The 72,089-nt window shown below is 41.8% G+C and overlaps 1 long non-coding RNA gene across 1 annotated transcript; it reads right to left on the bottom strand.

Annotated features, from left to right (window-relative positions):
• Positions 1–19,683: 19,683 nt before the first annotated feature.
• LOC309538521 lies at positions 19,684–39,753 on the bottom strand. The gene is made up of 3 exons (XR_014222267.1): positions 39,522–39,753; positions 20,625–20,683; positions 19,684–20,078 (listed from the first exon to the last, which is right to left on the bottom strand). It is a non-coding gene; the product is annotated as an uncharacterized lncRNA (long non-coding RNA).
• Between the last annotated feature and the right edge of the window lie 32,336 nt (positions 39,754–72,089).

Genomic DNA, 72,089 nt, shown 5'->3' with positions numbered 1-72,089 from the left:
GCTTCACAAGGGTCCAAATGAGGTCCCTTAACTAAGGATTAGTCACCCCGGCAATAAAACATCTAGGATAAATTATATACTTTTCTAATTAATAACTAATAAAGATGTAATAAGGACCATCTACGTTTGAGTTATAAAGAACAAATAACTATGGATTTATCAGATGCAAACCAACAGCAAATTGAATCCTTGTTTGCAAATGGGAGGAGATCAATAATGGGGAATGTGGCCTCATTTGCCCTAGTGCAGAAAGACTGAGATAATTATCGAGGCATCCATGTAATAGACTGTTTAATGGCAAATGAGTGTTTTATTATTTGTTTGGGATGTGAGTTGGTTCTGTTACAACCAACTGTGCATTCCTATGCATGCTGACTTGGAAGTAAGTCCCATGGCTTAACCCTAGGACAGTTTGCAGAGGATTGCAACCCGGCAACACAATCCTATGCAGGTCCAAGTAAGCTCCATTGGGTTTGATGGGAGCTACTCCAAGGTAAGCATGCACAGCCCTAATAATCTGGAAGGGAGGGGTAGTTATTTGTGTTACTGCAACAGCCCCTGCACCTTTCCAGGTGCACTGTGCACCACACTGTAAGGCCTGAAAATGGTTTCCCCAAGTGAGCAACCCACAACTATTTCATCGTCGGTCTCTATGATTAGCATTAATTTGGGGTCAGAGAGAGGGCAATGCCTTATTTTCCATGTTGCCATCTGACTGATCCCAGTTATCCTCTCCTACTGAAAGGATTACATCAAACACGCCCCAGGAGTATTGCTGTTGCGTGCTCCTTGTGTGAGGCCTTCTTCTGAGCCATTTTTGATACAAGATTTGAAAACAGGATGTATATAAAAAACATTCTTAGGGATGAATCAGATGTAATGGGGATTTGCACTCATAGCTGCTTCAGGAAAAAAGAAAAAGATGTGAAGCAGAGGGGAAAGGTTCCTGCACATTGCCTGTGCATTTTCTGCCGTGACTTTCCTGCTAGGTTTAGGGCAGCTTAGGGAAATAGTGTGAGGGGAAGATAATTTATTATAATTTATTAAATTTCTATACTGCCCTTCATCCAAAGATCACAGGGCGGTTGACAATTAAAAAACACAAAAATACATACCATAATAACAAACAATAACAATAAGCCCTCCACACATAGCTGGGCCCCTGCAAAGTTGATGGGCATTCCCATTCAAATGGTGTGTGTGTATTGCATCATGTGATCAGTTATGTGCGGCAGGGCTTACCTGGGCCTCTACAATATTTTATTCAAGTTGGCGCCCCTGCTTGCAACTGAGTTCTTTGTATGCTTATTAAAAAATAAAGGATCTAATTGTCTTTACTTACAAAACTCTTAGTTTGATCTAACAGGTCGTGCAAAGTTCTATAAAAATGTGAGCAGTGAATGGAACAATTCCCTTTTTCTAGACGTCAAGCATTGCATAAGTAGTTGGAGAATTAGTGGCAAATATGCACAAATACTATAAAGAAACGATAAATGGCATTGAACTTTGAAATGCTGCATTCTACAGGGCGGAGGTCACCAGAGTTTATTTGTGCCAGGTTGTTCTCCCCCATTGATTCATTCAGGCTGCAATCCCATATCCACGTACATGGGAGCAAGCCCCATTGAACTCAGGATGACTTAACTCCTGAGTAGACACATATAGGATTTCACCATAAGAATGATAAAGTAAAATTGAGTTTTCCATGCCATGTGTCAATAAAATTAAGGGAATTGTGTAAAACAGATATCTGCCTTGGCAATATGAAAGCCCACGGAGAATATGGAAATGTTTCCAACAGGGGTGCAAACGTTCAAATGTAGTATGTAACATAATGCTGTATATTTCCACTTTAAACATACTAATGGAATTTAAAACAAACTGGGGATGTCTTGCTGATATTAAACTATGGGAAAAGTCATAATAGGAGGAGAAAAGTGAATAAAAGTTGCTCAAAACATTAAAAAAAAAGTTCAGAACAATTACAGAATTTAACTACATACTATTTCCACCTCTAAGTGAATTATGCAGTTTTCAGTGTATATAATTTTATATATAAAACATCTGGTTTGCATGCAGAAGGGCCCAGGTTTAATCCCTGGCATCTGCAGGTTGGCTGGAAAATATCCTGAATCCCTGTAGAGCCATAGCTGTCCCGTGCACACAATACTGTTCTAGATAGACCAAGTTTCTTACTAGGTATAAGGCAGCATTCCATGTTCCTGTAATACAGCATTACAATTTTCCTCTTGTTTGTTGTATTTATTCCTCTGGTTTATTTAACACACACACACACACACACACACACACACACACACACATAGGTGTCCTTAACCTTTTTGGCCTCTTATTCTTTCTTTCCTCTCCTGTTCCCTTTTCCCAATTTGATCTTATCCATATGGTGACAGACAAATTGGCTGTAAAAGATTCAAATAAGGTGAACAGATGTCCTGTGGGGGGAAGAATCAAGGTGTCTCTCCCCCCCTCCACTTCTCCATATTACTCTACTCAACTACACAGTGGGGTGGGGTGGGGGAAATAATAGACAATTTACATTAGGGTAAATCATTGGCAAATCCTGCAATAAATCACTTAGATAAGAAAACTTTTACAACTGTTTGTGGAGATTAAGTCAATAATGAAAGAAACTTTGTTCCTTCTTTTGTCGTTACGCCAGCAGGTTGTCTAAAACATCTGCTGTGGTAATATGTCACAAGCAATAGTCTGTGCAGGTTAGGCCAGTCCATAATAGAAGTAAATGTATTTTTAAATGCCAGATCCTAAAAGAAGACAGATCTGCTTGGTATCTCATTATAAAGGAAATAGCTTTTCATGTCACCCCCATCAGTGGCTGTGCAGCTTTGGGGAGAGCTTGAAAGGTCATGATCCATACCTTTTAACTCTTAAGTAATTTACCATTTTCCCATGAGAGGAAGTCAAGGCTAGGGGGGGATACTGGGAATATTCCATTGCTCGCTGAAAAAAAGCTGCACTCTTTAAGTTTTTCTTTTTCAAGAGGAGGGAAATTTTCCCCCTCTTTTTCGTTGTTTGTATGACTTTCAGTGGTGATCTCATGGCCTGCATCCAGCAAGATTCACCAGAATTTCTAATGATAACTTGCATGAAGTGGTACATTCCGAAATTCAGCCACCTCAGTATAACTTTTTGTTCTGCATTATAGCAATGGCTCAAAAAATATTCTAGAAAATGAGCCATTCTGAACTGTATTTTTTATAATAAAAAAGAGCAGCAACAGCAGCAGCAAAAATGCTGGCATCCTGGAATCCTGATGATCACATTAATTGTTATTTTGTTTTACAGATTCCCACCCCATTTTTCATGCTACAAACCCTCACAAAGAAGATGTAAACATATTTAATATCCTGTTACAGATTTTTTTTGGGGGGGGTGTCAGTCTGGATGATATCTGTGAGCTCCTTCCTAGTCTGTATACAGTGAAGTTTAGAATCTACTAGAACAAGCTGTTGAACTGGTCAGACAAACTTCTGTGAAAGATAATGGCCTAAGCTGGCCAGCTAGGTACCTCCATTTACATGTCTGAAGAGGTAGTCCTGTTGCCACAGAGATAAATTGAGGTAACCCTCTTTCCGCCTCTGCTTCATCTAGTTTGAAGTGATATCACTTTGTGATGTAGAAGGACAATTGCCAACTGGCAGTGGGGTTGGCTGGGGACACAGAGGCTTGTCTTGCTGCATGATGGACGCCAAAGCCATGGCTTAGGGATCTCCCTGGGAACTAATGGGAAGGCACAGTGTTAATGCTGTGCACCCCTCCATCCTAAGCTCACATTGTATGTATGTATAAATAACACCATATATCCTAAAGTCGCCACTGTCTCCATTGGACTCATTCCAAGTAAATTGAACCCTTAGTCAATGCCAGCACCCCTGGAATCTCTTGCAGGGATGTGTGAAACAATACAAAGCAAACATCAAACCAGCAAAAAGAATAAGCAATGCTTAATACATGAATCATTAACATATTTGCTTCTTTTAAAAAACATATATTACCCGCGCTTCATTGTGGCAATAATTCCAGAGTGACATGTGTAAATACACATGTGAGATCTGAAGGGCCAAAAGAGGATAATAGCATTCCCTACAGCATTCCCTAAAGCAGGGGTCAGCAAACTTCTTCAGCAGAGAGCTGGTCCACTGTCCCTCAGACCTTGTGGGGGGCTGGGCTATATTTTTTTTTGGGGGGGGAGTTGCAAGAGCACCACGAGCCCCCGTGGCTGCTTACCTGTGTCTTGTGAGCAGCAGGGGCTGACGGCGGCGGAGGGACAATGAGCGGTACGCGAAAGGGCTCTGGAGGTGCTTAAAATGGTGGCCACTCAAGTGCTGCTGCTGCTGGCACCAACAAAGCCCAGCCCCCTTCCTCCTCTAGACAGGGCAGGGAGAAGCCAAGAGGAGGAAGGGAGGAGGTGCTGCTGTTGCCACTGCTGTGTGAGGGAGAGGGAGGGAGAGGGAAAGAATGTGTGCGCTGGTGATCCAAGCGGTGATTCCCGGACCGTCTGCAAGCCAGATCCAGAAGGCAATTGGGCCTGATCCGGTCCACGGACCTTAGTTTGCCTACCCATGTTCTAAAGATTTGTATCAAGGTCATTTTATGTGATTGGAGGAGCGCTGGTTATTTCAGTAGAGACAATGGGAAACTGGGGTGCTTCATTGCTTAAGTTGGCATCCTTGCTTAGGCTGCTGCTTTGACTGGCTTAAGTGAAATACTTTGCTTGAACTACTCTAGGAGCTAAAGCAGACTGGGCTGCCTGATTAATACCAGTCTGAGTTTAAAAAAAGAGAAAAACCAATCTTAGCGTCATCTTTCTTTCAGGAGCTATTATCCATCAAGGCTCTTTGTATATTAAAACACTGTTTATTTCTACAGGCTCCACCACTTATATTTGGTCTAATGTTTTGGCATAAAGAAATTAAGACACAGCTTTAATATTTTAAAGACTTAAGGGAGAAGTATGAAGAAAATGGGAATAAATTATTATGGGTATAAAAAAAATCTCAAAAAACCCAAGACCTGATTATCTGGGAAGAGATCTGCTCTGCATTGATATTGTACGATAATGCCTTGGCCTAAATGTCTTTCAGTGTTTTAACCAAATTACCCTTTAAATTACCAGCCAAGAGCCAGATGCTTTCCTCATGTATGCCCTCCATAGCTCAAATTCCTTCTTAATTTAAACAAGTGAGATGCGATAAGTGTCTCTTTAGTTTAAAAGAAGCACAGAGGCAAATTTGCTTAGCTGAATTGGAAAGTCAGCATGCTGATCGTCACTTTCCTACATACCCCTCAGCCATTTTAGGGGACTCTTTTTTTCCTGAGCTAACCAGGAGACAAAATCATCCACATTTGAATAGATGCACATGGAGAAAGTAATTATTGTGCAATTGGTTAAATGCCATTCAAGGATATAGGAGCAGCAAGGTTTGTTTTATTGTTGGTTTTGCCACTGCAAGGGGAGAGAATGTGGTGGTTAAAGTGTCAGACTAGAACATGGGAGATCTGGGTTCAAATCCCCACTCAGCTCCCCCTTTAATCAACTGAGGAGAGGGTGGAGAGGAATGGAGAATTGCACTCATTGCTGTTAGGTGCCATTTTAATCTATTTTTTTCCTTTCTTTTAAAAATCTGATTCTTATTCCCTGAATATTGGGGGAGAATAGAATAGATAGAATAGATATTTATTACAGATAAAAACAAGACATAAATAACAGCTTGTGCACGTGGGAAAAAAACAGCCACTAAAACATCACTATAACAATAAAATACTGTAAGATGGAATGGCATACTACGCCTTAATTAGCTTGTAGTGCTCCTTGGCAGCGCTTTTGGGTAAGGACAGCGACCAGAAACCTAGCCACTTTCAGGGTCGTATGGATATCCTTATCCTGCAGGATTTGGGCAAGGTGGAATTTTGGTGGGGTACCCTCTAGCTTCTGTATGATTGATCCCAACAAATTTGCCCGTGGCACATTGAACAAGGGGCAAGTGAACATAATGTGCTGAAGCGACTCCGGCGTCTCCCTATCACATTCGCACATAGCGGAGGCTTGCCCCTTTGAGAATCTATGTCTCAGGACATTGGAGGGAAAAACGTTAAACCTCGCTCTGGTGAAGGCCAGCCTATGGGCAACAGACGAAAGGGAGGAGAGGTATGATGGAACGCAGTAAGTTAAAGTGATACCAATGTTCTGGGGCGAACAAACACCTCCCCCCAGCGTATAGTTTCACTGTAAATCGATGTCGTCCAGTCTTTGGCGGATCAGTCTTTGAGCAGTGGTTTGATCTAGATTAAGGGAAGCTAAGGGAGAGATTCCGTAACTCAGGAGTTTGGCATGAATTCTACTAGTCCAAAGGCTGGAGAATTCATCTCACCATAAGCATTGGACAAGGTAATGGTCTGGTAATCTGTGCCACAATGATAACCAATAATTGAAGACTTGCTTCCACAGGCAAGTTTCTAAGGACGCGATCTTCAATTCTAATCGCATGGCTGCGTTGCTTACACACAGGGGGAGCATTAGGAGCCGACGTAGGAATTGGTTTTGCAGAGTCTCAAGAGGAGTAAGATCTGTCATCACGGCCCAGAGCGGAGCAGCATAAGCAAGCACGGTAACCACTTTTGCCTTGAACACCTTTAGGGCCGAGGGAACATGCAAAGCTCCATCCGAAAAGAAAAATCGGAGGAGCGCATATGACAGAGTTTTGGCCTTGTTAAGTAGGTGTTGAATTTGTGCTTTCCACCCCAAATTGTATTGAAAAATAACTCCTAGGTATTGAAATTTTAGGACTTGCTCTATTTTTGCTCCACCAAGCTTCCATTCGTATAATCTCCGACTTCTGGCGAAAATCAGAATCTTAGATTTAGCATGGTTGATGGTTAATTGGTTGAGTTGACAATACGTGGCAAAGATCTTCAGAGCTCTGGTTAGTCCAACACGTGTATAAGATAGAATTACCGCGTCGTCCGCGTATAGAAGGAGTGGACAGCGGTAATCCGCTAGTCTAGGCGCGTGTGTACTTGGAGATGAGTTGACTAGGGGTGCTCGCATGTCGCTGATGAATAGGTTGAATAGGCAGGAAGCCAATATACATCCTTGGCGCACTCCCTTGTTTATTGGTATCGAATTTGTGAGGTCGCCCGCAGGAGTAAGTCTCACTCTGGCAAGGGTACCTTCGTGGAGCTGGCTTATAAGCCATAAGAGTCTTCTATCGATGCCCTGTTTTGCAAGTTTCTCCCAAAGAATATTTCTAGGAATGCTGTCAAAGGCTGCCTTTAGATCTAGGAAGGCAGCACAAAGGTAGCCGCGGGGAGGGGACGAGTACTTCCGTGCCAGATGGTAAAGGACTATCGCATGATCGGTTGTAGAACGTTTAATTCTGAACCCTGCTTGTTCGTGACCAATCTGGTTAGTCTCGTCTGCCCATCGCAATAGTTTAGTCAGCAAAAAGCTGGCATAAATTTTCCCTATGATCGAAAGGAGGCTGATGTTACGGTAGTTTTCCGGCTCCATTGGAGAACCTTTTTATGAATTGGTACTATAATGGCCTCCTTCCATATTTTGGGGATGAGACCAGAAGCGTTAACTGCGTCGAAGGTTTTGGCCAAGATGTCAGCCCACCATTTTGGGTGTAGTTTGATTGCTTCAGCAGGGATCAGGTCGGGCCCTGGGGCTTTGCCAGGTTTCAGCTGGGCTATTAGCTTGGCTATTTCGTCCGGATCGGTGGGAGGCCAAATAGGTAGGTGGGAAAACAGATGCATCAGATGGTCGGAGGGAGCATCTGCCTGTGAGAAACATTTCTTCAGGAACAATTCCCATGTCGGTGCTGGGATGACTGCCCTTGGGTATTTCCTCACCCTTCTATTAATCAAAGACCAGAATTCCCTGGATCTATGTGGTTTTGAAGCGGTAATCAAGGCCTGCCAGCGATTGTGTTGCCACTCGCGTTTGGCATTGGGGGAGATAACATAATGAAAGTATAAAAGATAAGGTGGAGCGATTAATTGAAAATAATATCACAAAAACTTCACTGTTGAACAGACAGGGTAGTCACTAGAGAAAGAAGAAAGTATGATCACATATTCAGATGGAAAAGAAAAATAATGAACACAATTTTTTAGTAAACCAGTAAAAAAAATACCGTAATAATCCATGCAAGATAACATCAAGGGACAAGTTATAAAGAATAAGTATTAGAGAAAGATAGGAACAATTTTTTGGAAAGATGCAATAGTTGATTACTTTCATTTAAGAAAATAGGCCAAGGCGGCTATCAACTTCGCTATTAAAAACAATAAAAATAATAAAATTTAAAATTAAAAACCCTAAAGAGCCTAAAGGTGACATGAAACAGTAGCAGAAGACAAACAATAACTGCAGTTAGAAACTCACATGAGCAGCATTGAATCATATGAAATCAGTTATGAAACCTAGATGTTAATGAAAGCTCTTTATGATTGGCCAAAATATAACGATGAGGACAAAACAAACTTACCTTGGGAACTGTGGACAAGACCAGCCAAACAAAGAAGCACAAGAAGAGCAACATCAGACCAATTTAAAGGATGAAGATGATGATGATTTAGTAGTACAGTGGTACCTCGGGTTAAGAACTTAATTCGTTCTGGAGGTCCGTTCTTAACCTGAAACTGTTCTTAACCCGAGGTACCACTTTAGCTAATGGGGCCTCCTGCTGCCACTGCGCCGCCGGCATGCAATTTCTGTTCTCATCCTGAAGCAAAGTTCTTAACCCGAGGTACTATTTCTGGGTTAGTGGAGTCTGTAACCTGAAGCGTCTGTAAGCCAAGGTACCACTGTAGTAGTAGTAGTAGTAGTGGAGCCATTATTAGACAGTAGCAACAGCAAAGGAACGAATCAGAAGCAAAGAGGGAAAATAAGAACAGGGTTCCATCATATACTTCAAAGCAGGAAAGATCATTATGCCATAGGGAACGACTGCGGCTTTCCGCAAGCTTAACTTGGCCACATTTATAGTGCTCCACTAAGAGTGCAGAAAAGTGCTTTCAGTGGCAGGGATTCAAAGAGCTACTTTAGGCATGACCAAACACTTGTGTACACAGCAGACTTTCTTGATTCTCCCCACTCCCTTACTTTGTGCAGACTATTCTAGAAACTATGCCATGTGTCCTGGTAGTCAGGGTGTGAGTTGCTTGGGCTCATAAGGATTCATTCCATGGTTCTTTGGATCTCAGCTGATGGCAGAAAGGCAGCTTCGCTGAAGTGGGGAAATTATCTCCGTAGAATGACAGCTGGGAGGAGTGCAGAGAGAAGAAATGCCATGGTACAACTGTAGCAGCAAAACGGGATACTTTAATATGCCCCACCTGCAATAAAACATGTCTCTCCTGTATTGGTCTCTATTGATACAGCGCCACAGCAGGCACTGTAACTCTCCAACGGTTTGACTTCACCCCTCTTCCATTGTCTCCCAAGACAGACGGATGCAAACAACAAGAAGTCCATATTTTATCTGGAAGCCAAACTGCTAGATTTTAGGAAGATTGATTTTAAATATATTGCTGAACTAATGGGCTAACAGCAAGATAGTCCCCTCTGGATATATGTGATCATTTCACTACTGCTATTACAAGATCAAAAGGCACACTCAGAAGCAGAAGCATACTGCAATGATTGTTTCTGCATTCAGTGTTTTATGCTGCAGTTATTATAGAACTATTGTCCCTCTGAAAGTATCTATTGCCCTGCTATCATTTATACATGCTTCATATTCTCATCTAGTGGTTATTTTTTCAGTTTATTATCATACAAATGCATGATTATTAGAGCCCAACACTTCTATGCATCTATAAAGTAGCATACTGTACATGCTCTCCTAGGACTTTAGAAAGCTATTTTTAATGATACAAATGGCCAGCAATATTGCACTTGTCACCGACATGAAACAGGAGAAGTAATCTTCAAAATGTGTTGCAGTTTTTTGCACTCTCAGTTTGGGACCTAGGCATAACTAATTAGTACACAGTTCAGCTGGTAAGGGAGAGAAGAGAACAAGAAATTAAAGACAGGTGCTTCTGAGCTCCTTTCAGAGAAGTCAAACGAGGTGTTAGGCTGGCAGACATGTCTGTCACAATACCAATTTCCTACGTGTGTTTGATGAGGAGGTAAGGGATGCTGAACACTTCACCATCGTGCACTTGTCCCAAAAGTTAGCCTTCCTTGCCACTGAATTTTGTTCCCAGTGGAACTTCAGCACCAGAATAATTCTGCCCGAAGACAAATGGCTGGGGCCATAGGAGCCAACTCCTAGGGGCCGAGGTCCCTTTGGCCCCCAAATAAAATATTTAAGGGGGCTGCCCCCCCATTTCTTTCATTCATTCATTATATTTCTATGCCACTTTTCACTCACACAAGTCACATAGCAGGTTATATACAACAAATAAGAACATAGTAGGACATTGCCTTTACAATATATATCATATAAAATAATTAACAAATCATCAGTAAAACAACCACCTTCTATAAAACACTATAGACTAAACAGCATCACTGCAAGAAATGTCATATTATAAACTTCGCAAAGTGTTACAGCACTCATAATCCACAAAAGAATATTAACGACATTAACAAACTAACAACCAAAAGCAAACTAAGCACTCTCTCCACCTCCATGACTCATAGGCTTCCATTCATTTCATCAAAAGATACATACCCATAATGCCCATGGTGGCAACTCCATTCTGAAGGCTTCTAGCAATAGGCCCTGCCAGTTGTTTATCCTTATGCCCTGGCAAATGTCAAGTGCTGGAGCCAGCCATGATTTTAAAGTCTGAGGGGTACAACTTGGCAGGTTTTGATGAGTTAGGAGAAGGAGAAGCCAAATGAGTCAGAGTAGAGTTAATGGGGAAGGAGAAAGACATTTAAAATCCCTGTTCAAAATACTCAAATTGTTTGACCATTATTCAATATCTTTGGTCTGAGGCCAAAATACCACATGGACATGTAGTTGCAAACCCGACAGTTGCAAACCTACATTCTTCTGAAAATAAATAGAATTTTAAGGTATTTTATTTTCATCTAATAAGTCTTGGGGCATTTGAAAACGTCACAAATACAACTCAGTGGAATTTATGGTCCCAAAAATGCAAGGTTGCCACATTACATGCCTAGCCAGCTATATGAGAGTCCCTACATTATAAACTGTCAGTGTCATTCAAGTCATGGGGTAAGAGGGGCTATCAGGGAAGCGAAGTTGGCGGAATATTCTCATTCAGTGACTTTTGAGCAACTTAACACCTTTTAACCCAATTCTCCAACCCTTCCAGGTTCTTACTGTAAGTGCTATGGACTGTGGACCGCAAACATCCACAGCAATACCCTCCCACCCCTTGTCTATAGTAGTGACAGAGCAAAATTGCACAAAAAAGAAAAAGGGGCTGGCATGTGTCTGGTGGGACTGAAGTAAATGCCTCCCATATACATTCCAAGAATGGTACTCACCAATTTCAGGGACAGCCATTGTGTTGTAGTGGTTAGAGTGTTGGATTACGACCTGGGAGACCAGGGCTCAAATACCCACTTGGCCATGAAGCTCTGTGAGTGACACTCACTCTCAGGGTTGTTGTGAGGATAAAATTGGGGTGGGGGTGAGGGTGGAGAACCACCAAAGTTTGTCCTTCTTTAATTATTTTGGCTAGACCAAATAAATTGTGATTCGTATGAATTCAACCACCTTTAATATTTTCCCATGGAAAGGTAGGAGATATATATATAGATAGATCAGTAGATTGATAGTAGATGTAAAATGTAAATACAGTGGTACCTTGGGTTACAGACGCTTCAGGTTACAGACCCTTCAGGTTACAGACTCCGCTAACCAGAAATAGTACTTCGGGTTAAGAACGTTGCTTCAGGATGAGAACAGAAATTGTGCTCCGGCAGTGCAGCGGAAGCGGGAGGCCCCATTAGCTAAAGTGGTACCTCAAGTTAAGAACAGTTTCAGGTTAAGAACGGACCTCCAGAACAAATTAAGTACTTAACCTGAGGTACCACTATATGCCACCATGAGCTCCTGGGAGGAAAGGTGGGATAAAAATGTAAATAATAACTTTCAAAGAAGAGAGATGGGCAACACATGTTTGCTGTGGATATTGGAGTTTAGAGTAAACTCACTACAACTATTTATTCTTCATTTTCTTCTTAGATAGAAAGCTGTTAAGAAAGAAAGAAAGAAAGAGAAAGATGAGGTTACTGGGAGACTAATAAGAGCTCAGAAATACTAAAGAGGTTCCTTGTGCAGGTCACCCTTTTGGTCTCTGGGGAAACTCTTCTCCATGTCTTTATTTTTTGTTTACTTCAAATGAAAGATTTATAAAATGGGACAAAGGTGGGGCAGGGATGAAAAGAAGGTAGGGAAAAAGAAAGTGGATAGACTGACAGCTCCTTTTTCTTAAAAGCAAAATACGGAGTATGAAGATGACAGAATTTTTGGATGGGCAACAAAGAGCCATCCATAGCAAGGGGTCGCGACATCTTCTCGGCCTTGTTCTAGTTCACTGAACAGCAGGACACTTATGTCTGCCTCAATGCTAGACTAACCGGAAAAGAGATCATGTTAAAAAATATGAGTCAAGTGTCACAGGAAAAAGACTTACTCGCTTCATAAAAGAGAACCTCTGGCATTTTCTTCTCTCTATTTCTCTGTCTTCTTTACTCTTGCTTTTTTCAAAATGCTATTGTTGATAGAGAACTACGAACAAAATAGCCAAAAACTATTTCTTGCAATTATATTGTTTCCAAAATGTTATCTCTCTCCCCCCCCCCGGCGCCATATATATAGGGAGGGTAGGATGGCAGCATGTAAGGAAAGTGAAACTTTGTACATCATCAAAACAGTTCTGTAGTAATACATCCTTGGCTAATCAGCATCTTGTTTGTATGTGGAGGGAGGGAAGTTACCTGAATCAATCTTTCAGTCTCCCCCTAAGAGGGTGAACAGCAGCAAACAGCAGCTTCATGTGGGGTAGGGTGGTTCCTATTGGGGGAATGGAAGCAGGGGTTAAATCAGAGGTGGGCAATCTTTTGGGGATCAAGGAATCAAGGGCAAAATTCTCTAAGAAGCAGCAACAAAAATACAATTAAAAATCAATTTATTGAATGCACTGTGCCTGTTCTTCCCAGCTGTTATTCTTCACAGACACATTATGGACCACCCGAATAATGCTTGTGGTCCACCAATGGTACACACACAACAGTTTGGGAGCCCCTGATCTAAAGAGCACACTCTTTTCCTACTATTGCATTTACAGAATAAATGGGGATCCAAACAGATGATCTGTCATTCAGCAACGGTCATTCATACATGCCTTACTGTGTCAAGAATAATCATTGTCATATCCCTGTGTTGTTGCTTTAGTTTGTTTTGGCTACTGGGTACCCAACTACTAATTCTGGAGTAGTTGCACGGGTAGCTAAAATTAAACATGAAGGGGATTATAGTCCAAATTGCGAGTGAGGAATCTGTGGCCCTCTGGGTATTTTTGGACTTCAACCTGGCACTAGCAAAACATTTAAGCAAAGGAGCTTAAAGATGCATTTGGGGTGACTTTAAAAAGCAAGTGGAGAAGACCTGCATGCTTCTTTTGCCCATGTTTAGTGTGGGGTACCATTTGGTCTGTCTCACAGAATGCCTCTGCCTACACCACAGCAGGTAGCAGGGTAGAATAGGATCATGCTGCCACGACTAATTTAGAGATCGAGGGCAAGAGAAGGGGGCAATTTTGAGCCTGCAAAGACACTGGTGACAATGACATGGCTGCGTAATTGTCATTCACACAGTTTTATCAGTTGTGTCCAGCAGAAAGCAGTATTCAGAGGCTTAACATTCAACAAGAATAAATAGTTAAGATGCATATTATATTGCTAATAAAGATCTGAACAATTAAGAGAAAAAGATTCTTCAGATTCAGAGCCTGGGTTACAGTGATAAAATGAATTTACTGGGTAAATACTTGCCGTGCACAGTTTATTGTGTGTGAATACATCATGAACTTTTTAGAATAGTTGTACCTTTGACATGCAATTTAATCTTCCATTTATTCAGTATTTAAGGAGAGACGACAATGCGTTAATTTTCTTTATCTCCATTTCTTCTTCTTTTTTACCAAGCTGCTAAAGCCGTGCTTTCTTTATTGCAATTCATCCATACATAATCCTCTGTAGTAGTTTTTTTTTTTAAAGTGCATCTAACATTTTCAGACCCAACTTTATAAATTGGTTTGATTTATTTCTGTCTCTAAGGCCTAAAACCATTTATTAAAACAACAAAACATTCTGCTATTCTGGTGATGGAGGAACAAAGTCTCCCCGTTTACTGTGTAGTGAGAATTGACAGATGGCCAAATGGGGTGATAGATTTGATTTTAATGTGTCTTAAGAGAGTAAATGAACCAAAGGCAATCTTCATCTCATGTGAAAAGTTGGATTTTTGTGTGGCTTGTCTGCAACATTGAGGTGCAATTCTCACAGCACTTCATTGATTTTCCAATCAACCATGACCATTCAGATGGCAAAAAGCAGGGTCACAGAATTTTTATAAAGGCTCTCCTCTCTCCACCCACACTGCATTTCTCTGGAACAGCTTGCACAGACTTGGGTGCAGAGTGCATTTACACCATTTACTGTGTGCTTTTCTCCACCCAAATGTCCTTATGGGTTTTGCAGATTGCGAATTTCATTCTGCATAAAATGAAGCAACTGTGTCAAGAGAACCATTTGCACCCAAAAGTCAGTTAGAAGAAAACACATTCACACCTCCCCAGTTGTTATAAGACAGGTGACAAAGTAGATTGCATGATTGGTTGAAGCTTGGCAGGGGAGCCAATAGTGGCACATGAACAACACCTGATGCTGCATACATGTGATATGCAATAGGACACTATGCCATTGTAATTAAAAGCTTCTGTCTTTCCTTTTTGAAGCCCCAGGCTGCTCACTCTGGACTGGGGGAAAGGCAAACCTGTATGATTTGTACAACAGACATATAGTCTATCTGTCTCCCATGCCCCGCCCCATCCCTGGACAGACAACTGGGCCATATCCCTGCTCTGTTTACATTGGAGTGCCCTATTCAACAAGCTTTATGAGTCCTAGGACTCAGCTACATTGGCAAAGGAAAAGTGCTTCATATTTGTTTGTTTACACCTTCTAACACTGTGACACCAGATGGCACTGTGGTGTCCCGTTTTTGCTAACCCGATTTCTCATACAAAGTTTGCAATGCGTTTAACTGAAACGCTTCTTTGATGTGTCTAGATCCAGCCCTAACCAAGACAAAACATAATTATTTGACTAAGTAAAACCCATGAAGGAGGACTTGTCTGCTATAGTGGACATAGTTCCTGCTCAGGTATTCTGGTCACTTGCTCTACAGAGAACATTCTCCATTTGCTAGAATAGAATCATCTGGTGTCTTCCACATGTGTCATAAACAGAGATGGGCAAACTATGCTTTGCCAGATGCTAAATTATTACTATGGTCGGGTGGTTGGTTTTATTGGAAATTTTCTATTGCTAAGGCTGGATGACCTAGTGAAGCCCTGAAGAGCAGCTCTTGTCTCCCAGCTACAACAATATACTGATAATGAAGAGAAGTTAAAGAAAGTCAACAAGATGTATGCTGTATTGCAAAGTGTACATTTCAGTGAGGCTTACAAAGAACCATCTAGCACAAAAATAATTATTATTGTATTGAAGCATGCTCTAAGCAGCTGACAACAGACAGGTTTTCAGATAAGGTCCTGTTTTGAGGATCTTCCTCAGTAAACTTCTTCACATTATCAGTATATTGTTGTTACAGCCCTGTGCCTTTCAGCACCTTTTCATGGTTGTTATATATAGCACTGGCCCCTTGTATGTGATTTTGATCTTGTCTCATTGCTGTCAGAAGGTAAGTTTTTGAGAAAGAGAAAGGGTTGGGAAGAACTTATATTTTGGCTCAGAACATAAACATATCTCCAGCACAAAGACAGGCCTGCTGCAATTCCAAAGATCAGCAGCACCCCTAGAGATACTGTGCCTCCATATCACAACTGTGATACATGCATGCTAGCTGTTGTACATGCACACCCCAGTCAGGCCCTCTGTATCCGATTTCCAACTGCTATGACTGTGGTTGTTGTTGTTGTTGTTGTTGTTGTTGTTGTTCAGTCATTCAGTCGTGTCCAACTCTTCATGACTCCATGGACCAGAGCAAGCCAGGCAGTCCTGTCTTCCGCTGCCTCCCGCAGTTTGGTCAAACTCATGTTGGTAGCTTTGAGAACACTGTCCAACCATCTCATTCTCTGCCGTCCCCTTCTCCTTGTGTCCTCAATCTTTCCCAACATCAGGGTCTTTTCCAGGAAGTCTTCTCTTCTCATGAGGTGGCCAAAGTATTGGAGCCTCAGCTTCACGATCTGTCCTTCCAGTGAGCACTCAGGGCTGATTTCCTTCAGAATGGATAGGTTTGATCTTCTTGCAGTCCATGGGACTCTCAAGAGTCTCCTCCAGCACCATAATTCAAAAGCATCAATTATTCGGCGATCAGCCTTCTTTATGGTCCAGCTCTCACTTCCATACATCACTACTGAGAAAACCATAGCTTTAATTATACGGACCTTTGTCTGTATAATTATAAATATGACTGTGGTATATTTATATTAATATATTAGCAGTTTTCATTAAGTTTGCTAATTCACATAGTAATCTACCAGTTTTCAGCATGCTGTTGCAAATCACTACAAAGGCAGTTGTGATAGTGAAAAATTAGTGGCTCTACATGGCAAGTGATTACTCACCAGTAGTTCACCACACAGAACAGCCTCCCCCTGGTTGCAAATCTCAAAAAGTTGCTCATATGGGAACTGAGGTCTTCATGTATCAATCTGCTATGCCCACAAAAAGCTAATGGCACAACAAATCAATTCACGTCCCACACCTCTCTTTTTCTTTTTGCCACTATAAACTAACGTGACAGCTGTTCGGGCACATGCCTTTAAACACTGTCCTCAGTATCACACTTGTGGAGTTATAATAGCAGAAATATAAGCATAGTTTCATAGATAGTTGGTGAGTCATGTACTTCTATAGAAAATGTGCATAGTGAGTAAGAATCATGTCCTGCAAGCCTTTGAAAATAGGCACATGGAGATATGAATTACATTTTTTAAAAGACATATTCTCTGTCTTGCTTTTCTTGCATGGAAAATGGAGATGATTCATTTCACATAATTACATTCTTGCCTTTACAAATGTAATGTGTATGGACCACATGGAACTTTGATTCTTTCAGCATTTGAATAGATTGGAACGTTTGGGGATATTAGTGCAGCTCACTGTAACAAAAGTCTGGAAGTCGTGAATACATTAATTTTTATCATGAAGAAGCATGCAATAAGACCGGACATTTATTCCTGCAGAGGAAAGAGAAGAGAAAATGTTTTCTACAGTGTCATCACTGAAAATTCAGTTTGACTATTGCACTATAATAATAGCTTCTGTAGGGTAGTGATGGGACTAGGAATGAGATTAAATGACTCAGCACCAGTTGTGTGAGATTAATCATATCTTTCAAAATTATCTACATAATTCATACACATATTCTCAACTGTTGTCATTTCAGATGTGCAACTACATAATATCATGGGTCCCTTTTCAGTACAGAATCTTTTGCCACTGTGATTCATAGCAAACTGGAGATTACCCGTGTGTAATTTCTCATTTGTTACTTAATCATCCTGACAGCTTTGGACAGAGGATAAATACATTATTAGCTATAATAAATATGAGCCAAAAAGAAAACATTGTCATAATTAACAATAAATGACAGTTCAATTAAAAACTATGAATAACTATGTTTATTTTAAAAACAAAACATTACCATTACAGATGTGTTCTATATTCCCAGTCACTAATCATGGAATTTTTGCTATTTGTAGTAGTAGTATTTCATAGCCTTATGTCTTCAGGTCACCTAACAGAAAAAAACAAATTCACTTCAGTAACAATAAACTGAATATATAAAAAATAAAAACAACAGAATCAGACAAACCACTAAAACAGTGTTACCACAATAACCAAAACCACCTCCCTTATTAACACAAATACAAACACCATTATAAAACTGACCATTAACCCACCACTAACAACAACAGGAATATTGTTGTTTAAAATTACACAGAAGTATAAGAAAAAGGAATGGACTACACCTGACTCTGAAAAGATGGGGACACCAATGTGATCCACTTTGGGGGCACATTCCATAAGCAGGGGGCACCATGTAAAAGGCCTCTCTCTTGTCATCTCCCACTGTGTTTCTGCCTGAGGAAACCCCTCTGGTTGGTTCCAACACCAACTGCTCTAGGGCACAGACATTTAGGGTACATCTAGAAAATTTACCTCTTTGTCATGACTAGAACACATATATAGCCAGTCTATGTGAAGGTAGTTGAAGACACCCTACAATGTCACCTTAATCAGATGGGTTTTTGATCCTCTATCAATTAGTGAGAAAAGAAATTGCATTCAGAAATTACCAAATTTCTCTTTGTGAAATCCTCATGGGTATGGTGCAGGGTATGTGTTGTGTTTTGTGAGTGTTCTTCCTTCCATTTTGCAGATATTCTCACCAGTGTCTTCTGCAGCCTTTTCAGGTGCCTGCATTCTGATGAAAGCCCAGGGGAAGACCTTCTGAGCTAACTCTTCTCATCGGACCTTTTCTGATTAGGAAGCGTGGGCAGCTGGGGAGGCTGCAGAGTGCTGGAGAGATGGTTACTGCATAGAAGAACACACACACCGCCTCACAACAACAAGGTAAGCTGGAAACCCCACATTCACAGAAATTCTCAAGTGACCTGAGAATGAGGCAAAAAAACAGAAGCCTGTTTTCACAGAGGAAGAAAACCTTTGAGAAACTGGAGCACTGATTCTGGCATAGTACTAATCTAGAGTCCTGCAGGGTTCAGGGGGGGAAATGTAATACAAAGTGTACTGGGTCGGGGTAATAATAAGAGGTCAGTGATTGAGGACTCTCTGATGCACCACTTCCATGATTGCACTTCCCCCCAGCTGAAAATGAATCCATACATTTATAAACATTTCTTTGGCAGATCCTTTGACTTTCTCATGTTGAGACTCCCAACTTTAAAACATGCAAATTTCATATTCTTTTGGCCTCACAGCCAGAAATATGTGAGATTAACCGATAAGGCAATTCGTAATATCAAATGAATGTAAATGTATTCATCAATTCAAAGCAATGCACAGTCTGTTTATATACACAATACACTAATAAATAGCCATGCATTAAAAAATAATGAGGTTTTCTACAAAACAACATCCTGTAGTGTATCAGGTCATAAAAAGATGCTTAAAAAAGGGACAGAAGATTATGGGTAAAATCTGATTAAAATACAAAATCCCTGTTATATTTGCAAGATAAAATAAATGTTTTATTAGTTAATTGTAAACAAAAGCACAAGTGCAGTAAAAGGTAATTAAAAATGTAAAAGTGCAGGGGGTGATTTATTTAACTGCAATAATTTTAATATTACAAGTGGGGTGTAAATTGGTAGCAGGCCTGTCATACCGAAATCATTGAAAGTTGCTCATTTTTTTACAATGAGTTATGGTCTTTGTTCTCCTTTTTTTACTTTCATTTTAAATATTTTAAAATGGCTTATGAATAATGCTGCTTCTAGGCTTTGTAGATCTTAACACAGAATCAGGCATCCATCCCCCTTTGTAGATGAGGATGTTTTAAAAAGACATCATAGAATTGGAAAGGACCTCAATTTTCATTTGATCTGAACAGATGTAAGGTCAATAGTAATAAACAGAAATAAGATCTTTTAATAAAATACCTTTCAAAAGTCACTTAGATTTTCTTTACTATGTTGTTTTAGGCCCAGTAGCCACTGTTGTATGAAGTAACCTCTTCACTGTGCTCCATGTACCCAACAAAAAGTACTGCATGGTTCATCTGAGGACAACAGTATAGGAGAAACAGGTTCAAATACCTGCTGTGTATAACCTGTCAGAGGTTTAGTGCTGTCCAGCTGGCCATAGATAAGACTCCAGGCTCCCAGCCAGTTCCAAACAATTGATTTATTTGACAAAGTTCAAACGTACATCTCCAGCATTTCCATTAACCTCCTTCCCCTTGTGCACAGTTGCTCCCTCTAATGTTACTTCCTCCTTTTCCACACCCAGCATGCAAGTCTGCGAAAACTCCTCCCCTTACTTCCTCTGTGTACAGCATGACTTGTCCCAGGCTCATCCTCCTCCCCCTCTACGTCAGACTGACTGTCAGACGACAAGCTGCTGATAATCTCTTTAGGCTCTCTATAACTGCTGGTTTCTGTCCTTTCATCTTTTCCCGTTTGCCTCTCACTGACATAACCAGTGGTGTAGCGTGGGTTGTCAGCACCCGGGGCAAGGCAAGTAATTTGGGCCCCCTAACCCGTGGATTTGCGCCCCCTAACCTGTGGATTTGCGCCCCCTAACCCTAACCCCCAGATGTTGCGCCCGGTGCGGCCGGCCCCCCCTGCACCCCCCACGCTACGCCACTGGACATTACCAACCTCACAGGGATGTTGTGGAGATCAAATGGACCCCAAATAAACTGCTTCCAGTATCCTTGGGAAAAGAACAGGATATAAATGGAATGAAAAATGTTGACAAAGGATCATAGAATTCTAGAGTTGGGGAGGACCTTGAGGGTCATCTAGTCTAATCCCCTGCAAAGCCGGAATTTCAACCAGATCATATATGACAGATGGTCATCCATCCTTTACTTAAAAACTGCCAAGGAAGGAGAGTCCACCACCTTCCGAGGGAGTCCATTCCACTGTTGAACAGCACATACTGCCAGAAAGTTCTTCCTGATGTTTAGCTGGAATCTCCTTTCTTGTAGTGGGGCGAGGGAGGTATGGCGGTGGGGGCAGATGTCATAGGTGAAGGGGATCGAGATATGGATATGCTCGTACCCCTTCCAATCTGCGCCCCATCCCGAGGGACGAGGGTAGGGTGAGCAAGGATCACTCACCTCCGTCACTGGTGTTGTGCAATGCCAGGTCTATAGGCAAAAAAACCACCACCCTGCGAGACTTCTTCACCTCGCAGGGGGTTGACCTGGCTTGTGTGACGGAGACCTGGGTGCGCGAAGGGGAAACTGTTACCTTACGAGAGATGGCGCCCCCGGGTTTCTCCGTCCTCCACCAGTCGCGGACTGTGGGCCGGGGGGGTGGCATTATTAATCCGAGAAGACTGTTCTTTCAGGGCTCTACCATCGCCATTGATCCCCGGCATTGAATGTGTTGGCCTAGTGTGGGGCTCCGAGGTGAGCTTGGCTGTCTGGCTGGTGTACCGGCCACCTAGCGCACCAGCAGCCACCCTGTCAGGCCTGCTGGAGGCGGTGGCCGGCTGGGCCTTGGAGTTCCCCAACCTATTGGTACTGGGGGACTTCAACATCCATGCTGATGCCACTCCCTCCTCACAGGCTCTGGACCTGGTGTCTTCCATGGCGACACTAGGGCTCTCCCAGTTTGTTTCGGGCCCCACACATCAAGCAGGCCACACGCTGGATTTGATCTTTGGCGCTGGTATAGATGTGATCATGTCTCCCTCGATGAAGGTGCCATGGTCTGATCACTACGCACTGAAAGCCAGGATTGATTTTCCACCCCCACCCCGCTTAGGTGGCGAGCCAATTTGGGCTCGCCCGCGGAGGCTGATGGACCCTGATAGATTCCGTCAGGCCTTGCGGGACCTTGCTCCCCCTGGCGACTCATTGACTGAGCTTGTTGAGGGCTGGAATATCCAGCTCCTGGCAGCCATCGATGAGATCGCACCTAGGCGCCCTCTGCGACCCCGCAGAAACCGGGCTCCCTGGTTTACCGAGGAGCTTCGGGAAATGAAGCGGGACCTCAGACGGCTAGAGCGAGTATGGCGGGGTGCCCGTGACGGAGCTTCAAGAACATCTTATAGGGTTTTTATGAAAACCTACGAGATGGCAGTGAAGGCCGCCAAGAAGTCCTACTTCTCGGCCTCCATTGCCTCCGCTAGCTCTCACCCGGCGCAATTATTTAGTATAATTAGGTCTTTAACGTCCCTTGAAGGACAGCCAAATTTAAATAACAATTCGACACACAGCTGCGAGGCATTTGCGAGCTCTTTTGCGGAGAAGGTCCTGTTGCTCCGCCATGACCTCCCTGCCAATTTGGATACAATGAAGGAACTGGAGGCCCCTCGACTGTCCTTGGGTCCAGTATTGGACCACTTTGACCGGATATCCCCAGCTGATGTGGACAGACTCCTCCAAGCTGGAAAGCCCACCACTTGTCCTCTTGACCCGTGCCCGTCCTGGCTGATTAGAGCGTGTCCAGACGAGGTGCGGGCCCCCCTGGGTGATATCATCAATTTGTCCCTTGGCACTGGGATATTCCCAGGAGAACTGAAGGAGGCAGTGGTGCATCCGCTCTTAAAGAAAACATCATTAGATCCTTTAGATCTATCCAATTACCGCCCGGTTTCGAATCTTCCATTCCTGGGTAAGGTGATTGAGAGAGCGGTTGCTGAACAGCTTGGTAGGTTTCTGAATGAAACATCTGCTCTCGACCCATTCCAGTCCGGCTTCCGCGCTGGCCATGGGACCGAGACAGCTTTGGTCGCCCTAACAGATGATCTCCGCAGGCAGCTGGATCGAGGCGGGTCGGGGCTGCTGATTCTTCTAGACCTGTCAGCAGCCTTCGACATGGTCGATCACGAACTCCTGGACCGCCGCCTTGCCGACGTGGGGATCCAGGGCACAGTCCTTCAATGGCTGCGCTCGTTTCTCTCCGGTCGGGGACAGAGGGTGGCGCTTGGGGGGGGAATTGTCATCGCGCCACTCCTTGGTGTGTGGAGTGCCTCAGGGTGCGATTCTCTCCCCGATGCTTTTTAACATCTTTATGCGCCCCCTTGCCCAGCTTGCCCGGAGTTTTGGGCTGGGTTGCCATCAGTATGCCGATGACACCCAACTCTATCTGTTGATGGATGGCCATCCTGACTCGGCCCCAGATACACTGACCAGATGTCTGGAAGCTGTGGCTGGATGGTTACGTGGGAGCCGGTTGAAGTTAAATCCTTCGAAGACAGAGGTCCTGTGGCTGGGACGGAGCAATATGGGATTGAGGGGGCAACTCCCGTCTCTTGCGGGGGTGCAATTAGTGCCAGCATCATCCGTGAAGAGTTTGGGTGTAATCTTCGATACCTCCCTCTCTATGGAGGCGCAGATTACAGCTATAACAAAGGCGGCATTTTTTCATCTCCGCCAAGCTAAGCAGTTGGCTCCTTATCTCTCTCGCCCTGACCTAGCCACTGTGATCCATGCGACGGTCACCTCCAGACTGGATTATTGTAACTCGCTCTACGTGGGGCTGCCCTTGAGACTGACTCAGAAACTCCAGCGGGTGCAGAATGCCGCGGCGAGACTCCTTACGGGGTCTTCGCTGCGAGATCATATCCATCCAGTGCTGTACCAGCTGCACTGGCTCCCGGTGGAGTACAGGATCAGGTTTAAGGTGCTGGTTTTAACCTTTAAAGCCCTATACGGCCTAGGACCCTCGTACCTACGGGACCGCCTCTCCTGGTATGTCCCACAGAGAAATTTACGGTCTGCAAATAAAAACACCCTAAAGATCCCAGGCCTCAGAGAGGTTAGGCTGGCCTCAACTAGAGCCAGGGCCTTCTCGGCCGCGGCTCCAATCTGGTGGAACGCTCTGTCACAAGAGACTAGGGCCCTGCAGGACCTGACATCCTTCCGCAGGGCCTGCAAGACAGAGCTGTTCCACCAGGCCTTTTGTCAGGGCGCAGCCTGACCCCCTCCTCTGGCAATCTGCACATAATTTTGCTTAATGGTTGCCATTAATTTGATTTTAATTTGATTTAATTAATTTTATAATGAATGTTTTAGAATGTTGAGTTATTTTGATTGTTGTTAGCCGCCCTGGGCCCAGCTTTGGCTGGGGAGGGCGGGATATAAATAAAATTTATTATTATTATTATTATTATTGTAGCTTGGAGCCAGTGGTTGGTGTCCAAGCCTCTGGAGCAGGAGAAAAGAAGTTTGCTCCATCCTCCATGTAACATTTTAAGATGGCTATAATATCTCCTCTCAGTCTCCTCTTTACCAGGCTAAACATACCTCAACTGTTTCTCATAAGGCTTAGTTCCCAACCCTTTCTCGTGTGGGTTGCCCTCCTCTGCACACATTCCAGCTTGTCTTCAGAACATTATAGCTCTGAATGTCAAGGTGAATTCACAGCTGCATGCATGTGTGAAATAGCCATCAAAGACCAAGTGTCGCAGAGTGAGCTTTCACATCACTGGATAGCACTGTACCTACTGTGCCATTTTATAGAGGAACTTTATATGTTCAGCTACAAGTCAACGAGTGATATTGGTAGCTTTAGGTCTCCACATGTGAAATGGAAATGTCAAGAGACTGCCTCACTGGGTTCTTAAAATTTTGTTTCTGAAGATCATATAGCCTTAGAATTGGAAGGGATCAAGGGGCTTCTCACCATGCTACCCGCCATGCACAGAGTAGAATTCATAAAGTGTGAGAAGATGACCCATTTTAACATCATACTTCCACTTACAGCTCTAGCAAAAATCACAAAGGAAAGCCAGTGCCTTGGTAGAGTGTTAGAGAATAACTTAACTGATGCCATCCCTAAGCAATCACCTTCACCCTATCAAACAAATCAGCTAACAAGCTGATCCTGAATGAGCTATACTATACTGCTAGGAGAAAGCAGAGGAACTTTAAAGCCATTATTTAACTATCCTAAAATCACCACTGTCATTTCATGAACAGTGCCCTGGAACGGTGTGCTGTTGTGCATCCCCCACAATCTATGAGATTAGCACAAACTTAAATAACCAACACAATAAAGGAGAAATAAAACTGGTGAGTTCTGCCCCGCTTCCAAAGCATCAGATTGTGTTTCAGCTGTAGAATCAGGAGCTGATTCCTAGCCCTGAACAGGCCTGCATAACCTGTGATCCATCACACCAGAGGTAGTCCTTCATTAAGATATTATAGCCTACTAAGTGTTTAGTATCTCCTGTTTTACAGTCCCAGGCTGGCAGCAAAAACAGTTTTATTATACCCTCTGTATACTAAGCTGGCGAGTTGCATTTGACTTGGTCAGAAACAAGATATTCAAATGTAAGATTTGGGTGAACATGTCTTCTACATTACAGGGCAGAGTTCTCTGTTTGAAGGCATCCAACATTTCAAGGACTGTATACGCTGGGAATCTGAGGTAAGAGATCCACATAGCGGAAGTTGCTCCCATATCCAGTCACTACACAGAAAGAGCTTAAGGTCCTAAAAAGTTTACTGCTGTAGAACGTTAGGCTTCAGTAATGCAGTTCTGGATGTTTATAAACACACACAGGCTTTATAGATAAAGATAGTGATATATACAAGCACAAAATATTTCTTTTGCTTCAGTTTCAAGATGTAACACAGAGTATGTCCAGCTCATGGACAGAAGTACAGACCAGGCACTGTATAGGGGGCACTGGGCCATTACCACAGCAACTGGTTTACTGACCTTGCACCTGTTGGCTTATCTCATACATGGGATGATTTATGCTCATGAAGGAAATTAACCGCTTCCTCCATGTCCCATTCCAAGTCTGGTTTAAGATAAAGAACCATAACAAGGGCAAACAGGAGCTTTGAAGTTGTCCATTAACTGAGACTGAGCCAGCACCCAGATCACCTGATCACAGTCTTTCCTCCTCAGGTAAAATGAATTATATTTCTGTTTAAATTATAGCACTTATTTCTAAATTTGCATTTATACATGGAGTTGCATTCAGTGCTGCTATTCTGCTAGTGCAGCAGAATTCCACTTGCATAATGGATCCCCCCTTCCTCTCTTATCCCCTGTAGCCTCCTGCACACTCTCAAAATCTCTTCCAAAGGGTAGGAAGACCCTCCAGAACAGATTCTGACCGTGCACAGGGAGAGGAGGGGAAGGGATGTCCTGTTGCCCAAATAGAACTCTGTATTCACAGTGTTGGATATGGTTAGTGTTGTCAGCTCTGACTGAGGAAAATTCCTAGAGAGGTGAAATTCCTATGTGTTGCTTTTCCCCTCCAAATGCTGGTTAGAATTCACAGACCCCTTTAAACAGCAAGCTCCCAGGAGAGAGAGTGTCTCTCTAGACAACTGCTCACTCTCTGAGGCCATATCTGTCACCCTTCCTAAACTTGGGATATTCTCCCTGCCTGCATCCAGGCAGCTGGCACGACAGCTTCAGACTGAAGGACTTGAAATTAAAAGTGATGTTTTTTACCTTAAAGCTGGGTTGGCTTGCCCTCGGCAATGTGAAAGCGGCCACCTTACTTCAGATAAATATTTATAAATATGATGCATAAGGGGGGGGGGAATCTAAAGTGGAAAACAGGCATACCTCTTACATACTTTCACTCACTTGTTTCCAAAAAGTTAAGTAGCACTTAATTTCGAGTTATTTCAGCAGTTAAGCTTACATGTCTTTCTACTATTGAGGGCTAGAATTTTTTTTTATTTTTTATTTGCTATGAGAAAGAAATTGTCCTTTAAAAGAGCTGAATGTTAAGAGAATTAAAAAACAACAACACCACCTACCTACTAGAATACTCTTATAGGTACTTTGACTGAACAAACTCACCAAAACGATGAAGTTTCTCTTACTGTCACTCAAAGGTCTGATTCCCTTGTACCTGAAAATACTTCCAACAAATCCACCTGGCACCCACACACTTAGCACAATGCATAAATTGTGCCTTTCTACTTGGAATCTACCATGGGTGCTTCCATTCTGTGACATTGGATACAAAGTTGTCAGGTCCGTGTTCATGTCATCATGACATGATGTTTGCCAGGAGAAAGGGTAAGCACTTTTGACAGACCAGTCAGGTGACCATAATCTCTCTATCTCGTTTCTTGTTGATTGTGGCCACTACTGTACTAGCTTTTATCACTGCGTCACTTTGTTGTGGTGTTCTGATAAGTGCTGTCCCCCACCCAAAACAGAATGAAGCCCACTATCTTTATATGCTTTGATCAGGCAAAGGATCCAGCAAATAACATAGTCGCAAATAGTTATGTGGATAGAAATTATACATACACATTGTCTAGCTGAAATTTTGGCAGACGAGGAAACCACAGTCTAAAATGCATATATACATATAAACCATATTTCTTGATGTTATATTACAGGGATCGGTCTTTGAAAGTAAAGAAATAAAGGACATTCATTTAAATTGGGCAGGAAGGCAAAACAAATAGAACAAGTCTCTTTTGAAAAATCACAACTTATAAATAGCAACCCAAACTGTCTGTCTGACTTAGTGGGCATATGAGGTTTAATTTAGTTCTCAGTATGTCAATGAATTCCAGATGATTTTTTGCAGTCGTGTATTATGGGTACCATATCTCTGGGTTTCATAGTGTCTTCAGAAGCCAGAACTGTGGCTGTTGTATCTTTTAAGAAATGGTGTGTGAGTTTCTTTAAAAAAATAAAATTTAATAGGTAGTCAAATGAAACATGGCAGAAAAAATAATTCTCTCTCTCTCTGGAAAAGCAAAAAGAATTAGTGAAAGGAAATGAAAACTTCAGATGTTTGCTTTCTCATGTCTTGCTTGTATTGGCCCTGATTCTGGAATTACTTATGAGTATGTTTAAACTTAAACACCTGAGCAGCCCCTAGGAGGTCTGAAGCAAAAGAAAATTACATCTGTTGTAAATTATTAGGGGGATCAGGTTCATGTTGCTGAGTGATAGAGACGGAATGCTATTCCTAGGAACACATAAAAATGATTGGGAGAAGTCTTCACAGAGTTATTAAAGCAAAGCACCCTTTTGCCCTGGGTGTAGGAGACAAGAATCAGGCTAAAAGAATCAATAGCAGATTGCACCAAAGTGATGAATCATGAAGCACCATAATAATAATAATAATAATAATAATAATAATAATAATAATAATGATGATGATGATGATGAGGTGGTGAAGCAAGTGATCGCTTAAGTGCTTTACCACAAGCATGGCTGGCCCATCCATTAGACCAGATGACTCACTCCAAGCTGCAGATTTTGAGGTAAAGGGCTGCAAAGTATTGAAAATTTACACACACACATACACAAAATGTGTGTGTGTGTGTGTGTGTGTGTGTGTGTGTGTGAATGAATATATGATAGAGGAAGAACATGCCATGTGGATTTTCTGTCTCACACATCAAAATGTCTTGAGCCATTTCTGATCACAAGCTTAGTTCCAAGTTAGGTACACCGCCATTTAAAGCACGTACGCACAGGACTTCTGGGTTAGCGCCTCCGGTAATGGCTGAATTTGCTTCATGGAAATTAGGGTCTGGCCGCCACGGCGAAGGCAGGGACCCACAAAAAATCACAGGCGGGAGAAGCCTGTGAATGTGGGATTCGGCTGGCACCTTTTGCGCCTCCCCTACTCGCGGGGAAACCCGGTTTCGGGGATCCGGAGTGGCGTGGGGTGAGTGGCGCAGTGCTTCGAATTGACTGCTTCTTTCACGGAGTGAAGCCGCATTGCTGTTGCCGAAGAGCGCTGACTTTTTCCTGTGGACAATTTGATCTTAAAACAACTACCCGTGAGTAGAACGGAAAATTGGATTTTTAAACGTCTTAATTTGGCACCGAAACGGGGAGGTTTCAAACAGGAAGTCCGCCTTCCCCTTTTATAAATAGACTGAAGCAAAGAGGCTGCAAGCTAAAGTCTTGGAAAGCTTTTGATAAAGGATTAAACTTCCATCGGCTAAAATCATCAAACCCCACTTGGAAGCAGGAGAAGAGGGGGGAAATTTTAGACCGCGTGAGCCTGCAGGAGAGAGTGAAGAAAGTCAAATTACCACCGCTCTGAACCTGGAAACGGGCTGCTAGTAAGACCGAAGTTTTGGATATGCTCATTGACTGTGAATAGATCGTTTGTTGACAGTAAGTTAAAGAAGAGAAATACATTGTTTCCATTGTCTCCTTCTGCGTTTAAAAAGGAGTAAAAGTAATTGAAAATTGAAACTAACTTTATTGCTTGAACTGTGCTTAAAAGGACTGATACAAATAGAAATTGTTTCCCCCAGAGGAAGCCTTTGAAATTGTTACATGAGCTGAGCTGGGGGAATTTCCAGCTGCAAGATAAGACTGTGAGAATCTGGGATTGACCTTGGACCGTTAAAAATGTTGACAGAAGAAGCCTTAGTGGTTGTGTTATGTAAGATTAATGACTCACTGGAACAGCTCCATAAGAAGACAGATGTGATGATTATAAAAATTGATAACTTGGAACAAAAAGTGACTAATTTGGGACAAAAGGTGAATATTAATACAGAAGCTATTCAGGAATCGATACAGGGACCTACTTTGACATGGCAAATTGAGGAGAAGGCGGGGGAGAAAGTTGTTGTTGTGGAACCTAAAGTAGTACAAGTGGAAAGGGAGAGAGCCCCAGCCTCACAGATGCAATTTGATGACTATAAGTTGATGCCTTTTATGACTGAATGGAGAGAAAGTCAGACTTTGAGGATTGGAGCCCCGCTTGGACTGGAGAAGGAAAGTTGGATAGATCCCTTCATGCAGGGATTTATTGACCTTTGGGACCTGGATTTGGGTCAGGAGGAGACTGGAGTTGTGGGGACCGCCAGACTTGGAGGAACTTTGAAATACGACTGGAAATATCTTTTGAATTTTAGTTTTAACTATGGAGATTTGGCTGACTTGTCGAGAAGGAATAAAAACATTGCTAGGTGGGAATTTCCCCGAGATCTACTTCTCAGCATCAAAGGAAGGAAAATAAGAACAAGATCAGGAGAAGACAAAGTAAAGTGCATGTATAAATATGAAGAAGACCTGCAGAAGGGACTTGGAAAAGAGTTAAGAGCCTCAGACAGAAGATCACCAGGTTGATGGACTATATGGAATTGACGGAAATGACTGGCAGAATCCGAGACCAGGGAGAAGAGACGGTGGAAGAATATTGGAAAAAGTTTAAAATCTATATATGGAAATAATGTAAAATTAATGAGTGTTAGAAAAACGTTGGAAGGGAATTATACGGCTTTAGTAGAAATGTTTTAAGGAATTAAGCATAAATAAGTATTATAGTATTAATGGAAAATAAGGTTAAAATATGTTAAGATAATCATATGACAGAAAATAGAGAAAGATGGAAAGGATTTGCTTGAAATAATTAATAGAAATGGAATACAAAAAGGGAGGTGAGAGGAGGTCGAGGAAACAAGGGAATGAAAGAGAGGATATTGAGATGGTATGATGTGTGTTTTTTGAACTGTTTTTGCTTTCGTTTTGTTTAATGTGTTAATGTTGTGTATTGTTTATATATTGTACTGTATTGTTTTTTCTTGTTTTTTCTTTTTTCTTTTCTTTTATCCTTTTTGTAAGGTTTAAAAGTAATAAATATTATTTTTTAAAAAATAAAGCACGTACACACAAAGGCAGTTGTTCAGACACCAGCTCCACTATCTTCACTTGTTATCTATGGTGACAAGAAAAGCCATCATGGATAGAATAGAAGCCCAAAAATGAATCTCTGATTGGTTATTTTGTTCTGATTTCTTCCTCTTGCGTGTAACCAATTCAAACAGAAACCTTAGAACCTCTCAAATGCATAGATGAAGCTGAAAGTCTGTGTTTTATAGTGAGAGATTTCATATTACATTCTCTCCTCCTGTAAAAGAGTGGGGTGGTTGTGTGTGCATGTGCAATGAATAGCTTGTAGCAGAGGCAGATTTAGAGAAGCACAACTAGTTTGGTCACACTGGGCATGGAGCCTTGGGAGCACTGCAGGGCTTGCCACAACTATGACATAGAATGGAAGGTGAGAGGTGGAGAGGCAACAAATTTTGGTGTTGCACAGGGCACTGCTGGAATTTGAGACCCCAAGGACTGCCACTGCTTGGAGGACAGAGCATTCATAGTCTCTTTTTGGTTCTGGAATTCTTTTCCCACATATAATTTTAACCTATCTGGATCTTATATGCATCACAGCAACAACACTACAGCTAATTTTGAAGAGGCACCATCATTCAGGCCTTTCTTCATGAGTGGCTGAGGTCATATGATGGCCATAGGAGAAGCCTGACCATGCTAGAGCCAAGCCCTTGATAATCCAGTTGTGTACACCTACCACCAAGCATAGCATTTGGCTTTCAGTCCATGTTGATAAGCCAGAGGCTTTTATGATAAGTACCATGCTTCCTAATGTCATGCGAGTGAATGGAATCTTAAGATAGTGTGAATGTGTGTGCCATGATGGAGTGAAAATGACCACTATGCGGGGTGGAATTTGCATTTCGATGCAGGTCATGAGAAGTGTAAAGCAGTAACACAACTGTGGTAAACTAATTCTCCAACTCTTCATAAATCTAACTTCTAATGCTCAGTGATGTATCTCATGGCAGTATAAAGAAATGAAAACATATGATTCAGATTAAAACATAAATCTGAAATATAGCAACAGAGATTGGGAAAGAGTATAATGAAACCACCAAAGTTTGTCCTTCTTTAATTATTTTGGCTAGACCAAATAAATTGTGATTCGTATGAATTCAACCACCTTTAATATTTTCCCATGGAAAGGTAGGAGATATATATATAGATAGATCAGTAGATTGATAGTAGATGTAAAATGTAAATACAGTGGTACCTCGGGTTACATACGCTTCAGGTTACATACGCTTCAGGTTACAGACTCCGCTAACCCAGAAATAGTACCTTGGGTTAAGAACTTTGCTTCAGGATAAGAACAGGAATCGTGCTCTGGCGGTGCGGCAGCAGCAGGAGGTCCCATTAGCTAAAGTGGTGCTTCAGGTTAAGAACAGTTTCAGGTTAAGAACAGACCTCCAGAACGAATTAAGTACTTAACCCAAGGTACCACTGTATATAATGTTTAAAATTCATTTAATATGCCAGGGTTGCATTTAAAGCCACATCTAATGAAATATTAAATTTCACAGGAGCCTTCCCATTGATTTCCATAGGGTATGTGCTCTGTTTTCTTTCCCTCTTCAACTTTGAGAGCAACAAATGGACCAGCCATTAGAAGGTTAAGTGTCCAATCTTTCACGCTACATTGAACTAAATGGAGCTGGCAGTGGTGCAGTAGTGTGAAGATCACAGCCTAAAGGTGCAATCCGAAAAAAAGATAACTTTGGACTTAACTTTTATTGATACAGATGGGATTTATTTCCATGTTTATGTGTTCAGAATCAGGACATGAGAGAGTAAATCCTAAAAGGAATACTGAGTTAGAAATTCTTAGCCTGAAAAATAAGAAAAAGTGTCATTAAGTACTTCAAAGGCATTATCATCATCATCATCATCATCATCATTATCACCACCGTTACTATTATTCTAATTATTATCACTATTGTTGTTGTTGTTAAAATTTCTATACCACCCTTCATCTGAGGACCACATGCCATTCTTCTATTATTCCACCACTGAGCAGCTCATATCACCAGGACGGTCTTCCTTAGGTCTAATCTAAATCCCACCCCACCACTCAGTAATTTGAAGCCAATGGCTCAGGTCCTACCCTCTGGAAAAACAGAAAATGCATTTGCTCCATCATCTATATGACAGCCTTTTAGATATTTGAAGATGGTTATCATGTCACCTCTTAATTGTCTCTTCAGGCAACATAGGGAAAAGACAATTTTCTCTAAATATGTCAATGAGTGCTCTAAAACATATGCAAACATTGGTTTATACTGACTGACATATTGATGTTCAGATACAGAAAACAGAAATGTTAAATGCTACAAAACATAAGCCTCTTTCAAATTATGCCATGTTCTATCAATGAATGAACAGTGAACAAGGCTGTATCTTATAACCTCATCCCCAACAATAGGCACTTGGGCCTGCCCCACCCATTGGGATCCATGCATTCAGCTCAGATGTCTACAACACAGAAGCCTCTATGGGGACAGCAGTTCTCATGATCTAGAACATTATTGAACATTCATCCTACTTTGCTTATGTGGTTGTTAGGCTATGTCTAGTCTTTATTTAGCGTTTGTTCCGATATGTCTGTGGATAGATTATATAACAATCAGCATGCACCCTGATTTGTTTGTAAAGTCCATCAATCATTTGTTCAGTGAAAGTCCTTATCACTAGCTGCAACAAAGCGTGTTTCCATTGTAAAGTGGAATTGTTGCGCTCGGGTGACACAGTGATTTAGTCTGCTTTAGTTGTGCAAACCTAAATTTCCAGTATGCACTTGAATCGCTCTTGCAAAATGCTGACCATCTGCAGGTGACTTTTTGTTCCTACAAAGCTTTCTTATTGAGCTGGGCAGGCTCCAGTCAGATTTAATGGACTGCTCTAATGCCCCTATTTAAAACCTCAGTCTGCCCAGGTACAGAGGAAATGGATAATGAAGAACTCATAAGCTGCAGCAAAGGTGTTCTATAAAGCCTTCTCTTTCTGTTTTCTCATTCTCTCTCTCTCTCTCTCTCTCTCACTAACTTGAATGTTTCCACTTCATTAATTTTACACATTTAAAAGTTTTACTCCTCCTATCATCATTAAATACCTGAGAAAATGTTCTCATTGCTTACTCCACTTAAAGGTTTCCAAATGATTAACTTATTCTTTTTTTATGACATAATTCTCATTGAGTAGAATTTCATTTGTTTTCGCAAGGAGAAATGGGTAATAGCTACGCCCAGTTTCAACATAATACTACAACCTAGCTCTGAGATCCTGTGTAGAACACTATTCAATGTTTTGTAATTAGCCAATTTGCTTAAAACATCAAACCCAGTGGGAAGAGGTTCTATCCAGAGAAGGATTACTAATTAAACTATTCACCAAACTTAAGCATCAGCTTCCTGGTAGAGGAGTTCATTTAAGGACACTTCTTGGTGGACATACCTCTCTTCCATATCATCTGTAGAGACCCTTAGTATGCAGCATACACTGTAATAACATCTGGACTGAAAGGTATATGTTTTTCCATCATAATGTATTTCAGTGAATACTGTAGGTGAAAAGGATCATAATTTTTTTTGTACATGTCACAGCAAAATCTCATTGATAGGATCAGTCAGATTCTATGCAGTGATTTGGGATTTTAAAAGGGATACCAAGATAATATTATCATCTTAAATAGATACATTGAAAATTTACTTATATTTAGGTATATACCGCATCTTTCAGTATGTTTATAGCTGGCACTGGCAAACCTAAACATATGAAACCAGAGAGCTCACATGCTTCCATTCACACGCATGCCTGGCATGTCCCATTTTCCAGTTTGCACTTTTGGCTACCAATGCCAATCTTTCCTTTGTACAATCTGAGGCTGCTTCAAGTATGTGAAGAGGAAGCTGATATACCTTCGCCTTTCCATTGCATTTCATTTTGGCTTTCCTTGCTCTTTCTGGGGTATAAAAGCAGAGACATAACCTTGCCAACAAAGGTCCATATAGTTAAAGCTATGGTTTTCCCAGTAGTGATGTATGGAAGTGAGAGCTGGACCATAAAGAAGGCTGATCGCCGAATAATTGATGCTTTTGAATTATGGTGCTGGAGGAGACTCTTGAGAGTCCCATGGACTGCAAGAAGATCAAACCTCTCCATTCTGAAGGAAATCAGCCCTGAGTGCTCACTGGAAGGACAGATCCTGAAGCTGAGGCTCCAATACTGTGGCCACCTCACGAGAAGAAAAGACTCCCTGGAAAAGACCCTGATGTTGGGAAAGATGGAGGGCACAAGGAGAAGGGAACGACAGAGGACGAGATGGTTGGACAGTATTCTCGAAGCTACCAGCATGAGTTTGACCACACTGCGGGAGGCAGTGGAAGACAGGAGTGCCTGGTGTGCTCTGGTCCATGGGGTCACGAAGAGTCGGACACGACTAAACGACTAAACAACAACAGGTGGTATTATGAGGTTTCTCAAGTTTTGAGTAAAAGACACAAAAAATATCATTCTCCTAGTCTCTGCAGCACAAACGTGAGTTTTCATTCTATTGAGATCATGATGACACCCTAATAAAACACAAACAATACAATGAATATAAATACAGACAGTTTTCAGCAGGCATGTGCACACTTACTGCAGATCCCAAAAATTCTACTTTCTCCAATGCAAGATGTTCAAGTATGTAACGGAGCAATGGCTTGTATTTCTCTCTTTTCAAAATGTTTTGCACAGGTGACATTGTTAATTAGATGCTTTTGAATTAACTTAGAGCAGAAGTGGGGAACCTGCGGCCCTTCAGACAATTCTTATCAGACCTTAGCCATTGGATCTGCTGGCTTGGGCTGATGGAAGTTGTCATCCATCAACATCTGGAGAACCACAGGTTGGTCACCCCAGCAGAGACTACAATGAGAAATATAAATATTTGTCTCATGGATAGGTCGCATCTATGCCATTGAGGGAATCAGAGGTCAGACGGATAGACCAAGCTAGAGAAAGGAATGGAGATTAATCCAATAGCTGGTGCTTCATCATTTATTCTGCTTCCGATGCTTTGGTTATGTCACCAAAACAGCACCACCTGTGTATGAGAGACTGATAACAGCAGACTTGGAGGAAATCACAAGCTTTGTGGAAGTATAAACATATGTGAGGCAGGGGGAGACAGGAACCTTCCAAACAGCCAACCAGAACAGTACATCTTCCAAGTGCCCCAGGAAAAATGGGACATCCTGTTTTTTCACAGAAGATTTGGGGGGCCATTTTGGATGCCATGATCCTGTGCGTTCTCATGCCAAAAAAGCACTTTTTCAGGATGAGAGGAAGGCACAGGCCACGTGACTTGCCCAGGAATGCCTTCTGGAAGACACAGGATGGTTTTGCATCAGAAAAAAGTTGGATGGTATGGAACTGTGGGTGTTCAGTCCCATGGAAGGTTTATTGAGGGTGGTGGGGAAACTATGGGAAGGAGCACTTGGAATCCTGAACATCACTACGCCACACTACCACATATTGTTGCAAGTCCCCCTTGTTATCATTTATTGCCATCCCCTTCAGATCTTTGGAACTGAAAAAGGCAAGGAATCAAACCCAATAAAAAACAAGATGCAACTGAACCTCGGCATATGTAACCAACTTCATATTCCTCCCTTGTTTACTCCTGACTTCCATCCCCTCTGCTGTTGAATTTTAGGTTGCAACTCCCTTGGGGCAGGGACCTTTCCTCTTGCAGTGTGCACCGCACTGTGCACACTAATCCAATACAAATAAACAGGTGATGCCTGTACTGCAAAACATGACTCCTCCAGGCACTGTTACTGCGCTCAGTTCACAGGCCTTTTCAAACATGGTGGTGGGTGGTACTGGTTAGGAGCAGGCTATGTTTGAAAGAAGGAAATCCATAACAAGATAAGAAGAAAGCAGTATCAATTGCAATAACAGTTGTAGCACGTTCCACTTTTTCTCTATACTATTTGAAGCAAGTATAAGACCTAGCAGGGGTTGAAGATTATTCCTTTTGTCTTCTGAACAATAGGTTTTTTATCCCATCAGTTCTCTGTTACTTCCATCCACAAAGTTAGATACCCACCCAAGTTGTTTCAGCAATTATTAATGAAATATAATATATCTGAATTGCTGTTTTAACTGGATCTGTTACTTGAACACACAGTATTCAGAGCCCTCCAGAAATTGATGGAAAAAAGAGTTCACATTTTTTTAAAAAATGCCCTAGGGATTACATCATGCAGCTTGAGAGCTAGGCTGTGTACACACTATACCGTTAAAGGATGTTCAAAGCATATTATTGCCTCAAAGAATCCTGGGTACTGTAGTTTGTTAAGAGTTTCTGGAAAAAGTAACACTGTAAGGGGTAAACTACAATGCCCAGAATTCTTCAGGGGAAAGAATTTTCTCTAAAGGTATGGGGTATACACAGCCCCAGCTATTGAGCTGAGTGTTAAATGTCAACCTGGGAAAATAAAAATGGGGAGAACTGCCAAATGGTTTGAATATTATTCATGAAAATTAAAAGGTGTGGTGAACATGCATTGGCTGGGGGGAGGGTGGGAGTCACCATTAGACTTTCCTGGTAGGAATATGCAAGTTTTATATTCAAAATTTCAGAATCATTATTAGTTCACAGTCCTGATTTCAAACATAAGTGACCTTCTCCTTATTGACAGGCAGTTCATGACCACTGCACAATCTGACACACGTAGTTTGATCATATTGCATAATGATGCTTCCTAAAACATGCTCATATCCACAGACACGTCATTCTGGGTGACCTCTCTTCTGTATCCCAGAACATGTAATTTACTTAAAGTTTTGGTCAAGGAAATGATGCATTTTCCATGGAATTCAACTTTGCAAGTTTTGAATTCTCAAACTGGAGAAGTATAAACCTCACGGGATTGTTTATGACTGACACAATATTTTATCTGCATACTGAAAAAACACACTTATCAAATGAAAGAGAAGAAGAGAAATTACCGGAGATTTGATCTCCCTTACAGCTCCTAATAGTAAAATACGCTGTGTGATTAATGAACCTGTCAGCTGTAATGGGAAGAATATGTAACAACTAACTGTGCATTACTTGTTTGTGATTTTTATCTTATATAAACTCAGCCAAGTGTAATATGATAAGATTAACTCTTTATACATTTAAGGTAACATTAAAATTATACATCTTTTTCTACATCCCTGTTCTTCCAGTTGCATTAAAATTGAGACTTCACGAATGCATTTCCTTAAATCAGTCCTTATTTAGCATATCTGAGTCTTGCTATAAATATTAAGACATGAGAGAAGAAAGAGACATTGCAATCTCTAATGTGTGCTTCCTTGTCACAGCTAGTTTGCTCCTTCAGGTCTGTTTTCTACTGCTCAATGACTGTTTAATTTGGTGATGTGGAGTACACCCTTGCAAGGACACTGCTGGCATAATACTACTTGTGAAAATGGGTAGAGGGAAACTGGTTCTTTGGTTTTATAGGTGAGCATCCTTTCTGAACCTCTCCTTTCTGAAAATAAACATACAATTACAAATCATACAGCATCTAGCACAGTGCATTACATTTGCTACTGCAGGCAGAAAAATCATTATGTGTTTTGCCAAGATCACAACCTATTATCAGTTGGGCCCTGACGGAGGGACTTTGGAAACCACTGCCCTAAGGCCATGAGAGCTCCATCACATCTCCTTTCAGTGTCTGAAAACACACAAGGACTATACCTCCAGTCATGAGTTGCTTCAGGATACATAGCTCCTAACTACAGCCTGTGCTGTTAGGACTGGTGCGCTCTACACAACCTCGATCTCATAATAAAGCTGTCCAATCTGGACGTAGCAGCTGTCATTCATGTCTGCCTAACCTTGAGGCTAGACTACTGTAGTGCACTCCTTCCCTGTGGGTCTGCCTTAGGGCAAAACTAAAGGTTACATGCAGTAATGGTACTTTAAATGCTCCTTTTAACAGAATGGGGGGCGGTGAGGGGGTGAGGGAGGGGAATTGCTTCGGGACAGAAACTCAGGATAAGAGTTTGGTGCAGTGTTCAGCCATTTATGCACTTATCTGCCGTGTTTCTGGTGCAAATTTGCCCACATTCATTGGTGTATTTTAGATGCTTGACTTAGTTTATGCCCTTTAGATGACTGTGCATTCCAATGTGTGTTAAGATTACTCTGCTGCATTTGAGAGCCTGCCTTGCTTGTTCTGCTGAATGAAGTCCTTGAATTCTGTTCTAAAGTCCTTCCCTGCTAGCACCTCTGCCTATGTTTGGAACTCCACAGGAGAAAGTGCTTTGGAGTGGGGAAATTGCAAGCAGGCAAGGAAAGGCTTCTTCTTCTTCTTCTTCTTCTTCTTCTTCTTCTTCTTCTTCTTCTTCTGTCTTGATCACTCCTCATCCAGAGCATATGAAAACTATTGTGGCTAATAGCTGTGTTCTGCCTCCACTGTATACCTCTGACAACAAAAGTTGCTGGCAACCACAAGTAGGAAAGACGCTGTTGTGCTTGAGTCCTGCTTGCAGGCTTCCCAGAGGAATCTGGTTGGCCACTGTGAGAACAGGATGCTGAACTAGATGGGTCTTTTGTCTGATCCAGCAGTGCACTTCTCATGCCCTTATCTAAAGGGAGAGAGGACCACAGAAATTACATTGCAGCAATGCTCCAGGTTCTGCAATGCAATTTCCTCTAGCCCTAGTCAGCATGGTCAATGGTCAGAGATGATAAGATTCATAGTCCCACATCCGGACGGCACCATGTTGGCTACCTATGCAGGGTATTAATAGCAAGCAGAAACAGCAATCTAGCTTGCCAGAGTTCCCTTGCCCTACCCCCAGCTTTGCATCAGTTCCTCAAACTAGACAGGTACACAACAAAGTCTATCAAATGCTGGTTGCAAAATGGGCAAAACTGAAGGAGACAGGAAAATAATTTCACTGACCCATTTCACTTGTTTATGAAAGGCCACTGCTTCTATCACTTCTCTGCTACGTCCAGTAGCTGCTATTAGAATCAGCAATTTAAGAAATCGTGCTGGGGAAAATAACATTTGCATTCATACTATGATTAAACTTAAAATAGTCACAGGGTCTCTGATTTTATGCATGTTTCAAAAATATATATTAACAGATGATTAAGCACTTCAGAGAGATGGAGGGGGAAAGGCATTTATGAGGTTTGTCTTCAGTGTTGGCAGGAAATGCCTTCTCTGGCTTGTTTTCCTGCTGCTGCCATATGAGAAGTCAGTTAATATGTTAACATGTTTGGCATGCCAAAAGAAAAGTCCTTAAACCGCACCCACAGACATTAATGATAGACTTTGTAAAGGTTATTAATAATCTGCATTCATGTTTTACTGCCAGATGCCAAGAAAAGCACTCTGCTCCTTCAATAAAAGCACTCTGCTATTTGAATTTGTACCGTTAAAGAGCAAGGAAATTCTTAGGAAGGGTATTTTGAGTAACTATAATAATAACGTTTCATTTGCATTCATGTCATACAACGAGAATTTAATATTTAATATTTTACATTCTTATTCATTATTTACCACTAGGATACTGCAGGATGGAAGGGGCATCAAGCAGCCCACAGAGAAGCGGGGCTCAAAGGAAATTAAACGAGTGCAGCCTTCCTCTTCTCTTCTCCTCCACTTTTTCTGGGGTTAGAGTTGCTGGGCTCACCTAGCAGGTTCTGGGAGCAGGCCAAACTCTCTGGGTCTTCAAAGAAACTCCTACGCATGTTGAAAGAAAACATGGAGGAAGTTGTGGGGCCATGTGGAGTAGCCTCACTCACTACTCCATCTCACCATCCCTTGACATCTTCATGTCCAGCTGGCATGGGAAGGAATTCTACCTGCATTCAGGTGCACAGGAGTATAGCTTTTCTATGGAGGGAAGGACACCAATCAATTGGGGTTGGGAGGCAGCAGAATGAGGCAGTCAGTTGGGGAGAAGGTGGGAGGTGAGGATGGGATGAGTAATGGAGGAAGAACGAGAAAGACTATAGGGCATGAGACCTGCCAGGAGGCTACCCCTCAAGGGTGGGTTGGGTGTATGGAGGAGGGACTGGTCACATGTGCTGATGAGTTGGACAAAAGGGCTGCCTGGCCATTGCTGGGATCAGTCAAATGGTCCTTGCAACAGTCCTCCTGATTGACTTAGATAAGTCTGGTTTCTCCTCATTTATGAGTATGGTGTTATACCCTGGATTCAAGCTTGGGGTCCCCTGAGACACATACATACACACACACACACAATACATAGTGAAACAAGGTAAAACATTCCATTTACAGCCCATGTGCTCCTGCTGTCTATGGACCTTTGGCTGGGAGTGGAGTAAAGAAAACTATCCTATGGTGTTTTACATTTGTGTGGTTAGGAAGCAGTGGTTAGGGAGCAGCTCTGTGGAGCTTATCATATGGGAACCCTGGGAGCACCCTCTGTTATGGCCAGTCATGCAAATATGAGTGGGACCATGTTACTCCAACACTCAAACTTCCACCTCCTGCATCCCAGTCTCTGTCCTGTCTGAGGTGCCCCTGAATGTTGCAGTTGTTGGTGTGTGGCTGTGGCTGCCTCTTGTTGCATCCGCCCCAAAATGAGTTTTTTCTTCCCCAGAGGCTCTCAAACCCTTGTCCAGGAACTTGTGTGTGTTCTAGATGAGCTATATAAGTGTTGTATTGCATGCTCTTTCCACCCTTTCTGTGCTTTCTTCCAAACTGGTGCTTGTGAGGGGCACAATGGGATTTCAACCTCAAGGGATGCATGAAGACTGGTAGCTCCAAAATCATCCTTCCCTGAGCTCCTGACGGCTCAGTGGTGCTGTGATATCCTTTTGAATGCTGAGTGTGTTTTGAGTCAGGGAGGTGTGCTGGGAGTAGAGATAAAAGGATCTGTCACAGTTCTCTCAGTTTTTCATTTGTCCAATCTTAAATTTGGTTCTCACATTTCTGCAGCAATTTTGCAAATCCTCATGAGAATACATCTAATAAACACATGTTTGTATACACAACTGACTAAAGTACACATTTTTACAAGCACTGTCTCCTAATACAGTGCATTTTGTATGTTATCTTCTCTAATGTATTCCTTCCTTTATATATCATTTTTATGCCCATGTTTACCTAGTATATTCATTTTCGTAATCATTGGATGGAGAATGGCATCACAAAATTTGAATAACTGAGAATTTCAAATGTGACTCTGATTTGGTTCTGATATTGTTTCAGAAAGTGCAAATTGGATGAATTCAACATTAAATGTGAACATAATCTATTTTTTCTGCCATCCCTAGCTGGGAGTATATCCTTGGTGTAGAAAAGGTAAAGGTAAAGGACCCCTGACAGTTAAGTCCAGTTGCGAACGAATCTGGGGTTGTGGCGCTCATCTCGCTTTACTGGCCAAGGGAGCTGATGTTTTGTCCACAGACAGTTTTTCCAGGTCATGTGGCCAGCATGACTAAGCCGCTTCTGGCAAAACCAGAGCAGCGCACGGAAACACTGTTTACCTTCCCGCCAGAGCAGTACCTATTTATCTACCTGCACTGGCATGCTTTCAAACTGCTAGGTTGGCGGGAGCTGGGACCAAACAACAGAAGCTCACCCCGTCACAGGGATTCGAACCGCCGACCTTCCAATCAACAAGCCCTGGGCTCAGTGGTTTAGACCACAGCGCCACCTGCGTCCTTGGTGTACTCATTATGAATTCACTGACTCCCGCCATGGGTGTGTGCCGTGGTGTTGGTGACTCAGGCACAGTTTCCTCAACTGAATGGATATGCAATTCAGCAGTCACTCAGCTGACAGAGCTGCAGCATCTCCCAGGTCCAGCCCAGTGCAACTGATATATAGGATTGGCCTTGTTGGCATCCTTGTCTTCTTGGGAGTCAATGGAAGAGTGTGCCTTTAGGGGTAAAGTCAAACCTTTGGAGAATTACAGCACCTTCTGTGGCTGTAGGGGGGGCATGTTTTCTTGCAGGTGTGGCAGACAAAGGCATATGGTTTTGCTGCTACAGGTGCACCATGGCATTTCTTCTCTCTGTGCCCCTCCCTGCAGTCATTCCTCCTGTGGTCACTGGATACAGGATACAGGATACGGAACCTGACTGTCTATTTCCAGGCCCTGTGATTGTCTGCAAGTGATTCCCATATAGTGGGGTTAATGTTGCCAGCCTTGATGTCACGTTTACAGACATCTTTGTAATGCACATTTAGAATCTATCGGAATATCACCTAGCCAAACTGTGCATGGAATATTATTATTAACCAATTTTTCCTTGGTACATATACATTTCTCTAATTAACATCTACATTTACTTCCAGTGACTCCCAATTTCAATTATGCTGAAAGCTTTTGCTTTGATGCAATGCTTCTGTAAGTTGGTTATTTATATATATATTTTACAAGCATGAAGGGGTGTTAGTCGTCAAGACATCATGAATAATATGATGAATGCCTAGACAAGACAGTGAGAAGATTTTGTGGCTGTCATCATCCACTGGATAATGTTATCTGCTGCAGAATATGTTGTGCTGTATCGTGTAATATATTGCAAGGAATGCACAGTATGATTGGGCATCTTAAATGCTTTCAGTTGCACAGCCATTTGCAATGAGTTTTTTTATCACATTATGACAGGGAAATAAAGAGGGGAAAGGGGAAAAATAAAGATGGACAAATAGTTTTAGGGCTGTTTGGGTAACAATATCTGGGTGCTTCTACAATGGTTCTGCATTAAATTTTAATCAGATGTTTTAATTTAGTTTCACAAACGTGACCAGCCTCTCTTAAATTTGGTGCCTTTTTAACCCTGAGCCATGCTAACTTTTCAGTTTGTAAAAAAAAACCACCTTGAATAAATTATTCCATCAGCGCCTTGCTCTGCCGTTCTTTGCAAATTATAGCTTTCATTTACAACACGGATGTGATATAGCAGAAATGCAGATTGTAAATACCACTTAATATCATGTAGGGAATGTCTGGAAAATAGCCAGCCTCAGTCAAAAGTGTTTTAGAGGCTGCCCAATTTGACTTGGGATTTGAGTAATTTCACTTCATAAAAAAAAGCTTCATTTCCCCTCATTAAACATTTTTTTGGGGGGGAAACACAATAAAACATTAAACATTTTTTAAAAAAACTTCCCTATACAGGATTGCCTTCAGACATTTCTCCCACATTTCTCCAATGAAAATTGGGACATCCTACCATACCCTCTAACATTTCCCCGATGAAAACAGGAACATCCTAAGGAAAAGTGGGACCTTCCAGGATCAAATCAGAAACTGGGACAGTTTCTCTAAATCAGAGACGTCCCTGGAAAATAGGGACACTCGGAAGGTCTGATCACTCTGCTGTGCCTGACCCTACCTCTAGCTCTTCTAGTGGGGCCTGCCATAGGCCCAAGAGAAATGCCCTTCACCAGTACAAAATATACTGCATGGTAACACCGGGTGCAAACACTATTAGGGCTGGGTGGCATCTTATGCATGCTGGCTCCTTGCTCATCTCTTAATGGTCAAATATCCAACAGACCATGAATCAGAGGAGGGAGTGTGATGTTAAAGCTTGTGCACTTTATTGTGTTCCTGCTGAAGCTTACAGGGCCAGCAGGTCATTGGAAATTTCCTGGGAAAAGACACGGCCTGTGGCCTTGGATAACTATATTCTGCAAAATACTTACTAGCATATTAGAATCACTATAGTGAAGAGGAGGGGAAATCTCGTTTTCCAAGCTGTATTTGCATTTTGTGCACTGGGAAATGGAATTTCCTTAAAGCAGAATTGATTCCTTGAGGGAAGATATCTGTATCAGCATAACTACTGAGAAATTACTGTGAATTCAATGTAGCAAAAAAAGAAAAAGAAAGATCTGGAATGACCCTAACTGAAAAGTTTTGCAAACTATGGTCCATAGCATACATTGTCAGTATTTGTGGATATTAGTGACTCCTTTGTGCAATTCAAGTGACTTTATGAAAGCATTATGTAGCATTTTATGAATTACTTAACAATATATGTGTCTGTATTCTTTGCATAAGAATGTCTTGCTATGTAATCTCATAATGCTCCTGGAGCAATGCTGTAATAGCATTTTAAAAACACATGCACACACTAATTGCATCTGTATACTTAATAGGACTCTGTGTTAACATTCCATACCTCTTTCCAGCTATGCCTGTCCATCCAACAACCAAAGATTTGTGCACAGCTGTTAAAATGAGTATTATACCCTTGATAGGCAGCATTGAAAACATACTGGAAGAGGAGCAAACGCTGCCCTGTTTTAATTCTGTTATGTCTTTTGTTGAACTAAGTCACGTGCCTGCCTCTAACTTTTAATCCTTCCTACTTTAAAAAAAAGAGGGAGGCTCATGTGTTCATGTGCAAGCACCATTGGTCACACATGACAACTTCTATGCACCCAAGCTCTATGTCCAACTTTACATAGACAATATTTATTTTGCTGAGGATATTAAGCAGCCCATTCACATTTTAAATGTTTGCAAACTCAAATCGGAATCGGAAATGGAGAAGTAAAGGTTGTATGGTTTAGGATACGAAGGGAGATCCATGAGCTTGAAAAGGGTGAAAGAATCATTATCAGCTGTGTAAAACTATTAAGTGGAAAATATATTTCATGTTGTCAGTCATATATATTTCAACACAAAAATGTTAACTTCTAGTAAGTTACCTATTTGTTTGTTTTCTTCTTGTGCACAAACTCTTATTGAGACATAGCGGCTGAATAATATTTTATATTTTAATGCCACGGTACGTAATAAACCACCAAGCCGTCTCTATTTCTTGAAGGGTAAGATTCTCTCAGTATGTTATTCACACTAACAGCATTAATGAAATACAAAGAATATAGTAAGATCTACACTGTTCATAATGTAGATGTTGTCTTTTCAAAGAAGGGCTGATTGTATTCTGAATAGGTCAGTCTGTGGGCCTGACATTTCTCTTCAGTTTTCCTATGACCTTTTAATAAGTGCCTTGTTCTTCCACTGTGGAAAATGGAACTGGCTGTTTTGAATCAGTAAATATGAGAGGCAGTTTGAACACCATATTTATTGTATTGTATTATAACTGCATTAACCTAATAAAGAAAAAAAATTGCATATGGGCACATTAGGCAATAAACAGTGGATCTGTATTAAGGAGAATTGTAGAAGGATGGAAGTAAATGGTAGGCTAGCAGCACAATCCTACACGCTGTTCAATAGGACTTACTCCTAGGTAAGTAGTTATAGCACTGGAAATCATGCAGCAATCCTAGGAGGGTGGAAGGGGCGTGAAATGCAAAGGCGATTCTATTACCAGGCCTAAACCAGCAGGGATGAAGCAAGGATGGACAAACAATCTTGTGTTCCTCTGTCCATTTTTCACTTTCTTTTTTTTAAAAAGTCACTCTTCAACTTGGGTTATGTTAGGCATGTAGAACAGCTTTGGACCCAAGCTGCTGTGCCAGACTCCCTGCACACACCCCTTTTGGCCATGAAAGTCAGAGCTCCAATGTCGGTTGAGCCAAGGCTAGGGCAGATCTGGCAGGGAAGCAGCGACCAAGAGTTGACCTCCCTCTCTGATGTTGGAGCTGTCTCTGACATCAGAGAAGTAGATCCAATCTATCCTATGCAACCTGGGCTGCTCTTTCAGGCACCACAGGATTGCACCCCAAGTGCTGTTGAGTGGGAACTTGTGGCCCTCCAGATGTTTTTAGACTCCAGTTCCCATCAGTCCCAACCAGTATGGTAGCTGGAGTACAGCAACATCTGGATGACAAAAGTTTGCTTCCCATCTCAGCCATTGCTCAACAGCAAAAGCATTTCAGCTGTTTAATGCTGAAGAAACACATGCGCTGTGTTGCCCAGCTGTGTTTAATGTTGAAATTAGTTATTTAGAACAATGTGTATGTTGGATATTAAACAGCAGTAAAATATTTTAAATACACCATTCAAACATTTTTTTACCTCATACTTCAGGGACCAAGCATTAGATAAAAACATGTCAGCTCTGTAATGTAAAAAGTTCTTGGCTTGGGAGGTCAGTATGAAGAATGCTTCATTTTGTTGTGGCTAAAATAGTGTGTATATATCCCTAATTCCAATTGGCTATTTATCAGCAAGTATTATCACATTTTTTACACACATGCCTTTTGTTCTTGCAGAGTAAAATCAGTAATGCCTTTGCTGAATACATCTGTCTGTGGAATGGCCCTGTGAAGAATTAGCTATATAAATGTTCTCTAGCTATGTAAGGGAATTTGAAAATTAGAAGCTTTGATGTAATTTCTGATATTTCATAATATTTCATAGTAATGGGTAAGTCATTATCTTCTATTAGATTTCTACTGAAAAGGAACATCAGTTGGATCTTGAGTGTAATAAGGAACAGTAGCGTCAGTTCCAGTGTGCTTTGTCAGAAGCCGCAGTATACCTAAAGAAAGGGGGCTCACACCTGCTGTGTAAGCTTAGAGGAAGAACCTGCTGGCTTATTAGTCTTTCAAATCATCAAAACCCAAAACGCAGCCTAACATTGTGGTAAAGTTAACTTGAACAGTAAAAAAACAACAAAATCTCCTGTGACCAGATGGGAAAATGTTGGGTTACATTCTACAGGATATGTGGTTCATATATATATAAAAACTTGATATTATGTGAAAGTCACATGAGACAAAATAGGTCTAATGAGAAGGAGGACTCCTTTGTAAAATACAGACATACTTGTGATTCCAGAATTTATATGATCAAATAAAAGGGGTAGTATTCAACTATGCTTCATGCAGATTCACTGAAATTAATGAACATGACTAAGTTATGCTCACTAATTTCAATTCCAATCAGTTTGCTTTGAATACAACTTAATTGAATACAACCCAAAGATTATTTCCTTGTGTGAGTGGTTCAGATGTTCATCTGTTCCCCAACTATTTTATGAGGATTGAGATCGGAACTCAACTATTTTATGAGTAGCCAGTGGCAGAGCTTCATGCTCCGACACCGGGGGGGGGGGTGGAGAGCAGGCAGGGGCGGGACTGGCACGCATCCCGGGGGCGTGGTGCGCTGCCCACAGGGGCGTGGTGGGCATCCTGGGGGCGTGGTGCATCACCTGCACTCCTCTTCCTTCACCTTCCTAATTTTGTGAGTAGAAGACTTTCAGGATCAATTCTAATTTTCTTGTAGAACAATAGAGTGCTATGAAGCTCCGAGCAGAAAACCCTGGGTACCCAAAGGATCTGTTGCTTTCAGAAACCAAATCAGTTATAAAAGAACAGCAGGATAGCAACTTCAATGAGAACAAGTCACAGCAGTATATTCCTAGAATGAGGCTGCTAAGCATGGAATTAAAAACCCACGTGTGAATTATATTGAACTGACCCAGATCATATAAACCAACCCAGACCTGTGATCTTCATGTGCCTTCTGCATAAGAGGTCCGGAGGGTGGCAACACAAGAGCAGGCCTTTCCTGCAGTGGCTCCTTGCTTGCAGGATGCTCTCCCCAGGAAGGCTCACCTGGCACCTTCATTACACATCTTTAGGCACCAGGGAAAAACATTCATCTTCTCACTGACCTTTGGCTAATAAAACCATTTATGATATTTTAAAATTGTGTGTGTGTGTGTGTGTGTGTGTGCTGCTATGCTATGTATTTTTGTGTTTTTATATTGTAAACTGCCCTGCAATCCTCAGATAAAGAGCAGTAGAGAAATTTAATAAATAACAGTATTCTGCTAGTTATTTAAGACTACAACAGAAAAGCAAAGTTCTGTCAGAAATGCTCACCAATTTGAGAAGGTCCCAGGTTCAATCCCAAGCATCTCCAGGCCAAGCTGGGAGGGACTCCAGTCTAAAACCCTCAAGAGCTGCTGGCAGTCAGTGTAGACAACACTGAGCTAGCTGGCCCAAATGTCTGACTCAGTACAAAGCATGCTCCTATGTAAAGAATGGGACTTTCACAGGGGCCTAGTCCAGAACCAGGCCAATCTGGGACCGATCCAACCCAAATCTGGCCCCAGATCACTTTAGGGATGAGGGGAGGGCATACTGCATCTCCCCACTGCCTGATTGTACTGCAGCCAGCAGGATTGTGGGAAATGCGGTGGTGAAGCAGACCCCTGCAGCCAGCAGGATTAAACCCTCTACTCATGAGTGGAGCTTTCCTTTCTGCTCATTCTGGCTGTGCATGCTCCTTCCCCTGCTGAGGACATGTTTGTGCAGCCAAAGAGCAGTGTGGGGCTGTTTGAAAGCCATTTTGCAAATCCCCCTATGCTGCTTGCGGAGGCTGCCTGCCTCTCCTTTTCCACCTGACCCCAGTGCCAGATTTAGGGCAGTGTGGGTGATTTCCCTGCATAGGGTGCTGAGCCGAGGGTGCACAGAATGGAGAAGATCCATAACTGAGAAGATCCATTTGGGGATGCCAAATTTTGGTCTTGCACATGGTGCCAGATTATGAAAGATTACTGAAGTCTGCCCCTTCCTGACGCCTCAGCCTTCTGGCAGCCACAGATTGCTCCAGCCTGAGGCAATCTGGGGCTATCTCAACCCAAACTGACTAAAGCCTGTTTCTTTCCAAGTTGGCCTGATTTGGTTTGACCGAATCTGGTGTGCAGCCCTAGTAAATATAATTTTGAAGTAAGGTAGATGCACAATGGAAACACTGAGAAACATGGTAGTTAGCGCCAGTCAAGAGCAGAAGGTGTGTGGGTGTGTAACTAGTAATGTATTAGGTCTGGTTTTTAAGTTTATTGTGGCTGTAATCAGACACAAGACCTAGACAAAAAGGCATTTGAACCGCATGCAAATGGATTACTGTGTACAAGGCGTAAGTAGGAGAACTTCAAAGCTCAGCCAATAACCTTCAGGGAGCAGACTGGCTTGTAGGCACAGCAAGCTGGTTGTGCCTTTCCATTCTTGCAATGCAAAGCCGAACAAATCAGGTGTGAATCATTTGATGCATGGAAAGATTACCCAGCATCATGAGTGAGAAGCTGGCACAGGAGGAAATCTGGCACTACAGACAAATAGACAGTTAATAGGAAATGTTGTCAAAAAACATTGAGATAATCTGATTATAATTCTACTGAAGCTTGGCAGTGGGCCTTATTTGTGATAATAAATTATTATTCTTGTTGTGTTTCCTGTTGTTCCCAGCTTTCTCTTTATTTTAGCATCTGCTACCACTACAAATCCAGAGGAGACTATTTCAAGGATTTGGGGAAGAAAGAAAAGTGATTATCAGACAGGTCACATGCAAACAGCTGGCTATAATCTGAGCACTCCGAGAATCGTCTGAATTTTCTTTATCAGGATAATCCCCTGTGTAGAGAAAAATCAGTGCTGATGATTTATTAATTTTTTGACATAGTTTTGCTGCAAATATATACTAGGAGATCTCTGTCTTCTTTTGGATGCCCTGGGGTCTATGCATATTGCATGTCTGCTGAACAAGTGCCAGCTGTACAGGCAAAATCCACCCAATGGTGATCTGGAGGCTGGTAGTGAAATTAAATCAGTGGGGGTCTATTTAAGTAGAGCCAAATTCTGTGGTCTAGTAAATGGAAGCAAAGATCTGTGAAAGTTTTGCGGAAAGGCATTCTCTCTTGCATGTTTCAATGGGGTACCTTCAGCTTCTTTGGATGGGAGTTGTCCTACTCTGATAGTTATGTCCTTGTGTCGCAAAAGAAATATAAACAGTCCTGCTGGATTGTAACGTTTATAAAGATTTCTGGGAGAAGTTGTTTGATCCACCTTGGGCTCATTTGAGAAGAAGCGTGGGGGGCATGTATTATGTATTTAATACATAATAAATAAATAAAAATAATGTATGGAAATCTATGGCACACTTTATGTTGTTGGACTCAGCACCCACCAGCAGAAGCAGCCTCCCCAGGGAAGCCACATACACACCCGGCCATCTGTTTGGCAGAACAAAACTAAAGAACTTTTTTTAAAAATAATAATAATAATGTTAATGGCAAAAGAGAAGAGAATTAACATGGCCAATTTTTATTTTTCCTTCCATGTAAAGTGCTTCTTAACCAAAGGGACAGAACCCACCAGAGAGTCTTCAGCCACTTTCAAGTGCACCTGAGTGCCACAGCCTGCCCGGGACCTCCTCTCTTGCTGGTCCTGCTTCCTAGCCATACCATAGCCTTTTCACTGGACCAGAGCCACCTTCTGAGTGAAGGATGCTGGAAGAGAGAGAAGTGGGGCGGGCAGGAAGAAAGGAAGATTTCCTTCAATTTTGAAGGAAAAGTAGAAATTAAATAAAAGGGTGGTAGTAGTAGTAGTAGTAGTAGTAGTAGTAGTAGCAGTAGATGATGATGGGCAAAGTGGGAGTAGAGAGAAAGAATAAGGAAGGAATCTGTCACAGGAGGAAGAAGTGAATGTAGAATAATCACCTGCTACCTGATTCCTTAACTGGTATTGATGGGGATTGAATCTGTAGCCTTCTGCAGACAAAGAATGGAAATTCCCAGACCATGCCCCCCAATAATAGTACATGGCATAATAATTAAATTAGGCTTTCCTTTATAACTGAGGACACTGTTTGGCCATGCAGACTGGGGCTGATGGGTTCCCCATCCCTGGTTTAAGAGATCAATAAAGAACACAGCATTCTAGTTTTGCCAGCATAGAGTCTCCGCTCAAGGTTTTCAGGGAAAGAATTCAAGATCTGATTTGTGTGTAATGTGAATATTTCAATACATATAGAGATTTAACCTGAGTACTTATAACAGGGAGCATACAATGGAGGTTGACGTGCTGGTGTGTGAAAACTTATTTTTTATCTCCTCCCCTTGGGACACTTTGGAACTGTTGTACCATTGTATTACCATTGTTGTTCAATGAAACAAGCCTAAGCCATTCATCAATTTACACACTTCCCCCATTTTTCTTTCACTTCCCTTCTCTCTCTTTCTCTCTGTCTTGCCTTGTTAATAGTTCCCCAGAAATCCTATCACTTTGCTGGAGGATTGATGTAAGTCTCCAGCAATTAACATAATTACAAGCCTGATTATCTTCTAATTGCATTATGAGTATTTGGTTATTCACTACACAAATTAGGGAAAATTAAAGAGGAGCAAGATCCTGCGGTGTGGGCGGCATGGTTTTGAAAACTGTTTATGAGCATCCAAATGCTACAATATAACAAGACGGTGAAAATATACACAGCATTTCTTTCAATTTAATGTTTTCATTGTTGTTGTGGAAGACTTTATTTTCCTCGTGCGGTGTTTCCCTGTACAGTTTCAAATTTATGCCAAAGATGCTAGGTGCTAACAGTACCATATTTGAGGTTAGTCTCTAATTTTAGCATGCGTCATAGAGAAGAGCTACATAAATGCTATAAAGCACCCATCATCCAGAAATGTGATTGTTGGGTAATGTTCAAGGTGGTAAATAATATGCAGCAGAAACCAAATGTGTGATGTCTCTTAATGGGATTTTCTTTTTTAAAAAAGTGTTGCCTCCTATGGAGCAGTGCTGAAATAAGCCAGAAAGAGAGTCTGCACTGGTTTTCTTCCTCTTCCTACAGTCAGATATGCCACGCAACAAGACACATATAGCACAGATAGGCTTGCATTGGTCTCTTGCCCTTGAAATAAATTTCTATTTGATTTTCAAGAATATATACATATAACAAAATCAATTCTGAATCCAAATATCAAGATTGCTCTGAATTTCCTGACTTTCTCCCATCCCTTCCATGGGTCCTATTGATACTATTTTCCACTGCATATCAATACTTCTCCAATTTTTAGTCTTTCTACATTATCCGTACATTCTGTTACATTACAAGTGTGTTTAAAATCCTGCCAATGTTTTTAACCTGCTTGCAATGATCTTGTATATAAATTATAAACTTTTCCCATTCTTTTTAAAAGTTCTTGTCTTCTTGGTTCCTGAGCTTCCCAGTTAATTTTGCCATTTTGGCATAGTCCATCAACTTGATTTGCCATTCTTCTCTGGTCAGGGTGGTCTCTTCCTTCCATCTCTAAGCTGGTAGTATTCATTCATTCATTGGTCTATTACCCATTTGCATGTAGTGTGCTGATCTGTCGGCATGGTTCAGGACTACTGTGGTGTTGCCTAGAGCGCTGGTGCTACACTAGAAGATTAAACTTTCAGCTCTGCATAAACCTCATTGGATACCCTCGAGCCACTCAATATATCTCAGCCTAGCCCTATCTCAGGCTTATTGTGATGCTAGCATAGAACGGGCCCCCACAAAATGAGCAACCTGTAGCCTTCCAGACTTTGATAGCAGTTGGAGACCTACAATGAGCTGGGGAGCTCTGGATGAGGTTGCACTCCCTCTGATGGAATAGGTACATAGTTTGTGGGGGCTCCTAGATTCAATACTGTCATCCTAGGTACTTCCATGGCAAGGAGTGCCTCTTATTAGCTTAGGTTGGTATGTGTCAACCACACTCTTTCCTGAACAAGGATAGCTTGGCTAAAGTGATGCATGCAATGGTATCTTCATGATGGAACTATGGATAATATTCTTCCCTTGGGACCAAGCTCAGGCTTGATGCAGAACCCTGTTGCCAGGTGGTAGGCTGGAACACCTGTGCTGAGGGAACTACACCTGTGCTGAGGGAACTGCACTAGCTGCCCTGAACTACTCAGAACTACATTGCGCGAAGCATTACCTGCCCCTGTGTAAACCTGCAGGATCACTTAGATGAGAAGTGAGGAACCTTTTCCATCTTAAGGGCCACATTTTCTCATGGGGAAGCTTTAGGGGGGGCTGTATGCCAGTGGTGGGTGGGGCCAAAGTCAAAACTGGGCACAACAAGAGGCACTTTCCTTTATACAGACTATATTCTAGGCAAGCAAAAGTCAGACTTTAACACACTTTTACACACACTCCTTTCAATCTCCCATCCTGAAAACAAGATATGTTTTCAAAATTCAAGGACACATTCTAGCTAAGCAAAAGAACTTAAGGATGGTACAGTGAGGGGCCTGACCTAGGAAGGGTCTCAAGGTCCTGAAAGACACATCTGGTCTCCTGGGCATGAGATTCCCCACTCCTTATGATCCAGAGAATTTTTTTACTTCTGGCGCCATACTTAACAGAATATTATAGGGCAGTGTCCAAATACATTTTCTTCTGTTGCCCCTACACTTTGGAATGCTGTGTGTGTGGAAGGTTGAGCACCATCAATTATTTGCTTCAGACATCTTGTAAATATGTTTGTGTAGGAACTCACTACAAGCTAAATTAATGGCAAAGCAAACTTCATCCTTGAAGAAGTCTGGGGGCCTACACAGGGTGGTAACTACCTTCCTGCAGCCAGGCTATGCTTCTGAGTCAGCTCTCCAAGAGTTGGCCTCCTGGCCGAGGCAGATTTAGGGGAGCACAACCGGTTTGCCCACACTGGGTGCCTCTGCAAACTACTCCTGCTAGTTTGCTAGATCTCAGGTAGGCACTGAAGATGGCTCCAGAGCAAAAACAGGAATCTGCCCTCAGTTAGATGCTGGACTAAAAGTAATAGTGGCTAGCAGCACAGAAGGATGGTGTCTTCTGTCCTTTTTCCTTTGCTCAGAGTGAATGGGGGTAGATTAATCATGCTTATAATGCAGAGAGGGCATTTCATGTAAGGAGATGGCCCCCCCACCCTGCTTCGTCTGTTTGTTTCTTCAGAAGGCAGCTGGGATAAGGATAGATTCCCACACATGCATGGACTGGGCATGCTAATTGAAAAGAAGTTTAAGTCAATACAATTATCCCGTGTGTCATTGCAAAGAGGTGCAAACTATAGCAGAAATAGCAGATAAAGAATTTGAAACCATATACCAAGATGTGATGTGTGGCTTGGAGAAGAAAATAAAATGTCCACTGTTTATTTTGTGTGTGTGTGTGTGTGTGTGTGTGTGTGTGTGTGTAAACTTTAGACCACCCATTTTCCTGTAGGATCCCAGGATGGTGTACAGATCAGATCTTTTCTTCACAGAACAGTGTGAAGATGGAAAATGCTGGATTGGATCCTGCATTTGACAATTTAAAAAATCTGATAGTTAAAAAATAGCTCCTTTAAATAATAATAATAATAATAACTAGCTCTGGGAGGAAGGATGTGATTCCTCAGCTGGAGTAGGCTTGGAACAGGTGAGGGTCACATGCCTCGTCAAGCACAGGTGCTGCAATCAGCATACAAAGCACAAGAAGGAAGCAGAGCTGAGGTGCTGTGTCTGCTCAGATGCCCATGTTGATGGATCTCAGCTTGGAAACTCCAGGATCATTCTGGCATTGTGGTTTGGACTGGACACATGGATTGACCCTGGACTGGGGACTTGACATACTGACTTCCTGCTAGGTAGGCCAGGGGTTCAGGACACAAGGGAATATAGGCTTTGCCAAATTGATGGTGGCAGTAAAAATGGGGGGGGGGGAGAGAGAGAATCTGAAGCATTGCAGGGAGTTGGACAAGGTGACCCTCGGGATCCCTTCCAATTCTATGTTTTTTTCACTAATAATATCTCACTGGGTTGCCCCAGCCACTCTGGGTGGCTGTGAGATTTGGAATGTTAGCTATTTTCAGATAAAATATGTTCTTTAAGTGTATGGTTTCAGTTACATCATTCTCTTTGCTGGCTTAATTGACACTGGGTTGCCAGGTCACATGACCGAGCTGAGCAGGATTAGAATCCAGCATAAATTCTACCTTCCCCTGGCCTGCCATTCCCCTGGAATGCTCCTTTTGCTGGGCTGGGCTTAGCCAGCTGAACTGGGATTTGGGACTTATGTTGGCATATCTCTGTCTGAGCTGGGGTTGGCAGCATAGACTGGTTGAACTAGAGATCATCTGGATCCTAAATTGCTCAGCCTGGTGGATATGGGCTCACATTTTCTCCCATAATCTAGCAAGTGAAAATTATGTTTTAAATAATGAAAATATTTTAAATACTATATCCAACTGTGCATGTGGTGCAACAAAAAAAGGAGAGTTTTTATCTGCATATGAGAGAGGGCTGTATGTGATTGCGTATGAAAGGAACTGGGTGGGCAACCACTTCCTACTGTGCCTTAGGCAGCAAAGTATCTTAGGCTGGCATTGTTTTTCTGGTAAGCAAACTGGTGAAGTATTTTAAGAATAATTTGGCTATCTACCAGTCTTGGAGGTTTACATGTAGCCCTGATTAAGGAAGGGTAGTGTCCTGTGTGCAGCAAATCAAGAAATGCAAAATAAAAAATAAAAAAATGACAAAAGCATACATTTACAGTAGCTCCTGAGGTGCACAAGATACATGCATGCACTTCTGTGTAGCTGGCACAAACGTTTTCAGGTCATGCCCAGTGGACCACTTGAAGTAACAGTGGGGCCATGCTCCTCCCCAGGCTTTTGTACCCTCGCCTGATGGAACGCACAAATGCAGCCTGTCTTCTCCAACATGGAAGTTACTGCTTTGTTTCCCTCTTCAAGCCCCTCCTAGTCCTAGGAGACACTGGGGCAGGGACAGAGGGAATTCAACTGGTCCACCCCTCACCTGAACAGCCTCTTCCTCTGCTTCCAGCACGTCCTATGCCCTCACCTCTGTCTCGGACTGCTTGGACCCTTTCCCTTCCTGCTAACCTGGCTCTTGCCTCATGAGGGTACCAAACCCCCATAAATCACTGGCGCTCTCTCTTGCATCAGCCTCTGGTCCTGCCTCCATTGCACCCTTGTCAGAGCCCTGCCAGTCTCTGCCAGGTAGTAATGGCATAATGTGATCAGGCTTTCCAATAATTAAAATGGATACTAGTAAAACTTCTTAGTAAAACATAGCCTGCTCATGCATAAACTCCTGTCATGTTTAAGAATGTATTACAGTTTAGCCCAGAGGATGTGTAGTGGCACAGGAAATACGGGAGAAGGGAGACTTTATCTTGAACACTATAGTTTAACCATTGCTTGTCCTATTCAGGGTAGACTCATTGGGCAGTATTCAACTTCTGCTTGTGCAATGGGACTTTTCCCTTCTCCTCCCCCCTGGATGCATGTAGTTATATATTGCATCACAATCACTTACTCGGTGACCCTTAAGGTATGAAAAGCATGATCATGACATGATGTTAAGTTACCGTATGTTAAATCTCTGTGCTTCGATCTGCAACGGCTGATCAACTTACACAAATCATTTAAGTGAGCAGCATCCATACATGACCTCACCTTATTCCATTTCACTTCATTACTGTTTTTAGGGTGGGCGATTCTAATCTGGACTTCTAACTGATCTTTTAAAGAAATATCACTTTAAATTTATTGCATTCGTTGTTGAAAATACAGTGAGCATGATATGGACAGTTGCTACAGAGCAACTCTTATTGTATTTATCCGTTTAGCACAATTGCTGTTAATGTTATCTGCTTTGAGGCACTCAGTTCTGTTTTCTTAGATCCAGGAAAGTTTGGCCTTTGTACAACTTATTATAAGAAAGGTTAATTCGGCAGCTGTATTTACAACAACAGAAGCCCACAATGTTTCATCGAAGAACTTGACTCAGACTTTCCATATGCAGCTGGCCTCACCATTGACATATTATCCACTTTTATAATTTCCTCCTACATTAGAAGCAAACAGCAAAAACGAAGTACTGTTTCACTCCTCTTTATTTCACGTTCACCTTATTTGTTCACCTGCTGCAAGGTAAATAAGAGTGGGTGGTTGCTTTTTATTTGTTTAGCTTCTGAGAGACACCCATACCGACAAAATGAGCATAATCTCTAAAGCACAGCAAACCTCTTTTAGTGACCACAGCAAATGTTTGAAATAATACCTTGTGAAACACATATAATAAAGTTGTCCAGAAGAAATTAATAGTTGCTCAAACAATGTTGTGCTCCCTGCTTTGCAAAATAATCCATCCAAGCTGTTTCCACTTGTCTCCATATGTTCAGGATTTCTTTTGACAACAGCAGAAAAATCATAAAGTGCTGTTGATTTCTCTGCTCTGAAGTGGAGGTTGCAGGCAGGCCAGAAGAGAGGAGTGGGGGCAGGCGAGCCAATTGTCAGTGGGGTAAAATTTTGAGGGGGCCTACTCTCAGTCCCCCTGGTAGAAGCAAAGGGGGACCCTTTAGTAAAGAGTATTGAAGTGGGATCTTCATCTCCAATCTGGTCTGGACCTATTACTAGCTTTGCAAAGCTCTGGCTGTAGGGCTTTTGCAGAATGAAATCTCTGAATCAGCCACATGGATACATGGCAAGAGGAGAAGAGGAGAAACGGGATAAAATGTTTCAGTGGTAGGAATGGTTTTCACACTTATAATCCTAGAACACTGTCAGCTGCTTCATCCCTTGAGGATGTTTCTCCTTGACCCGAATATGAACTTTCCTCACATAATATAGCTCCACCCCTCATGCACCTATTTGTAGAGAAGAGGCTGCCCACTATTCTCACTTGCTTATCCTACCTGCTGGCCAGTAGTGGATGGTGGGGTAGAGGTGCTCACTTGACCTCTGATCAATTGCAGGATGACTGTCTTTTGGTCCTCATATGGTTTCAGGAAGGGCAAAATTGATAGGTTTGAACTTAATCAACACGCCCCACCCCCCAGCATCTGTACTTGATGTTGGTCAAAATCCATGAGCTTCTTGACAAATAATCTTGTTTGATGGGCTTTCCCTCAAAGCAGATGCCATCCAATTAGAAAATGGAAGCTACACTTAAGCAGAGGTGTGTACATTTCAGGAAGCCCTTGAGCATGTGCACAGGACAGCTTCAGCTAATAGGCATTCAGTGTGGGGAAGAAAATCAGGTAATGAGCATTGGATAAAGATATCCCCATCTTCTCTCTGGTGTGAACAGCAACATCAAAAAGTGACTTGAAATGCAGTGGTGGGTGGGAGAAACAACCTCTCTGTGTTTCAAGCCACTAATATGTACATAGCTTTGGTCTCTCAGCAGAATCAATGAAATGGCCCTTCTTTCCTTCTCTTCCTCTGTAGCCTGATGGAATGGCTGCTGCTTGAGAAAGGGAGGAGCTTGATGGAACCTCACATCTCCCACTTCAGTGCAGCCTAAGTATTTTTCAGATACATGCTCCCAAACCAATGGCAGTCTTCTACAATATGCATTTTTGTCATACAAGTACTATTTTTGCCCTATTACTAGATAGGAAACAGTACAGAGTTCTGCATTAAAAACCCCACAGGCATCATTGTGCTGACTGTACATTTCTTCTGCAGTCTCAGCACAGTGTGATGCCAACAATGGATGTAAAACCTCACAGAAACTTTATTATAAGGCTCACAATAACCAAAGAGTTACAGGAACCTTATACTTTCTTTTGCAATTTTCCTGAGAAATGAAAGTTTTTTTGTAAATTATTTAATCAGAATGAAAGTGTAAAGGATGACTCAGGCAACAGCTTGCCTGCTTCTGCCTACTACACTTTGACTATAAATATTAGCAGAGCAGAACTGGCTTTGTAAAGAGAGTGGTGGGAACAAGTGAAATGGGCAGTCTCAATAAGCTGAGTATGAGTCACCCAATGGTTAAAAGGAATATGTCAAGTTAAGGGAAGCAGTTTGTATTAGTGAACTAAATTCTTCTGCTTAAATAATCTCTATTAATTTTCAAATGGCATGCACCAACAATAACGCTAGCAGGACCAACACAATTCATTCCCATGGGATCTTACAATATGCTGATTTTTTTAATTTTTTTTTTTTTGCAGTCCAATCACTCGTAGCCGTAGATTTTCTTCAATTAAAAGGTTTTAAAAGTGAGTCTGTAAGTGACCGTGGAGGCCAATTCTGGATCAACACATCCTTCCTCAGTGGGGACATAGGTTTCCAGGTGGCAGTTGGTCACAGTGAGGGTTTGCTAAGCGTGCCTTCTTCTTAGCGCGTTTCTCCCTTTCGTCCTGGCTTCAAGCGTCTTCAAAACCCATGACACTTTTTGTAAAGGCTGTTCTCCAATTGGTCCACTTGCAGCCAGTGTTTCCCAGTTGTCAGTGTATATACAGTGGAACCTCAGTTGTCGAACATCATTCTGAAAGACCATTCGACTTTTGAAGCATTTGACAACCGAGGTTCTACTGTACTACATTTTTTTGGATTTGCGACTACACAGAGTACCTGGGTAGAAAGATGCTTCCTAAAACATCATCAAAGTCTTTCCAAAAGAAGGCCTGTATCTCAGATAACTTAAGTGACAGAACCTCCTGTTGATCAGATTTTGAAAATGTAACCAGTTCATCTTTGTGGGGACTCCCCTGAGCAGCTACAATGTGTTAGCCATGCAGGTAAAGTTGTTAGAGAAATCCAGTTTGAATTCAAGTGAGCATGCCCAATATAATTTTGGATCCAGTCACAACACTACAAGCAGAATTTTTAGGAAGTTTTGAAAAGTATGTTTTGAAAAGTATTTTTATGTTCATTACGATAATGCACATACTATCTATATGGTGACAAAGATAGAAATAAGGATGGATTGAGGGCTTAACTACATAATCAGCAGATTTATGTATCTGCTGCTGGACTGTCCCATTTCAGAGTGCTGGTAAGAAAATTAAATATCTCAAGGCTCTTTCATGTTAAAAAATATCACTTCTGGATTTTTATTAGATTTTTATTTCTAAAATATTCAGAGTTATTACTGGTTGCTATGTCTACAGTATGAAGAAACCACACCTCATTTTAAATCATTTCCCCCCAAATAGAATGATTAAAAAGGTTCTTTTCCTAGGTCTTATAAATATTTATATAAAATATTTCTGTCCCACATTTTCATGCTAAATGATAGCCTACATCAGTGATGAAATTAATAAAGAAGGTGAATAAACTACTATATCTGACAAAACCAGGATCAGTATTTGAATCACTGTTTCCCCAGGAACAAGATGTAGATTTTCTCACCTGGATCACCAGGTCTGGGTACATAGCACTGTTTCTGCCAGATAGTTTGTAATGTAGAATGAAAAATGTAATTTATTTTCATTTTTCATACCTGCATTTTGCTTCCAATATTAAGCCAGAAGACAGGTGGTTTAAACAATAAATGAAGTCCCTACTAGTTGCCATACCAGCAAGCTAAAGTAGTATTTTTGTTGTTGTTGTTTTTGTTTACATTCCTACACAAGCTGGTGGATGGAGAAACTGCTTATTTGCAGCTTTTATACACTCCCATTTTTATTCTAGGGTGAGGGGAATCCCCTGAATATATAGTGCATGTTATTGATAATTATGTATGAAAGTGGCTCAGTTCATATCATATCCTGAAATCTGTCATTCCTTAGTGCTCTACTTCCTGTGTTATTGATGTGAAAGCTTGAAGCTCAATAAGCTGGTACCAACCTCCTCATGATTGATCTGAACAGAAGTTTCAACCAATTCTTTAATATGGACACTACTTCAATTTATTTCTATCTTGTTTAAGAAAAAATAATGCAATGCACAATATAAAATAAAAAACCGTCACATTAAAGCAATAAAATAGATGCATTTGATTAACCTTTCATAATTTGCTGCAGTAAAAAAATATATTATGAAGACTAGCATAAAATAATTTAGAACAAAGGAATATTGAAATCACATATAGGGCTAGATGTTTGTCAGATGAATCTCAGCAGGAATGGAATTCCCTGTTGGTGGCACCACTACTTACAAGGCCCTGGTATACTCCATTTGAAACCCACCTAGCCTAGGGACAGTCTAGAGAGCAGGGCCTCAAAGCCAATCTCAGGGGCTGGATCAGGCAGGCCTTACAATATTGTGGTCTCATGCCAATTAAAGCTTTAAAGGTTTGTGGAAGCATAAACTGAGCCTGAATATGAATCTAGACGGTGTAAGATCACTGTGATATGTTGAGAACTGTGCTCTTTTGAGCAATCTGGGTCTTCCTTTTGTATCATTTGTAGTAATGAACATCATTTAGTCCCCCCCCCCAAGTTTTTTTCTGCCTGCATGACACACTTCAATACGTACATATCTTAATTCAGCATGGAATCAGTGCATCCTACTTTGCACAAAATGATATGTGTGCATGACTGATTATAAAAAGGCTGGAACTTGGCCTGTGCATTATATTTACCCGGCTATCATACATCCATACAGTTGTCTAAATTAGCCTTTATTCTGGACTAGTGCTTCTGAAGACCACTCTGGAGCAAAAGGGTTGCCAGTAGCAGTGTGTCAACATTATTACTATCTTTACTCATTCTGATACAATCGGGATACTAAAGGTTAAAAACTATCTCATTTTGATGTGTGATTAAAAATGAAGCGCTTCTTTTCTTTTTATGGCAGCTCTTTTCCTCCAAAATAAATAACTTACTTAATTTCATCTTGATAGTGTGCTGTAGCACAGCAGATAATTATTTTCTGATGCATTTTTACTGATGGGTCTGTCACTTCAGCTGACAAATCAGGATTTATTGTCATGCTTAAACCTAAATGATAATGTAAAGTTCTCACTGTTGCTGTTATTGGCCATGGACAGCACTTCACAATATATAAATTTTGTTTTTTTGCAAACAGACATTTATGCTACGGGTTTCTGTTTTGTTACTGATATTGGGCGGGGGTATTCTTTAGTGGGGTTTGTTGCTGTTGGTTTTTTGGATCTTTATTTTGGATCTTTATGTGGAAATTGATGAATTTGGTTGTGTACTTCTTGATGGTTTGTTTTTGTTTCCAACTACTTTTGTTATGTTATGTTGTAAGGTTACATATAGATAGATATGTTGTAAGTCACATTAAGCATGGTTTTAATTTTGGAAATGCAGGATACAAATAAAATGATTGATTGACATTGCTGGGTTTTCAGAAAGTGACAGATGACAATGGGCCAGATAACTGGACAGGGGGTGGGATGTAATGGGCCTAAATCTCCTTAAGCTTTCAGAGATGATAACTTCTCTATCCCATTAATTCCCATGCAGGTGTCTAGATATATGGTTGAACTAGACAAAATGTTTGATCACAATGTTCAGTGTTAAGCATATTTTCCCCTATTGTCTGCTTGCCTACATATTAGCAGGCATACAAAACACCCCCTTGTGTATTTTAATTTCTGTGAAATTATATATTGGCTTTTCTCTAAACTTCTTCATTGTGCATTGTTCTACAGCCACCACTTAATGCTCAGAACAACCCCATTAGGTAGGTAAGGCTGAGAATATATATATATATGCTTTCGTAGATTTTCACGGGTACAGGAATGCAGGTTTTGGTGTCTTCGGGTGTCTACACGGGAAGACACCCGAAGACACCAAAACCTGCATATATATATATATATATATATATATATATATATATATATAGTGATTTATAAAAGGTAAAGGTACCCCTGCCCGTACGGGCCAGTCGTGTCCGATTCTAGGGTTGCGTGCTCATCTCGCTTAAGAGGCCGTGAGCCGGCACCGTCCGAAGACACTTCTGGGTCACATGGCCAGCGTGACGAAGCTGCAGCTGGCGAGCCAGCACCAGCGCAGCACACGGAAACACCATTTACCTTCCAACTATAAAGTGGTACCTATTTGTCTACTTGCACTTAAGAGTGTTTTTGAACTGCTAGGTGGGCAGGAGCTGGGACCGAACGACGGGAGCTCACCCCGCCGCGGGGATTCGAACCGCCGACCATACGATCGGCCAGTCCTAGGCACTGAGGTTTTACCCACAGCGCCACCCACGTCCCATAGTGATTTATAGGCTGCCCAAGAACAGAATTTCCAGGTCAGATTAATCATGGAACAGTAAAACAATAAACTGTTGGGCTAAAAGCAAGGAAACAAAATAACGACTAAAAATATAAACATAGGGTCAGAAGATGGCTAAAACCTAATTAAAAGCTTAATTGAAGGCAGGAGGTTCTGGCTAGGCTGCTACCTCCGTCGCCATTTTTCCTCCTCCACTTAATCATGGAATGTAGCATATTAAAACTCAAAACCAAAATTCCATAAAGTAATATAGACAAGTGAGCTTCGTGGTGGTGTAGGGGTTTAAATATGAGTCTCTGCAGTTCTTGTCCACCACTTTAACCACCCCATCAAACTGAGCACACATTATGAAATATGTGCAGAAGGGGATGTGTGTATGTTATACTACCCCAAGATAAATGTATCTGTGCTCTGTACTATATCTCATGTTCCCAAGCACATGCATCAGGTTTAAGTTGACTAGAAATGGCTAGGATTTGCAAGGCATCCCCAAATCAAGGGTTTTGTGGATTCTTCAAAGCAGATATTTCAGTGGTCAGGTTCCTGTCAGGTTCCCTGGCCTTCTCAAGTGTGGAGAGCAACACAGCAAGGGAGGGCATGCCTCTGAGTACCTGAGACACACCCTCAGTGACATCATCATCACCTCTATGCCAAAGGATCTGACTGCAGAACTAGTCAATGGCACCTTAAGAGCAGAGACAGCTCTGCAGTGGAAGCAGGTCCAACAACAGGATCCTGAAGGCTGCTGAACCTTGCCAAGACAACAGGTCTCCTTGTATACACTAGACAGCATCACCCAAAGTGCTCTTTCCAGGGTCCCAAAAGCTTCTGCCTTGCAGCATGTGACTCTTCCTTACTGGGTGCGACTCTTCCATGCTTCACATGGCTGTCATATCAGTAAGTGTCTCCCTTGCAGACATATTCCTCTGTGAATCTTGAGTCTTGATGGGACATAGCAGTGCTGATGTAACTGCCTGTTTAGAGCCCTATTGCGTCCAATCCCCAGTTGGCACTATGTGATGACATTAGTAACTTGTCAGGGACTGAGCAGGGCTTCCTATATTCTTCACCTGACATAACTGGAAAGGATGAACTGGTGAGTGTACATAAAAGGGTAATTTTTAATGTTTTCATTCACATCTTTAATGATTAGGTCAAACTGGATGTCTCTTTTTTTTTTTTACAATGAACTATAAAATTTCACATGCCAATCAGTCTTTTAACTTTTAACTTTTGCCCCAACTTTTGTGTTTCCAAATAAGAGCATATGGTGTGGTTTTAGCCACGTTTCAAATTACTGATGGGCATTTTATCTTCACAACATCATCTCCATATTAGCATAATCTGACCTGACTCTTTCCGTCTTCTCAGGACAATGTGAATCACTTGCAATGTCATGCTTATAATGCCCCCTCACAAAGGAAAATAAATTGTACAAATTCCATATGAGCGTTTCAACGAACAATTACAATACTCCTTTTTGACTGTGCTAGTTTTGTTGTTTTCTCTACTTTACTTCATTATTATTTCTTCTCTCACACACAAAAAAACCTAGCCGTATCTGATTTCACCAGAATATATAAACATGTATAGCAGTCATTTTTATCAACCACCAAAATATCCACCTGTCTCTTTGATGTGACAAACCATGTTATTCTGACATTGTTGCAAGAATGTGATTCTCTGAGGAGCCACTCACAAGCAACCAATTATTGCTTCAGATGATGAAAGAATTCATCTTTCATCAGAGAACTGCTTTTGGTACATTTTCAGGACAAGCCTCTTTTCTTCCCTTTCTACACTCACTCTCTTTTAAAATGCCTACATGTACACAGTTTACCCAATTTGTTTCATGACCTAATAAAATCTAACTTTTTCTGCAGCAGGCGTCAGTGTTTGTTTGCATGTGAAATGAGTTCTCCCTCTCATGCCACTTAAAATAAACGCTTTATGCAAAAAGAGCGGGGGGATGGTGTTTAAAAAACTTAGAATAGAATTGGAACGAGTCCCATTTAGTTCATCGCTCTGCCATAAGGCAGAAGCATCCACTGTAACCATCCTGTGACAAGGCAGACAACAGATATGCCACCAAAACATGCCTTTAAAAAGCCTACTATCTCCAGATGACTAAAACAAAGTCACATACCATAGAAGGAGGAAGCAAACATCAACTCAGATAGTATCAGATAGTACAACACCAAAAACAAGCCATCCAATTGAACATGTCAGGGACATCATCAGAGCAAATCCTCTCGTCAGCATATCTGAGTGAAAGAAGGTTATCCAAACTCCTGGCTGTATTCTAGTCATTTGATGTCAAATACATTTTCCAGCTCAACCCATCCAGATGGAGTTATGTTGGCTGTACTGAAGCTACCATGGCTGCTTCTAGTTCATGGACGTTATACAGTTCTGTCCTCTGAATCCCCATCTTTCCATACTTCCTCTTTGTTTTTGTTTTTTCATTGCTGCCCTGTGTGGGCTTTGGTTTTGGGCTTCCTCTAGAGCACCGTGTAACTGACACACCCTAGCATAGGCGCCGACTCCATGGGGCCTGAGGGGGCCCGAGCCCCCTCAAAAATTCGTTTGGGGGGGCTCTGCCCTCCAATAATCTCCAGCGCCCCTCCAGCAGAGCACCATCGCCGCCGCTCCCCCAGCCCAAAATGCACAGGGTCGGGCTGCATGCCTCCTGCCCTCCCTCCCGAGCAAAAGCTCCACCCAATTTCCTTCGGAGCTGATTAATAGGCGCAGCACGCTCTCCCTTATTCGCTCACGAGGAGGCGACGACACTTTATTTGCATATTCATGAGCTTATTTATTATTCATGAGCTTTCCCGGGGCCCCCCAATATTTTTTATAAGTCCGCGCCCCTGCACCCTAGTCCTGCTCCTGTCCCACCTGTCATCACCATAACATTCCCCTAACCCACTTCTCCACTCCAAGACAGCTTTGTTCAACATCACAAAACTGCAGCTGGGCTGCTATGCCTAACGCAACAGCACTGACTCATAAATTCAAAGTGCTGGTCCTTCCCTTTAATGTCCTAAATGGCTTAGGATCCAGGCTTCTAAAGCAACATGCCCCCCTGCATGAGCATTGAAATCATCTTCATTAGCTATTCTCCAGATTCTCCCCACCGTCTAAATTGATGCAGGTGGTGATCAAGGAAATGGTGTTTTCTTGTTATGTTTCCCCAGCTGTTTGTAAAATATTCTGCCCAGAGATCTTCAGCTGGTACCAACCCTACTGTCCTTTTGGCACCAAATGAAAAACTATTCATTTGCCCCAGCCTTTTGGTCTCATCCTTAAGATGTCCCCCCCCCCCATTTCCAGAGTTGATTGCGGTTTTAATTGATTTTACTAATGCTTTCAAATATTTTATGCGTTTCATTTTATGTTTTCTGTTTTGTTTTTAGAACTATTCTAAAGTCACAAGCTGCTCTGAAAGTCTTCGGATGAATAGAATGGGATATACTTAACTGTAAGAAATAGAAGTCTCACTCATCCTGAGAGCTTGATTTTTTTTTCTTTCTCTTTCTCTCTTCCCACTAGGTTCATTAAAGTGTGAAATATACATCAAGGATGGATTCCACTCCCACAACAACAACACTTCACCCTCCACACACACCACAACACCTAAGTGCCCCCAAATCTGTTTCATATGTTTGGGGGAACGCCCAGAGCTGATTTGGGGGAGCACATATGAGCAGAAGTCTGCTCCCCTTACATGGATACAACCACAAGGGATTTCCCCTGAAAACGTAAGCCAGGCCACACTTATGAAAGGAGGATATATATATATATATATCCTTAGTGTTAATCTGATTGGTATAGATAACATTTTTATTATTATTATTATTATTTGCATGAAGAGACTAATTACAATTATATACTGTATGCTGTGCAGTCGACTGATGTTTCTCAGAAGGAATATGCTATATTAATATAAATTTTTGGCACCATATAAATGCATGTTATAATACTGGAAAGTGTTTGAATTTGTACAAATTGGTTCCAATTTTTTATTTTATTGAAAAACACTTGCATACGATTTTACATGAAGCATTGCTCAAAGTTGTAAAAGGCTGTCTTTATGTGCACATCTTACTACATGCATGGTCAGCGAGTGCGAAGTATTTTAAACACAAGAAGACTCCTATAAATAAGCCATATATTTGTTGCATATTTTCCTTTATGCATAAGGACTTGTCACTTTGTGATGAATATTTCATTGCACTTTCCTCCAGAGGAATCAATGGCAACCATTCACTTGTATCCATATGAAGAGGTGTATTTGAGTGCACCAGCAAGAAGGCTGGCTTAACCTGTTCCCTGTCTCTGGTGCCCATCAAGCTGTTGCTTATCTTCATAGACCTACTCTTTCATTAGTACAGCTTCATTCTGGGTTCTGTTTTGTCACACTACAGTGGCTTGAGTGTAACAGAGAATTTGGAATTATGTAGTGTTAGGAATTATTATGTATTTGCTACGTTTAGATACTGCCTTTCTGCCATTGCTCTCAAGTGTGTTCATGGTTTAAAATAATGGCTTACAATTGTTCATTTTATTTTTAAGACCTGCCTTATTTCTGTGGTTTTAAGTTGTTTTAAACTGTTTTGAATATTGTGTTTTAATTGTTGTAACCCCCTGGGACCTTAAGGTAATATATTATCATTATAAAAATAGGGGGGAATCTATCTATTTGCTCAGACTTTCTCTAAGCAGTAGCACTGCACTCTTCTGCCTTACTATTATCTGTGATTTGGTTTCTCTGTTCCAAATTGTTATCATTTGTATTTTTCCTGTTGTGAACCACTTTGAGATTTCATTTAACAGTAAGTAAGATAGAAATGCTATTAAACAAAAACAAGATAAATAAGGTTCTGTGCCAGAACTGTGAGTAGCTTTCCTGTCAGTGGTCTCTGTTTTCTCTGTTTTGTATCTGCAGCATGGCTCATTTTCTATTTTGTTAAAATCCTGAAGTCTGGCCAAAAAGAACTGTAATCCTAAAGAATTCTGGCATTTCTTTTTACCATCATTTCTTCTCCAGCAGAGTTGTCTTCCACACAAGGGAATTTTCGCTTTCGCATAGGAGTCTGCAACAGTTCTACTCAATTTCAGGAGACTGATGTATAAGCTGTTATTCCTAAATTGCTCATCCTTCCCCACAATCAAATAGACTACAAATTGGATAAAGTAACTGGCCTTGCCCAACTATGAGGCAGAATTTTCACGCTTACTGAGTTTTGCAACTTTTCAAGCCATTCAGCCATGAAGACGGAGTATGACTTTACTAAGCTGCATATTCCAAGCCACATGTTTTATACATTGTAAAAATGGCATGTAGACTATGTTTGGGGTGGTCACCCTTTCTTCAGTGTACTAATTTAGTCATACTTAATAGAAAACCAAGCCATATGTCAAGACTTCTAATTCATATATAATTATATGTAGCAGAAGCACAAAATTCCTAGACTTCAATATATGTGTCATAACCTTACACTAAAGGTTGCTGGAAACCACAGGGGAGGAGAGTACTTTTGGACTCAGATTTTCCTGGGAGTAAACGCCACCAAGCACAACACAGAATTTACTTTTAAGCAGTGTTTTTTTTCTTTAAAAAATGTTTAGGGGTACTCTCATTTTCCTACTCATATTGAAATACTGCTCCTCAATGAGGCCAGACTTAGATTCACAAAATGTTTAGGGGTATGCGCCCCTCCCCCCGAAAAAAGCACTGCTTTTAAGTGAGCATAATTCTTAGGCTCTTTTAAGTGAACATACATATAATTCTTAGGCTCTTGAAGTATTTATGCCTATGGAATGGAGCAGAGTTGTTCTCTTGACACCAGCAATGCTGTTAGCTTACCCGTGTGGGGATCTGCTTGGGCAGGGCAGTGGCACAGGCAGGGTTGTGCACCACTGAGTGTGCCAGAATGCCTCTGTCAGTACATCCATACAGCTCTGAGTTTGCCACTGCTGCCCAGCCCAGCCCAGCCCAGCCCAGATCAGATCAGCAGCAGGGACGTGAGTGTCAGGAGGGTGGTTCCACACTATCACGTGGGCTGCTGCTGATTTTAATACAGTGGTACCTCAGGTTACAGACGCTTCAGGTTACAGACGCTTCAGGTTTTGGGTTAGACTCTGCTAACCCAGAAATAGTACCTCAGGTTAAGAACTTTGCTTCAGGATGAGAACAGAAATTGTGCGGCGGCAGCGGGAGGTCCCATTAGCTAAAGTGGTAGCTCAGGTTAAGAACAGTTTCAGGTTAAGAACGGACCTCCAGAACGAATTAAGTTCTTAACCCGAGGTACCACTATATTTCATATTGTTTCCCTACTCATGTAAACAAAAGGAATCACAAGCCTTAAGACAAATTCCAAGCTCTAGCCAACCATCTACTTACAGTAATTGCTTTTATCTTCTCAAAAGGCTCACTGCGCAATCCGAAACATCCATACTCAGCCTAAAACAAGCAGGTTGTTCCTTATTCATGATGAGAGATATGTGTGCTATGTACCTCTTGAAGCTGCCAAGAAGCAGGGCAGGCTATGCAACACACATTTAAAGCACATCACTTCCACTAAAGGATCCTGGGAACTGTAGTTTGTTGAGGGTACTGGGAATTGTAGGTCATGGGGACTACAATTCACAGGAAAGTAATGTGCTTTAAATGTGCATGGGTTTGGCCTTAAATGTATGTTAAGGGTCTGCCCACAATCTGTCTTCACCCAGTGGTCATGGTAGCAGGAGGCTGAGCAGCATGTGGGGGGGGTTGGTAGGGAAAGGAGGGGAATTGCCTTTATATATGGCACACGTAAGGAAATTGTGACATTTGAATCTGCTGGGAGGGTGAAGATTTGCCAAATCTGAGGAGACAGTGGAACACACTGATGACTTTCAGTATCTGGGCAGCATATCCTGCTGGAAGTTAAAGATTGATCTGACGTGGAATTGGATTTGTGACCACAACATTCAGTCACAGTAGCAGATGCAAAATATGCCAATGAAGTGTAAAATGATATTGCTACAGTCTCTTGTGCTTTGCATCTGGTAAAAGTGTAGCATGTGCTGAGAAAAGAGGGCATTCAAACGGTATCTCCTCTTTGAACAGGAATGATACCATTGAGCACTGCTAATTAGGTAGGAGTCCTCCGAACAGAGCATCCAGAGTAGAAAGTAATCTAAATGCCCAGCACAGAAGAGGAAATGAATATTAGTTTAAATATACTGTGCAGGTGAAGGAAGAGTGTTTTGCAGGGTTTCGTCTCAAGCACAAGGACTAAGCATTATCAACAGGGCTTGATAGTGTTGTGGTTTTATGCGGGAGAAATAAAATCTGCAACAAGTGTTGCCGTATACTCCCAGCCTCTTTGAGGAGTGTTCCGGTTCAGTATTCCAGCTAGCCTGGAACAAGAGCTTTATAGTGCTCCCGGCGGGAGGAGGAAATGCAAAGTTTCACGCCAAGCTTATCTTGCAGGACAAAGTTCTTTGTTTTATTGACCTTGCTTTTCAACTGAAAGCCCTCACTGTGGCTCACAACATATAAAAACTGTGGTGGATATACTTCAAACCATTAATTTCAAACAATACAAATGCCAGCCTATTTGAACCAGGGCACAGGCCTGGCATTGTCTTTTCTTGCCTCCCCCCTTTTCTCTCTGAATCCTTCACACAGGGCAGTGGATGGCAGGTGGTGGAAGAGGAGACAGTTCAGCCTGAGTAGGAACAGGCACTTGCTTTTGTCTTCACCTGGTCCTTCCCACTGGGCATCTGGTCTTGGATTGCCTGTGCTTTGCAAAGGGGTGGTCCAGCAGGAACAGCCATCTGACCATAGCATTTCCCTGCCTCTCCCATCCCTTTCTCTCTGGGTTCCTTTCCATAGGAGAGACAATCCAGCTAGACAAGGAAGAGGCATCTGATGTTATTCTTGTATGCCTCACTCAACTCTGAATTCTGAATTGTTATCAGGATATCCTGGATCACACACTGGGCAAGGGCCATAGCTAAGCGGTAGAGCATCCACTTTACATGCAAAAGGTCCCCAGCATCTTCAGGTAGGGCTGGGAGAGCCCCCTGCATAAAACCCTGAAGAGCTGCTGCCAGCCAGTGTAGACAATACTGACTAGATGGACCCATTGTCTGACTCATTATAAGGCAACTTCCTATGTTGCACATTTGTGTTTTCCTGAACTCTTTAGAGCACAACTGGTATTCAAACTGATTAATTTAAAATCAGGGGGATCACATGTAATGATTTTAATAATATTCCCAAACATAAATGTAAAACGTTTTAAACAAAATCGTTTACAGGGAAAGATGAGGCACCAAAGTTCTTCCTGGCCTGCCACCATCCCAGTATAGCACAGCATCTCATGAATTTAAACCTCACAAAACTAAGATATGCTCTTTAGGGCAAAAGAAAAGGAAATATGCAGCTCCCTGGTCCATGGTAAAGATGAGCTGGAAAAAATCCAGCTCACTAACAGATGACCAGTCCAATTATGTTTAAGCACTTTATGGAAAATCTAGTTTATAGAAAGGTATTTATGGTATTGCAACTGCCTCTCTAGATTCTCTCCGACATATAATTCTTTTTTCAATCTTTCCATAAGAAAATCAATTATTTCATATTCTGTTTCAGTTCTGCTTTGCCTTGCCTCAGTTCTTCCACTCTCAAACTGAAAGCTCCCCCCTCCACCTTTTCCCTTTCTTTAATATCATCTTGCAGCTTTCAGGGGGGAAAGCTGTCTTTCTGTATGCTATGTTCTTAGGCTTTAGCAATTTTCCATTTCACTTCTTCCTTGTTATACTTTTTTCCATTTAATATTTTGGGAGAAAATTTGTTCTTTTGA

The sequence above is a fragment of the Podarcis vaucheri genome, assembly GCF_965113315.1.
Source record: "Podarcis vaucheri genome assembly, chromosome: 8".
Lineage (NCBI taxonomy): Eukaryota > Metazoa > Chordata > Lepidosauria > Squamata > Lacertidae > Podarcis > Podarcis vaucheri.
The sequence above is the reverse complement of the archived record's forward strand: the minus strand, read 5'-3'. Positions and strand labels throughout refer to the sequence as shown.